Here is a 70,136-nt window from a genome sequence, read left to right on the forward strand (position 1 = left end):
CTCAAGTTCTCAGTCTAACCTAAATCTTTCCCGCTGTCAGGGTTGCCAGATTTAGCAAATAAAAATACAGAATACCCATTTAAATTTGAATTTCACATAAACAACAAATAATTTTTTAGTTCAGCATGTTTTAGGTAATATTACACTAAAAAATTATTCATTGTTTATGTGAAATTCAAATTTAACTGGGAATCCTGTATTTTATCTGGCAACCCTACCTGCTGTATTCCTTCTCAGTAGAGCAGCAGTTATTAAATGTTTTGGTCTCAGGATCCCTTTATACTCTAAAAACTTATTGAGGACACTCAAAGAGCATTTATATGGGTGAACTGATGTTTATCATATTAGAAATTAAAAAATATTTATTAATTTATTTTAAAATAAGTTTAAAAAAGTGACAGTAATAACTCATTACACATTTACATATACAAAACATTTTTACAAAAACTTGCTATATTTTCCAAAACAAACAAAAAAAATAGTGAGAAGAGTGGCATTGTTCTACATTTTTTGCAAATGTTTTTAATGTTTGGCTTAATGAAAAAGAGACAGATTCTTTTCTTTAAAATTAAAAAATTTAATTGTGGTAACAAAATACATAACATAAAATTTACCATCCGAACTGTTTTAAGTGTGTAGTTTGATTGTATTAAGTATGTTCACATTGCTGTGCAGAGTTGGAGTCTTATGTCTCCTTCAGCATCCGGTCTGTTATAATATCACACACCATGAAGCTTCTGGAAAATTCCACTGTGCACTCATGAGAGAATGAAAGTAAAAAGGCAAATGATGTTTTCATATTATGATGAAAACAGTTTTGACCTTGTTTTCCTCTGAAAGGACTTGGGGAACCCCCAGGGGTCCCTGACCACACTTTGAGAGCTGGTGCACTAGAGCAACACCAGAGGCTTCAGTGGCGATCAGTAGCAGCAACCTTGCCCCTGACATTGATTTGGGGTGGATATGACACACTGCACACATAATTTAATGTGATTCCAAGCTGGTTCTTATTTCTGAGATAGGTAGTGGGGGTGGGAGGTGGCTGAGGCCGGATCTTGCCTAGTGCCTTAGCAGGGATGAAAAAAAATGGGTCTAGAAAGACTCGGACCCAAGGGACCTAGGGGTGGCACACAAGTTATGAAGTGGACCAAGCTGAGTCAGAGAGAGAGTTACAATTCTGCCTCATCTTGAGGCTCTGAGAGGCTCTAAAGAAGGTAAACTCCTCCAGGCAGGGAGAAAAGAATGGATGGGCTCCTGGGGACAGGGTCAAAGAACCAATGTCCTCGCTGCCCCAACCGGCCCCAACCATGGCTGGCAAGGAGGGAGCTGACCACCTTACTTCCCCGTCCCTCCCTGGTGTTCATCTGCTCATTCTGACCCTCTCTCTCATTTCTTGCCACGGCTAGTGGTTGTGAGGAAGGACGGCTGCGCCCTCACATTTCAACTGAGTGGACTCAAGTGAGACCCTGCCTTGGGGCCTAGACACCTAGAGACTTTAGTTAGTGGGGGGCTTATTCCTTTACTGACCAATCTAGTGACAAAAGAGTGGGGACCCAAAACAGCCAGTGGTCCATCCCTCGTCCACACAAGTGGTCCCATTACAACCAAGTCCAATGGAACACGAGTGTCCTACACATTTTTTGTACCAGACATACACCCTTAGCACACTCACCTCTGGGCTGTTCACGACCATCCTGTAGGTGTTATTTTATAGCTTCAACTTTATTATATACAAATTCCTTGAAGGGGGGAACCATGCCTTTATTGCTTCTGTATTTTCCACAGCACCTAGAACAAAGTAAGGTCTCAATACACATGGATGGGTTTATTAGGGGATGGCTTTTCACTGATTCAACTATCAGAGTCCCATTTCTAAGGGGCTGGGGCCGGGAGAGCAGGTGGAGGCCCTTTATTAAACATTTATTGAGTACCTTCTCCCACTCCTTAGTTTCTTTGGGGAGGCGTTGCTTACAAAGCACATTCATGAGTCATCCAGTTTAATCCTTGGGGCAACAGGACTGGTGTGAGTGTGCTGTGAAAGGGGCTCTCTAAGTGACTGCACTGTGTTCTGCCTAAAGGAGGAACGTGCTAAGCCAGGAGCTTGTCTCTGGGGCAACAAATACATGTGTGGGATGTCCTCCAGAGCTGTACTGGGGAAGCGCGTCCTGAACACGGCCACCTGGTGCGGCCTGGCTGAGAGGCTGGTACTCCACGAAGACCGTTCATGGTCACAGCGTTCCCTGCCCAGCTCCCGTGCTCCCCGAGTAACCTTCCCACTGAATCTCGGCTTCCCCTCGTGTGAAATGGCCAACAGACAGCGAATGTGCTCATCAGCAAACCCGAGTGTCTGGTTGGTTTCACAGCAGTTATATTTTTCATTATAAATCAACAATTGACATTCTGGCTGGGTCTGTTCATCTCCTGGAGCTTTGTGAGTCTGCCCCCTAGTCTCCTGGGCCTGTTGCAAGCAAGGTTTCTGAGCAGCCACGTGAGGCCCAGACCCTGAATTGTGAAAGGGTCTCAAGGGAGACCTGGCCACTGTGTGAGGCTCTGAGGAGGAGACAGCCAGCTCTCCCCAGGTGCCACCTGGCCAACGGCTTTTCCATTCACAGAGAACTGGGCACTGGGCTGGGAGGCAGAGCAAGCCAGGGGTCCCTTAGCACAGGGGGGCTCCCTCCATGCCAGCGGCTGGCCTGCTACCAACCAGGGGCCCACCTGCTTGATGGGCACAGCCAAGGATCAGGAAGACACTGCAGGCCAGGCTGGAGGGTGATTCAGAATCCAGCCGGGGAAATTTAAAAGGTCACTGCAACCTTTCCCCGGGGTCTGGGTGAGGCATGTGGTCAGCCCTGCTGGGATAGCTGAGTGCCTGTGCTGTCCAGAGCCCAGGTCAGCGCCGCCTGGAGCTGCATTCTCCTAGGAGGGGAAAGCAGTGAGGAGTAGGGAGGGGGTGGTGCTGGCTGGGCCCTCGTTTCCACCCGGAAATGGGATTTTGGCCTCTTGGGCTGGGAAAATCCTGGCCGGCACTGTCTGTTTATCAGGGAAGCTGAGTCAGTCTCCTATCTCCTAAAAAACTGCTGTTTCTAAAATTTCATTGGTCAACACCTCTCCCAATGCCTTCCTTTTCTCTGGGGAATTCCTTTGGGGGCGGGGGACAGTGGGGGAGAAATTGGCTCTTTCCTAGAGACTGAGACCTGAAATCAGAGTTTTTGCCCATTTATGGACTTAAAGCCCCCCTCCCCAACCCTAGGATGACTCATTCCCCCAACTTGACCTAAATGCCCCCAGAGGGGAAAAGGTGAAATTGAGAAGGTGGGATTAGCTGGGGGAGAGGACTGGTGGCTGGAGTGAGGAGGGAAGAGCCTGAAAAGCAATGGGGAATTCTTCTGAGAAACAATCAGCGAGGGGAGGATTTTAGAGCCAAAAGGAGGCAGAATAAGAGTGAGAGAGGGAGAAAGAGAGGTTTGTATCCCAGAGAGAAGCTGTGTGCCCAGTGGCATAAAATTCCTCTAAAGGCAGCAGCTCTGTAGAGGTAAGTTAAGGCTCTCACCTGGAGTCAGTTCTCAAACTTTGGTGTCATCAGAGCCACTCACCAGGCTTGTTAAAAATGCAGATTCCGAGGCCCCTGTGGGCTGCGCTCAAGCTCCCCAGTGATCTGAAGCAGGAAGCTCTGAAACACAGGAAGAGAACTGGGAAACCGGGAGCTGGCTTGTTCTTTGGGGCCTGGGTTGTACAAGGCAACTCCCATCCCCTCTGCCAGTGTCAGAGGCAGAGCCCTGGCCCAAGGGTGACATTTCCAATGTTCTTGTAAAATCTGTAAAAGCCTTAGAAGATGCACAGTCGTAAAGTTTCAGAGCGGGAGGGTCTTGAGAAGTCTTTTAGTACAGCCCTCTCGCACAGGAAGACTCGGTTCTACAATGGACTGTTCCACCCCCCACCCTGCCCCCCAGCCTTCTCCCAAGGATGGGAGAAGCCCCGTTGTCTTCCTCAGGAGAGGAAGTTGTCTTCCAAACAGACAGAACTGCCTTCCCAACTCAGCAACACCCACCTCCCCCGCTGTCAAGCTTTCACAAACAACTGATCGGGTATACAAATAACTGCTTTCCTATTCAATAAAACCCTAGAACCTTTAGAACTCAAAGACTTCCGAGATCAACTAAGGTGATTTTCCACCCAAAGCAGAAATTCTTTCCTAGCAACAACTCCTAAATCTCTATCTCCAACTCACATCTCTTTCCCAAATTCCAGACTCCTTATACCTCTTATCGCCCCTGGAGGTCGAAGCACTCCCTGGCTTCCCCCACCCCCCTCCACCTGCAACCTTCCTTTCCCCCTCTCGAATAGTGGACACGCCATCCCTCAAGTCCTTCAGGCCACCCCCACCCCCTGGCTATTCTCAACAAGCAGCCAGAGGAATTAACAAAAAAAATCCTTAGTCAGATTACGCCATTCCTTTTGCTCTAAACTTCCCACTGGCTCCCCATTTCACTCAGAAAAAAACCATAACCTGTGTAATGGCTCACAAGGCCCTAGGTGCTCTACTCCCCGACCCCTGCTGCCTATCTTGACCCTCTCTCTGCTACTTTCTCCTTCACTCACTCTGTTCCAGCCTCAATGGCTGTTTTTGTTTTTGTTTTTTTTTAAAGTGCCACACAAAGGCAATTTTAATTTGCTAAAACAAACAAACAAAAAAAACCAAACAGAACGAACTTTTTCTTACTGCTACATCTACCATCTTAAAAAAGCGACACCCAGAATTTAAATAACCTATTTTCAGGTGTTACTTAAACAAAAGCATTTGTGTAAGTATTCTTGTAAGAAAAACCAGTGGCAAACAAACAACACCAGAGCCCAGACGCATAATTCTGGCTACGAATTTTAAATTAGGTTTTATTTTTCTGTCCTGAAAATTCTGTTTACTAAAACTTCATAGTATAATAGAAACAGACACATAAATCCACTGAGCCTCTGCATAAACAAACATTTTCAGACTTTACTCCTGATGCATTCTTCAAATTACCCACAAAAAACTAACTGCTTATAAAGAATGTTTTAGGCTATGCTGATGATTTAAAAACAAGCACACAACCAACATAAAAACAAAGAATCTTCCTCTTTTTCAGGAGAAACGTCTTATGTGAAGTTATCCTCTTGAAACATGTTTGGTGTCAATTCTGGGTGAACCAGGATGGCCGCTTCCGTTCTCTCTCAATGATCCTCTTGCCCTGATCTTGCTTGGAGGGTGTCTCCCCCAAGTACAGCACCATGGTCTCCACGGTAGGAGCCTTGAAAGGGCCTCCCTCTTGCTTCTCTATCTGTCGTCTGATTTCCGCTGTCTCTTTACACACCTTCTCATAGCAATAGCCACAGAGGACGTGTTTCTGTTTCAGGTGACCACATTCAGGAGAAATGTCTCTATTGTTCTTAACTTTAATAAGCTTATGAGGGTTTCTTCTCCTACACCTGTTAACTTCAATGCTGCGTCTGTTTTGGGGAGCTGCCATCCAAAAGATGCTCTCCAAGAAGCTGGAAATCTCCTTACTTCCATTGGTATCATTTGCTGGTTCTGTAAGTATAGCTGGACCTTGGACCGCTAATGCTGGTCCCCATTGAAGACTGGGAAAGCCTGGCCGGCTCTGCCGAAGTTTCCGCTGCAGCTGCTCCCAACATTTCCGGAGGAGTCCCTGGGCTGCGGGCCACGGCAGAACCATCACCACCGGCATGGCAGGTGCCGCGTTGCTCGCCCGAAAACCACAATGGTTGTTTTAGAACTTGCCTGATCTGCTCCCACCTTAAGGCATTTGTATTGTCTGTTCCCTCCACCTGGAACACTGTTCCCCCAAATATCTATGTGGTTAGCACCTCCCTCCTTCAGGTCTTTGCACAAATGCCACCTTCTCGATGAGTCCTTCTCTGATCACCCCAATTTAAAACGTTATTCCCTGTCCCCTTCCCATTCTCCTCATGCTTATGACCTGTTAATATACTATATAATTCACCTATTTATTATATCTATTGCTTTGTCTATCTTCCTCCACTAGAATGGAAACCCCATAAGGGTAGAGATTTTTGTCCGTTTTGTATACAACTGTATCCCCCCAACCCCAGTCTCCTCTTAAAAATGCCCAGGCTCCTCAGCTAGCCCTTTGTCCTGGGTTCATCGCGGTCCAGACATGCTCTGGCTGTCAGTGAGTCTCTGGATTCTGACTTGCAGAGCTGAGCAGAAGCTCTGGTGGGATGTGGGCGCTGTGTCATGCGGGGGACTGTTGAAGTGCCATTTCCCCTTCCCACCAGCCCATCAGAAGGTCCAAGGCAGCCTGACTGGATGGGGTCTGGGGAGAAGGGAAGGGCTCCTCCTGACATGCCTGCCGTGGGGGTCTCCCCGCTCTGCGCAGAGGAGCCTCGGTACTACCAAGTGAGGGGGTTTCCACTCAGGGACAGCCTGGATGGACTTGCCCCAGGAAAGGGCTGAGGGTAAGGTGAGAATTCTGACCAAGACTTTCTTGTCTTTGTTTCTGAAGGCCCTTTCCTGTCTCCCAAAGTTGCCCCCGGTGGTTGTCTGGGTTATTCACATTCCAGAAGCACTGATGTGGCACTAAATATTCCTAGGGCTCCAGCCTTCCACCCCTGGGGCCCAGAGTCATCTCTTTGAGCCTGCTTTCTGGAATGTTTTTGGTATGAAGCATCCTGGCAAGTGAGGGGAAGCTCCGTGCAAATGGAATCCCTGAGCCTGGGTCTCTAGGGGCTGGAGTAATAGACATTCTCTTCCCACCCAGAGTCTCTTTCCCCAGCGGGCTTCCACCACATCCATGCCCTCTCCTGCCCACCCCTCCCAGCCCCTGGCTTGGAAGAAGTTAAGCAAACAGACCTCAAAGAGGACAAAGATCTCAGGACCAAGTACCTTTGCATACCCTCCTCTTCCTAGAAATCCACCCCGCCAGCAGTGCTAGTAGGATGGGCTGCAGGGGCTTGGCGTCCCTTCTCTCCTCCCGTCCTGTCTCCCCACTCTAGCTTCTCCGTGTTCTCACTCACCCTTTATTTCCCAGCTCCCTTTTGGGGCTTTGGAGGTAAGGGGAAGGCATTTGGGGCAGAAGGAATTGCCATACTCCTTGTGCCTGGACAAGAGTGTGGCATGTAATAGTGTCTCAATAAGTATTTGTAGTTCCATTCACTGATATTCTCCCAACTCTCCAAACCCAATCTAGTTTAAATGAGCCCCCCATCGCCCACTCCGCTAAGATTTGGCATCCCTCAGACCTGGATTTGAGTTGAGTTTTCCCACCTGCTAACTAGGGAAGTTACTTTATGTTTTTGAGTCTCAATTTCTTCCTCTGTGACCCAAGAACGATAAAAATTGTACCGAACTAACAAGGCTTTCCTGGGCATTACATAACATATCAAGTGTTTGATACGTAAGCACTTAATAAATGGTAGCCCTGTTATCTCCTAAGCTGCAATTCTTCTTTCTCATCATCCCAACTCCCCTTCAACATTCTCTGAACTAAAAATTTTTCTGTTGAATTTTACTTATTTTTATGCATGCTGGCTTGCTGTTCAGTCTGCAACCTCTCTGAGGGTAGGATCTTATGCGTTGCGCCAGAAACAGAGCAATTACCTCTGTCTTCCACGGAGCTGAGCACACAGTAGGGCTTGATTCCTGAGTCAATGAATAAATGAACACAGTTAACTCCACATCTGAACTCTATGCTTCTTGGGTAAAGACCCTCCCTTATATTTTTCCTGTGTCTACCCACAGTCTAGCCCAGAGATCCAGCACTCAGTTGGACCTGCCTTGTTTTCAAGTGGTGGAGCCTCGGGGCTGCAAGAGCTTTGAAAAGTCTCCATGAAAAGGCTGGAGGTGGGAACCCCATCACCAGGAGACATGGAGCCTTTTCAAAATTATCAGACTGAAGTACCCCATTTGTAGCCTAAACGGTTTCTTGTTTACTCTCCCATCCTGATCCCATAGTTGCCTGGCCTCCCCGCTTCTTCCCCAGACTCAGCAACTTTGCCAGCTCCCCAGATGCAGGGAGGGGGAGGGCAGTGCAGATGCTCCACACCGGCAGGCACGGAAGGCTGGCGGAGGGCAGGTGTACGGGGAGCAGACTGTTCGGGGGCCTGCGAACACCAGAGCCACCAGAGCCGGGTGAGGTATGGGGGAGGGAGCCTGCTTGAAGCTGGAGCCAGCCGGCTGCCTGCCTGCACTTTGTCCTTATCCTCCCTTTCATCCTAGCCCTCAGAGCCTGGGAGTTTCTCAATGGAGCGGGCGTCCGGGGAATGCTCTGCAGGGGGTGGAGAGGGCCGGCCAACGAGGGGGGCATTCCACGCATTCTTTACTTCCTCTAAGAGTCAGGCGGTTGGGGGGCGGAGTGGGGAGCAGCTGCCTGCATTGGAGGGAAAGGGATTTCTTTGGAGGGAGAGAATAAAGGCGGTGGAGGTGCCTACAAGCAGCAGGGGACGGAGCTAGATGGGGGAGGGATGGGAGAGGAGGGGGAAGGGTGGGGGCAGGGCTGTATAATCTGCCAAACCCAGTTCTTTAGTGCTAAAGGCAGGAGGAGCAAATTGGGACCCTCAGTCCAGGGCACCCTCCCTGCTGTGTGTTTACAAGGGCAGAACCGCTGATGGAGGTATAACAGGGAGTCCCTTGGAGCTAAGAGCTCGGTTTTTGGTGTGTGTTTTGTTTTTATTAAGCAGGTTCTCTTTTTTCCACCTGTGAGAGCCCAAGGGAGTGTGTGTTAAGAGAAAACTCGAAGACCTGTGCCCCACTTCCCCAAATAGAACCACAGAAGCTATTTTCCAATCATCGTTCTGGTTTTTAATGGGGTGGCTCTTTCTAGCCACCACAGAAGGGAAGAGGGACCATCAGGTAGATAGAATCAGGGCGTGGAGTGAGGGAGCCAGAGAACCCTTCCAGATAGTGCGAAGGGACATGTAGATTTATAAAAGGCCCCCGGCTTCCCCTTTATCAGTAGGGAATCATTGCAAAAATATCTCCCTGTACACAAAACTTAGATGTCATAGTGCGTTTCCCCAGAACATAGTATTCACATTATTGAAAACAGTAAGATTCACTATTTTAAAAATGCAGAGCTGAAAACATAAAAATAAATAAGAACATTCTAGGCCCTGAAAGCCCAGAGAAACAGATACATCCATTCTCAGTAGCAGGAGCAGCTTGGAGGCTAGAGAAGTTCAGAGTCTTTGAGGTCCAAGGTGGGGTCCAGCGGAATCTGGGCCCCTTGAGATGATGTCCAATAGCAGCCTGAGCCTTTTCAAGTCTTTTAGATTCATAGCAGCGACTCCAGGAGGCTTGGGCCAGGTTTGGAGGATGTGAAAGGGGAGAGAACCTTTGAGGAAACAGAGGCTGTGTCCTTTTACTGCTCAGATAAATAAGGAAGGGCACACTCTAGAAGACCATTCCCAGGGCACCCCAGGCACATTAGTGGGTGCCACACTCCAGTTTGAGTGGTCGGCGGAGATGGGAATGTGTATGTGAATAAAGAGTTTCCATCCCCACCTTGGCAGGAAGGTACCAGGCACAAAACTTACCCTTTATAGGAGCTGGGCGCTGAGAGCGCTCTTTCCAGCTCTCTGTGGCCCTACTATGTGTACAAGAAACAGGCAACCTGGACTCAGCCTTGGGCCTTCCTCTCTACTTCTCTACTCATTTCCCTTCTACTACCTTCTTGGATCCATGGGGCTGAAGACATTGAACCTTCAGTGCACTTCACTTGCCCACTTCCCACATCCAGCCCTCCCCAGGGCTCAATTGCAAACCATCTCAGCCTTCTGGGCTGGGATGCTGGTCCTGGGAGGCAGGGAAGAAGGCAGTTTCCCCTCAGGGTGCAGCCAGCTGCATCTTAGAGCTAGCCGGGATGGGGCAGTGCCCCCCACCTTCAGCTGAGCTTTGAGCAGACCCCCAGTGCCTGCTGGTAGGCCTCTGTCACCTCCGGGCAGTCCATCAGGGAAAAACAGCTATCCCCCAGGGGGTCCTGCCGCCAGCATCTCAGGCGCCTGCTCCCAGGACCCTCTGAGGGGGGCTCCTCAAGCCCCGTGAGGTTGTCCACAGACACACAGCCCCGCAGTGGGGGCTCAGGGAACCGTTCGGGCAAGTCTAGCTGGTCAAAGGACTCAGAGGACAGGATGCTGTCCTCACTCACTGCCCCCGAGGGGCGGCTGGCCCGGGCTGGAGGGTGAGGTGAGGCCAGTTCATCCAAAGAACCGAAGGTGGTGTGGGTTGTGAGCTCCAGGGCCGCGTGGGAGAACTTGCCGTTGTGTTTGAGGATGCCCTTGCGATGGCGCAGCAGCCCTGAGGCTTGGGGGGGCGTGTGCTCCACGGCGTCCGCACTGACAAACACGTCCCCTGCATCCAAGAGCTCCCCAGACTCACTGGGTTCAGGAGAGGAGTAGTAGCCGGATTCCCGCTGGCGAGACTTCTTGAGGATGCCCTTCTTGGGGAGCAGGGGGGCAGCCTGTCCTGGGCTCACAGGGACGGGGCCAAGCTCAGGGCCCTCCCTTGCCCCTTCCGAGGAGGTTGATGCCTTCTTCTTGAGGATGCTTTTCGGCAGCTTGAGGTTGCCCTTGCCAGGGCGAGGGGAGGTGTCAGCGGCTGGTTCCCCCTGGAGAGTCTGGGCCATGTCATTCTCTTTGCGGGACTTCTTGAGTGAATGCTGGCGCTCCAGGCCAGGGGCGAGACTCCCGCCTCCAGGCGCATGCTGCTTGAAGAAGCTGCAGACCTTGGCCCCGTTCTCCAGGAGGGGGCGGGAGGACCGCCGGAGCCAGTCAGCCACGGAGGCCCGGCCAGAGTCGCCGCCGGTGTGCCTTCCCTCGTGCAGACCTTCCTGCTCCCCGACACGGGTGGCATAGCCCCAGTTGACCCACCAGTGACTGGCCACATCTTCCAGGGTGGCCCGGCGGGTAGGGTTCACCATTAATAGCCACCGGATCAGGCCACTGGCATCTAAAAGAAGAAGAAGGGTTTCAGATCCATAGCCATGAGCATGGGCACCCACAGTCCCCCTCACTGGCTTACCCCCATTTGTGCTAAGACACTGCTCACTCCTGTGTCAGATATGCCACTCCCACCTAGGGCTCCATACACGCCGCAGCCCGGGCCGGCTCCCCAGTCTCCAGTTTTCCTGGATTGACTGTCGATTTCCTCTTCCATCCCACCACCCCTCAGGACCACAGCCATGTTTATGTGTTAGTGTGTATCCCCCTTTGCTCCACTGACATGCAACCCTCTGAGAGTAGGGACTGCTCAAGAGTAAACCAAGGTCCTCACACCTTTCTTCTCGCCTTATACAGCGTACGTGAAAGGACAAAAAGATTTCTAAGGACAAGGACAAAAGCAGTAGGAAATGAGACAATTGTAGCAAAGAGGATCTAAGTTAGACCTTAGGAAGCACTTTCCAAATATGATAAAGCTTGCCCATAAAGGAAGGAAGGAGCTATCCCTTCCTTCCTCGGAGGTCACAGACATAGGAGGCAAAGAGATGACAGCAGGAGTTGAGGTGGAAGGTACACTCCATCTACAGTGGGCTGCCCTCTTCACTTTACTGTCACTGTTTAATTCGTGCCTCAGGAATTAGCAAAGGACACCCAGCACCTAGATGAGAACACCTACACCTCTCACTCACCAGAGGGTTTAGGCGGCTGCCGGTAGGCCCCACTGCTGATCTGTTTCACCAGCGTCTTATGGTCCTGCCCATCAAAGGGCATGGAGCCGTGCACCAGGATGTACAGGAGAACACCCAGGGACCAGCTGTCCACCTGAGGGAGAGAGAGGATCAGCCAGGACTTCCTCATGCCACAGGCTAGAGGGCTTCCAGCCTCACCTTCAATACCGTGGGGAAAAGGGAGCCCATGCTGGAGAACTCAGAGCCCAGTGTATCTGAGGACCACCTCCTTCTAGTACCCAGGGGCAGAGAGGGTGACACGGCAGAAGGCACTGAGGTTCATGGGGAGAGCTGTTGTCATTTGCCTCCCCCTGGGAGAAGCAGCCACAAACACAAGATCAGTGACGAGGTCATCCCTTCTGGGCCAGGAGTGGTGGCTATGACAGATGCCATCCCTCCAGGGAGGCTGGCTGGGGAAAGGTAATGGGAATGTGGAAGGTGAGGGGCCCAGAACCAGACTGGGGGTCAGAAGACTTAAGCTCTTGTTCCAGTTTTGCCACTCCCACTAGAGACCCGGCCACACACTACTTTGGTGGGGAAGTGAGTTCTGTGATCTGAGAAAGGGAATAACTAGAAAACTAGCGCATCCCTCTCTCAGGATCTAAGCTGAGGCAGGCTGGCAGAGGAGTCCAGACACTCACCTCTGGGCCCGTGTAGGGCTTCCCATTGACGATTTCGGGCGAGGCATAGAGGGGGCTCCCACAGAATGTCTGCAGGAACTTGCCTTGGTGGTAGAGGTTGGAGAGGCCAAAGTCAGCGATCTGCAGAATTGGGTCAAACACAGGCAGGGGTCACACCAAGGCCTGTGTTGTTCTATAGCTCCTGGTCTGCCCCCCCGCCAGACCCCGGGGAAACCCAGGCCCTAGCAGGAGGAAAGGGTGCCCATGACCCCTACCCCATACCAGGCACCACCAACACAGCTCAGGCCCTGGAAGAAAGAGCCCTTTGGAAGTTGTGTCAATGAGGAGAGCCTGGGCAGAGGTGTGCGGGAGCTCCAGGGTCCTCACTGTTCCCCAGGCCCCTTTGCTCACGCTGTACTCTACTCCAGGGATGCTCTCTCTGCCTACACACATCCTCCTGACCCAGCAAGCCCACCTCCTCCAGGAAGCCTTCCATTGCCCTGAGATCTCCTCCTCCCATGAAGCCCTACAATTTCCAGTGGCTCATGGTAGCCCCTGCTTGTCAGTTCCGTCTCCTCATACTGCCACATCAATATGCTCCCCATGCCGACCTCCTGCCCCCACCCCTCCTGCAACTCCTAGCACAGCTGTGACTCATGGGTGGGACTAATGGCCACTTACTGACTGAAGGAAGGGTCTACCAGTTGGAGGGGGACAGACAATGTCTCATGCCAATGCCATGAACCTCAGAAGCAAGCTACCCCATGACTTGGGCTTGGGCTGCCCTTCCCATCAAAGAATACATCTCTCTGCCCACACCCGGACAGGAACATGGTGGCGGGACTGGGGTCAGCCCAGTAAAGCTGAGAAGCAGTACTGAAGGAAGAACAAAGATTATGGCCATGGTTATAGCCCAGGAGAAGGGATCTTCTTACAGGACTTCCTGAGCCCTCTGATATTGAGGGTTTGAGGGGCCCCAAGCCCATCTTCTCATTCCTCAGAAAGACCCTTCCGCCAGCTATCCTCAGACAAAGGCTGAGGCCAATGCCCTTTTGCTCCCAACCTCTTCATCCCCAGCAGAGGGTCATGTGTGCCCAGGGTGGGGAGAAGTTGTTTATGAACTCTGGCTCCTTCATTTATGGGTTTTATTGCCCTCCTATCAAGCAGTTATCAGTTGAAGCCTATAATGAGGCAGATGATTGGTGCAGATGGGAAAGTTCGTGCCTGCCTGGGTTGTGTGGATTTATTGGCTCTGGCTTCCCCCTCCCTGGTCAACATCAAAGAGAGCCCCACCTACTCCGGGAATTGGTAAGGAAAATGAACTCAGTGCCAGGGCGCCTCAGGGCACAGGTCAGGGGTCACTGGGGAAAGGACTATGATCTGGGTTCGGGAAGATTCTGAGGAGGGTCCGACTGCAGAGTCAGAGCCCTTCCAGGTATCTGCAGGGGCCAGCCCTTGCCATTTCCCCTTCCAGCCCTGAGACCTGAGTTGAATCACATCAACCTGAACTTCTCAGGCCTAAATTTAACTACTTAGACACGGGAATTCAGCAGCTGCAGAAAGCAGGAAGCTGGCTCTGGAGTGCTTGCTGTGGTGAAAGGTGCTAAAGGGCTACCTAATTGCAGCAGATTAAAGTGCGCATGCGTGCGTGTATGTGCATGCATGCAGGTGGGGAGAACTCAGGCCATGGCCTCTCTATGCCAGTCCCAAGGCCGTGAGCAGAAGCCAACCTTAGATCTAGACTACTTCAGCCTTGTGACGTCAAGAGCACTGGTCAGGGAGTCAGAAGACTTTGGTTCTAGCTGAGGCTCAGCAACTCGCTAGCCATGGGACCTTATGCAAATCACTGCTTATCGTAAGGCCTCAGCTTTCAATCCATAGAATGAGGTACTGAAATGGATGATGGCTAAGGTCCTTATCAGTACCCATATAAGAGTCTGAGCTTTGCTCAACTCCTTCTGGAACCCCCTAGGGGCTTAGAGATGCTTGGCAAGGGACAGTGCAGACAGGCTGGGGAAGGGGAGAGAAGCAGCTTTAAACAAGAAGTGAGGCTCACCTTGATATTTCCATTGGCATCTAAGAGGATGTTCTCCAGCTTGAGATCCCGGTGGACAACCCTGTTCTGAAAGAGGGAGGGATGAGGGTCAGGGGAAGGCCACCAGGGAGGGAAGGACATGAGGACCTGGTCTGGACAGTGAGGGAAACACAAAGGGGGCCGAGTGGGGGTGAGCACAGGTAGGCTGGGAGGCCCATCTTTACTGGTACATACTACAACAAATCATGGTCCTTCCAACCCCAGCCAAGAGACTTGAAGCCAGAGACACCAACGTTCCCTAGGCTGAGTCCAGAATTGAGTCTTGCCTCTTTCGATCTCCCTGTGTGATCCTGGACCAGTCATGAAATCTCTCTGGTGAAACCAGCCCCCGAGCCCCAGGGACCACCCCCTCAGCACAGGGCTGAGGCAGGTGCCGCTCACCTGGTGGCAGTAGTGCACGGCGGAGACAATCTGCCGGAAGAAATGCCTGGCTTCGCGCTCGCTGAGCCGCTGCCGCTCACTGATGTAGTCGTATAGGTCGCCCCGGCTGGCGTACTCCATGACGATCACGATCTTGCTGCTGTTCTCAAACACTGGGGCAGAGCAAGGCAGGAATGTCAGGCCCCTCCAGAGTGCACTGCTCCCCACTAGGGAACACGTATCACTCCCAGGCCCCCAAACCAGACAGGACCTCCCACCAGAGACATCTGCTAATGAGGCAGGACAGTGCCCTTTGATGCTCCCAACACCTTCCAGTAGCAACGAATTAAGGCCAAGGGAACTGGCTCACCCTCCCTTTCCTTGGAAGTTCAGGCTTCTGAGGATTCTTAACACTACCCTGCAAATTCTGAGACATCACTGGATGAGAATGAAAAATCAGGCTCTCTGGTTCAGAATCCAGTACTTTTTTGCCTCGTGACCTTGGGCAAATCTCTTCTAGATACATCAGTAAGAATGTAGGTTTGGGATTTGAATCCTGGCCCCATCATTTACTAGCTGGGTGACCATGGCAAGTTATTCAATCAGTGTGCCTCAGTTTCCTGATTTGAAGAGGGATAATGATAGCAACGTCACAGAGCTGGGGCGAGAAATAGATAAAAGTTAGTCACAGCTCTCAGGCTGGCTGAGCACGCTGGTGTGGGCTCTGACATACAAGCAAGCACTCAATAGACTGTACCTACTGTTATATTTATTATCAGCATCCTCATGCATAAACTTGAAAAATAATGCCCATAATAATGCCTGACTCGAGGCTCAGAAGAGGGATAAAAGTATATGAAAGTGCTTTGTAAACTGTAAAGTACCATGGAGAGCTGAGATATTTATCACCCTTAACATCTTTGACTTCCCGTCCAGAATATCCAGGCTGGGGCTTTGTACATAGAAACGATCAATAAATGTTTGGTAATTAATTGACTGGCTGGGCTCCTGGCAGTCAGCCTACTCCAGCCGGCTCATCTCCATGTGAGGGAGGGGTCCTATGGCCACCTCAGGCCTTGTCTTGCCTCCTGGAAAAGTAGAGAATGGCTGGTTCACCAAACTGGCCCTTCAGCAGGGTGTGTGTCAAAACATGTATGTCCGTGACATTGCATCTTTGTGTCAAACGAGTCCTATGAGTTTGGCTTGCTCAGCCAGCCCCAGAGAGATTACTGTCTAGCCTGTGAGAAGGAGCTAAGAGAGGAGGCTTCTCCCAAGAAGAGTCCCAGCTCCCAGGCAGTTGGATACATGGCCAGGAGGACTGTGCTTTTTCCTAGGGGAGCACAGTGGCCCAGACTGCTGGGGGGTGCCTAGCTGAGGCTCCACCCCTGTGGTTCTCCACATCTCTGCAGGATGTGTGCAAGCTTTGTGCCATAAAATTGGGGGTCAGGAGCCAGCCAGGGCACATTTTGGAGAGCAGCTATGTTAGAAGTCAGTTCCTAGGACTGCAGCCTTCCCCCCAGTCCATATCTCTTAAAGTCTGTGGATGGGGATGGATCTGGGGGAGCTCTACCAGATACACAGTAACTATGACACCCCAACATCTGCTGAATCTGAAGGTGCAGTAAGTAGCAGCTACAGCCTAAGCTTCAGAGCTCAGTTCCCACACCTAGCTGTAGATATGGGTGGGGGGAAGAATTCTCACACACACACACACACACACACACACACATACACACAGCCCAATCACCAAGCTTAGCCTGGCTTAACCAATACTCTGTCGTCTGCCCACTCCTCCCTGGGGGAAATAAACAGAGAAACAATTAGCCTTCCAGCCACCTGCCGGGGCTCCTCATGGGACAGGCTCAGGCCACAGGGCCATGTCAGTGGCTCTGCCCTTAGTCTTCCCCTAAAGAGAACTTGAGAGAGGAGACCTCTCTTCCTTCCTACCAGGAATATTCAGACCGAGGGCAAAGCCACAGGCTCCCTTCCCTCCGTCCTGCTGCTCCTGCCATTCCTCGCTTCCTGTCCAACTGATATTATGTAAAGGCTGGAAGCAGACAGGTGTGTGTGGGAGGCTGCTCCCCCTCTTTCCCTCATCACCCTCTCTTGCTCACTTTGTTGTCTGGGTCACAGGGAACAGGGCAGCTGTAGTGGAAAGCCAGCACTGATGTCAGAGCAAGAGGAGGCTTCAAGAGACGAGAAGTAGGAGCCAGCCCCATGGCGGGAATGATTCAGAGGACAGGAGGCCTGGCTCTTGGATGTATGAAGAAAAACAGCACCCACACACCTGAGACAGGTGCAGGTCCCTGTATGTTCCAGCCTCCCCCAGATTGCTAAGGATCTCATTGGTCTGGGGAGACAGTGTTCCAGTACAGAAAACCTAAGAACAAAAATGCCTACAAATCTGTGGAGTTCCTCCCATGAGCGGAGCACTTGGTGACATTTAATTTGAATTCTTTTTTCGGCAGTGCCACAGGGCACGCGGGATCTTAGTTCCCTGGCCAGGGATCAAACCCGTGCCCTCTGAGGTGGAAGCACAGAGTCCTAACCACTGGACCACCAGGGAATTCCCTGGTGACATTTAATTTGATCTTTGCAACAACCGTGTGATGTAGGTGGGATTATCCCATTTTACAAAGGAGGAACTGAGGCCCAGAGACTAAATTAAATTAGTTGCCCAAAGTCACATAGCTGGGTTTCAAATCCAGCTTTTGCCCAAGCCTAAAGCCTGTGTCTTTTTTACCTCTGTGTCATTTGTTCCGACTGGACACACACAAACACACACACACACAGCTTCAAATGCTCCGCCTCTGTACCTTCGTGGATGGCAATGACGTGGGGGTGGTTGAGTGATGACATGATCTCAATCTCTCGCCGAATGTGCATCAGATCTTGTTCATCTTTGATTTTGTCTTTCTGGATCAACTTGATGGCCACCTGGGAGCAGAGAATGCAGGAGAGTGAGGAGAAAGGTCTGGCAGGTAAAGGTGTCCCTGAGGACACTCTGGGAGCCCTGACCCTGGTGATCTGCCTACAGCTGCTACAAAGGCCACAGCGTGCACCCAGAGAAGCCTCTCCATCCTTCACTGGGGCGGGCAGCAGAGAGACTGGAGGGAACCGTTTATGTTATATATGTTTTACCACACACACAAAAAAATCACCCAAAAACATTATGAAAAAAATGCTAGTCTCTTCGGTCTAAGTTAGTAATGTCTCTCCCCCAGCAACAAACAAACAACTAGACCGTTAAACAGAGTCCTCTGGGCTTTGCTAGCTTGTCCATAAAGGTGAAAATGCCATTTAAGGATTAAACTCTCTGGCTGGTACATGTGGTGGGTTCAGGAAGGGTGGAGGGAGGCAAGAGGAAGTGGAGAATGAACTGCCAAGAAGCAGTTTAAGCAAAGCTCTTAGAGGCTGAGGCAGCTCGCCCCCTTCTCTGTTCTACTTCACTGAGCAGCGATGGTGACAGAGTACCAACGGCGCATGCAGTGTGGGGAAGACACCGCGTGGTGAGTCAGGGGACCTGGGCCCTCCAGGCTCTGTTGCTGTGCTCACGGGCAAGGCCCATGCCCTCCCCCAGCCTCATTTTCTGTGGAATAAACAGGCTGGACTAAGATGTCTGGGGTGCTTTCCTGCTTTGACTCTGTGAAATGACCATATAAATGCCCCGGGGCCCTCGGAGGCTACAACGCTGGCAGCAGGTGCTGGGCGGGTATGGGGTGGGGGTGTCACAGGGCTGGTCAGTTCCCAACAAGTCCTGTCCAAGGACACAAATGGTAAATATAAGACTTCCCCTTCATAGGAGCCGGGCAAGTTATGAGAAATCCCAAGGCACAGGCTGAGGAAAACAGTTTCTCGTTCATTTCCCAGGAGGGTTCGCCTCCCCTCAAGGTTCAGAAGGAGGCAGAAAAAAGGGAACCCAGAGCCCAAGGGGCGGGGCCGCTAATCCCCCTTTCACAGGGCTCTGGAGGCAGACAAAGGCTTCCGGCTCCGCTCCGGACCGCGGGCCTCGGGCCTTCGTCCCCCTCAGACAAGAATGCGGAACAGCCGTAATCCTCTAAGAGGAGCAGCTCACAATGCCCTGGGCCTGGTCACCCCAGCAACGGGCCAGGGATGGCGTGCCCTCCACCCCACTCCTCTCCTGGAGCTGCATCCATGAAAGAGCGGAGGCCCGGCTCTCTCGCCCTCCCAGAGCAGGGCAGGCAGGACAATGGCAGCAGGAGGGACGGTCACCATGGAGTCTCCTGCCCAAGCCCCTGGAGGGGCCCACGCTGCAGCTGCAGGGGCCGGGCTGCGCCTCAGGCGCTCTCTTCACGCCCCCCACCCCTTCTGCTCCAAACCACCCCAATGAGCTAAGCAGAAAAACCCCTGGCTTAGAATTGACCAGGGGGTGGGGATGGGGGGAAGGGGCTTAAATCCTCCTCCAACCAGCCTGGAGCTTGGTTCCTGAACACCTCTCCATACCCTTTTTCTCTCCCTGAAGGGGAGATTCTATGGACTAGTTCTTTTCTCTCTGAATTCTTTGTTTTAAAAATCAGACAATACAGTGAAGCTTCAAGACAACTCCTGTTGCTCCTAATTCCAACCCACTAGAGCCATTAAAGTCTCTCCTACATAGAAGCTCCAGAGCTGCAACTGTCTTGATATATCAGATAATGTTCTAATAATTTTTCAGTTATGAATTATCACTGCAGAAAAGAAGTATGGTCTTATAACTGCAAAAAATGAACTCTAGGTACAAATGAAAGAGAGTTGTTATTTGTACATGAGGACACACCAATCCAGTGGCAACTGAACATGTTTGCCAAGACTTTAAAGGCTATGATGATAATAAATATGAACATAAATGCCTGCACTGAAACGTAATTGCATTACTTGGTGGTGGGGCTCAGGGCAGGCTACCCCAAACTGTCACTTTGGCATGTGGATGATTTCGAGCTGAAGACAATGAAGGCTCAGCAGACTCAAGAAGAGCTTTTTATCCCTCGCTGAACTGCATTAAAGAATTTAGATAGGAGGCTTGTACCAGAGAGAGAGCTATTAGCAGAGATAACTTTTTTCATCAGAAAGACTTATCTGCATGGCCCAGCAAACATTTATCTACCAAGCATTTGCTCTTCCCATCTTTCTGTGAATTGCCTTCCTCCCCTTTCAAGTGCCAGACCCCTACCCCCTTCTCCTTAGCTCAGGATGGCATGTAAGCCTCAACTGTAAGCCAGACTGTTGGGGAGCCACATATTTGGGGAGGTTCCTGTACATGTGAAATTAAATTTGTTTTTCTCCTGTTAAAAAAAAAAATCAGACAATAGATAAAATGCCATGAGCTCTTCAGATAAAGGCCCATGAAACTGAATTAATAGATAGTAAAAAAAAAAAAAATCACATGTAAATCACATACCTAGATAATGAAACAAATATCTGAGAGCTTAAGATACACACATATGCAAAAACTAGGCATATCTTGGATGTACAATTGTACACACACAAACATATACAATGAGATAAATCATCATGGGCTAGGGAACAGAGCTCTAAAGAAGACAAGGCCTAAAAGAAATGAGGTTTCAAAAAAATAAAGGGCTCTGAGGGGTGCTAGAAGGAGTCCCTGCATGGGTAGAGGGTGTACAAGTTAGATCTTGAGATCTGTTTCTTTCAACTCTGGAAGCCTACGGTTTAAAATCAGAATTGTTCATCCTCAGTGGACAGTTCCGTCCTCCTGCAAGCTCATGCTCTGGCCTCAGAGGGTGAGGTCAAGGACCGCCCCCCCCCCCCCATTGTCTATATTAGGTCTTAGGAGACCACAGCTTGGCTGGCACTTCCCAGGAAAGAAGCAAGTTATGTCATCAGGCCTCCACCAGTCCCCAAGCAGGTGACAGACAAAAAGAGCCATGTATCACTGCCCTGGTGGGGCTGGGCCACTGTTCCCCCACCTATCCTAGTCCCACTGGACAGACCTCAACTGTTTACTGGTGAACACAAATCACAAATAAATATTTATTGGTTAAGTCATTGGGCTGATCCCTGACTGATGGGACCAGTGCCCAGATAAGACTTTCTGCCCTTTTTCCAAGGCATGGGTGGAGAGTCAACCATGTTTATGAGAACTCATTTTGAGGGACCTTTGTTCTCATCTGCAAGATAGTTGAGCAACCATTCTTTAGAATTAAAATATAGTGACTAGAGGAAAGGAAGAGAAAAACAATCGCTGAATGGATCACCCAGAGGTAGGAAGGCCACCTCCCTGAGGACAATCCTGGGTCATCCCGTAGAATTATTAATAGTGCCCCCTTTTACTCCACAAAGTATTCAAGTTGAGATGTTATATTATACGGCCACCCTACTCAGAGGGGGCAGGAAACCGAGGCACAACAATGAGAATATAAATGTGAACACCAGATCAGTGGAGGGGTGTCAAGAGCCCAGGTATCTAGTCTTTATTTGCCCCTTTGGAGCTACGTAACTCAAGACAAGTCACTTAAATGATCCGGTTAACTGGCCTGGCTAGTTTTAATGTCCTCATCTGAAAAATAAAAGGACATTTATTCTCCAAACATTTGCTGAATGCCTACTACGTGCCTGGTGCTATGGTAGGTGTTGGGGATTCAGACAAAAATTGGATAGTCCCCGCGCCAAGGCCCTTGGTCCAGTCTAGTGTGATGAACATGACGGTTGAGATCCCTGCATGCCCAGGGGCTCCAGGAGCACTGGAGAGCTTCCTTTGCCTGGAGGAGCAGGGCAAATCACCCCTGGGAGAAAACTCTGTTTTAGATCTTGAAGGAAGAGTGGGGTCTGCCAAGCTGAGGCGGGCAGGCCTTTGAGGGGGGCAGTGCAACAAGGGCATTTCAGGCAGAGAGAAAGGTTTGAGCACAGGCCAGAAAGAAAGGAAAGGAACTATACACGAATTTGCACATTAGGATCTCTAAGCTCCCTTCCAAACTCTAGCATTCTCTGCTGAGCTTCTTCAGAAATGGGTCACGTGCTACTATGCCAGGAAGGTGCTAGCCAAGGATTGTTATAATAGGTTTATTCAGAGGCCCCATGCTATATCTATGTTTACCTGCCTGAGCAAAATTCCTACTGATACCAGCCCAGTGATTTTCTTGCCCCTGTGGCCCTGCATGCTGGAAAGGCAGCAGGGCTAACTCCTTATCCCATTTTGCAAATGGCAAACACTAAAGTCCAGAAAGGTGACTCTTCCCAGGTTCCTCAACATATCAAGGCTGTCAGGACCCAAGATGGAGGGGTGTTGCCTGGAGAAGCCACCACCTCAGAAGACAAAAGTTCCTTGCAGATGCTCTGCCCTGCCTCCGGCTCCCTGCTTCCTACCCCTGGAGAAGGGAATGCCCCACACCCTGCCATGGGCCAGACTGTGCAGTACCACCAGCCACCCTCATCCCACTTACAGATATACAAAGACGTTGGAGAGATGGGTGCTGGGGCTCAATTGGTTAAACACTACCTTCTCTCCTCCCAGTCCCCACAGGAACTCAGATCAAGAATAATCTGGGTTCAGGAGAGGATGGCAGAAAGGTCTTAGAAAAAGAAGATCTAGAGGTACTGGTTTCAGGTGCCGGGAGAGAGGGTACAAGCTGGGCATCTCTGGTCATAGCTATCACCCAGAGTTGGAGCCAAGATCCTTGACTCCTTTTTGGCCTTTCACGGAGCAGCTGCCTCTGGGAGGTGGGGCAAGGAGCTGGAGGATGACCCATTTAGATAATGGAGGAGAGGTTGGGCTGGGCTGGCCAGGGCTGGCAGAGTGGGGATGGCTCACCATCCCACCAAGCCTGCCAGAGAACCAGGCTGGGAGCAGGAATGGGCTCCGAGGGGAGGCTGAGCTGCTTCCCCTAAACCCCATGCTGTGCCCACCCTTTCTTCGCCCACTCTGCCAGGCTGCCAGGCAAGGTGCTTCCCTGCCCAGCCCTCTTGTGTGGTTTGGCCAGAGCCCAAGGACAAGAGTCACCTGCAGCTGGAGTCTCCCTCCCTGCTGCTGAGCAGGCAGGTGCAGGAGGAGCTGAGAGGCCAGCATCACACAGAAGAGGCCTCTGGCAGCTGGCCAGGCGGAAGCCCTTCTCTGGATCAGGGGCTAAAGGAGAGACTGGAACTTTGAACAAAGTAGAGACCAAAGGGCTTAGGGAAGCTGAGCACAAGCCATTCTCTTGCTCAGGGCAGGACAGACCCAGGGTGGGGGGACTCTCCCTCCCCCAGGAGAGGGAGGGTAGAACCTCAACAAAGCCAGCCTTGCTGGGATAATAACACTGTGTGTGTCAGCTACTGTGCTGAGCACTTTACATATATTATCTTATTGAATCCTATGAGGACCACACGAGGTAGGAATTATTATAATCCCCACTTTACAGATGAGGAAACTGAGATACACAGAGGTCACACGGCTGGTAAGCAGTGGAGCCAGGATTTTGAATGCTTGCACTCTGATGCCGAGCTGAGCAGTCTTCTTCACAAAGTAAAAGCCTTGAATGTAGTGCAGCTCACCTACTCGGGATCTCTCGACGCTGTCAGTAGGTATGGGGGTGGGGGTTGTTCCCAGTGACTCCTCCCACCCTCAGCGTGCCTGGAGCTCTGGGAAAGGCAGTCGGAGCTAGCTGTTGGAATGACAGAGCACACTGAGGCAAGCCTGGGCTCAGCCCAAAGCCAACTCCCAGTCCAAGACTCAGTATTGGTCATCTAGCGCCTGGGGTGGTCAAGTCAGGAGCCTATGTTGCAGGCATGCCACTAACCAGCCACAGGACATGTCACCTTCCCTCTCTGGGCCTCAGTGTCCCCATCTGTCAATGAAGGAATCAGACCATCTCAGTCACTTTCAAACATTTTGAAATCCCACGCAACAATCCAATATATGAGACAGAAGTACCCCTGCCCCAGATCACTGTCCCCTTGGACTCCCCTGTGCTCCTCATGGAGTACAAATTCCATGCAGATCAACCTAAAGGCTTTGGGGGACGCCACCGTTCCAGGGACCCTAGCAGGTGTTTTTCTTTTTAGGGGAGGGGTGGTCAGGAGAGCTGCGAGAGTCAAAGGAGGAAATGCCATGTGGATACCAGGAGTGTAGTCAGAGCTAGAAGATCCTGAGCAAATATTGGTTTTTCCTTTGATGCCCTCCTGGAGGAGCCATTAGTCCTGCCCACCTGCCCCTCCCTCCGGACAATCCCATCTGGCCCCTGAGACTCCTATCCAGGCAGGGTGGGAATGCGAAATGTGGTGGAGAGAAATTGAGATGGAAGTCACCCAGCGGGCTTTCCTCTGAACCCTCAGTTCACTTTGAGGGGAGGTTGTGGGCACTAGGTTGGTCTCTCTTCAGGGAGGACAGTGAAGAGACAGGAATGGGGGTGCGGTGGGGGGAGGATTCCTCTCCAGAATTTTGAGAAACCATTAGCAGCGCGTAGAGCTGCTCTCCAAGGAGGAGGGAGACCCTGAGCAAGCTCCCAGCAGAAGTACAGGGTGGTCTATGGATCAGGGAGCTTTAGGGCAGGTCCCACTCCTCCTGATCTTGGCTCCCTGCATACAACAAGAGACATGAAGCCAGGGAGCACCTTCTGAATTCTCTCTGTTCTGATGTAATAAGAGCTGGAATCTGTGCCTACAGCCACTGAGGTTTGAAAACTGAAAGCTGGTTTATCTCATTCCAGAATCAATGATCTCTCCTTTTCTCTCTTTCACACACACACAGAGACACACATGAGGTGACCCAGGTCAAGAGCTTAATTGGATTTCTGAACTTCAGTCTCAGTTTCCAGGCCACCCCAGTCCCCCCAATCCAGTCTGCCCCCCAAAAGAGGCAAGAGCCACAAGCAGCTATTTTCCAGCTGAGCCCCTGACAAAGCCTGGGCCCAGCTGTCTCCAGCCTGGAGCCTCACCGGGCCCTCACACTTTATAGAAAGAGAAAGAAAAGGAAAGCCAGGAAGTACATGATTGCCCAATAGCTGTAACCTGGCAGCAGGCAACTGGGGACCGTGCCAGGTGTTAGCAGGAAAAACATACTCGGTCCTGTTGATGAGGCCATAATCCACTCCCTTTCCCCAGCATCCACTCTCCTTCACCAATGAAATGACTTCTTGAATTTCAAACCAGCTACTGGCTGCAAAAGCAAACAATCTGGGGAGGTAACTGCTGCCATAGCTGATAGGGCAAACCATGGCCACCCACGCAGGCACACACACATACACGCACATCTCATAACCAGCACCCAACTGGATTTGGCAAAACAATCCCTAAACCACCTGCCCTAAAAGGCTTGTTAAAATACAGAGTATTTAGGGCCTTCCCTGGCGGTCCAGTGATTAAGGTTCTGCGATTCCACTGCAGGGGGCACAGGTTTGACCTGCATCCTGATCCCGCATGCCAAGCCTGCAGGGAGCAGCCGTCCCCCCAAATACAGGTTATTTGGCCCCATCCTACACCTTCAGAATAAAATCCTCTGGGTGTGGAACTAGAGGAGAAGTATTTTAAACAAGCACCCAGGTGATTCCTAGGCACATTAAACTCGAGTTTGGGGACCATTGTTAACTTTCGCCAAAACTGCTATCCCTTCGGAGCTGGCCTTTTCAAATGTAAATACCAGTTCTCATTGCGGGTTCTACTGTCAGCAACAATTTAAATTCATATTTGTATCTCATTCAATCCTCATAGCAGCTGTGAGGGAGGCTGTGTTTTCTTCACTTTTGCAGAAGGGAAACAGAGTACAGAGATAAAGTAAATTACACAAGGTACCACAGATTACTACTACTATACACACACACACACATCCCAAATTAACAGGACACATACCTGAAAAGGCCCCAAACCCAAAGGTATCTTGGGGCACAGTGGATCTTTCACCAGAGCCTGGTTTCACATTTACCAGAATTAAAAACCCATCATAATGAAACTCTGACTCAATCTTAGACCTGGAAAGGACCTAAATGTCAAACCCACCCGCGCCCCCCGGGAGGGGGTGATATCTCCACAGTATGCTGGGCTGCCAGACTATTAGAACTGAATTGAGGAACTGGACACTTCATTCACTTTTTCATTCAACTACACACATTTACTAACCCCTTGCTAAGATCAGGTGCCTTCTACTTCCTCTTCCCATCCCACTCTATAGGATAGTCTGTTACAAGCAAAATCCACTTAAGTCTCATCGTCTTTAGGAAGCCTTCTCATCTCAGGACACTTTTCGTCCTCTATGCACCCCGCCTCACTTATTTGGCAATCATCACTTGCTAACCGGAGTTGGTGAGGTTCTCAGGTCCACGACCATTGTCCCTACAACCATGGACAGACAAATCTACAGTGAACACTACCAGCACCCCATACACATACGCAACCTCAGCGCGGTAAAGACTGAACGCGGGCAACTCCACCGAGCAAGGCACTAGCTCCCGGCCCACCCTCCATCACCCGCCTCCTGGGGCTAAGTCCCGAGCCCGGCCGGCTGGCGCCGCGAGAGGGAGCCGCACTCACCAGGCGCCCCGAGCTCTCCCGCGCCTTCTTCACCTTCCCGTAGGTCCCCTTGCCCAGAGTCTCCAGGAACTCGTAGCGGTGTCGCAGGTTGTGCTTGTGGTGGTGCCGCTTCACTGCCTGCTTCTTCATGAGGGGCTTGGGCGACTTGAGGAGCCCGTCGGTCAAAGGCCGAACGAGCTCCGCGGCCAGGGCAGCGGTGGCCGAGGGAGCCGGGCCGAGGCGCCGGGGAAAAGCCAAGGACTCCATGGCGAGCAGGTGAGCGAGGGCGGAGGGGGAATCGGCTGCGCGGAGAGAGCTAGAGCTCGGGGCGCCTGCCCACCCCCGGCACGAGAATCCACAGCCGCCCCAAAGCGCGCAACCAGGCGCCGAATTCCAAGTTGTTATAAACGCCGTGAAGTAGAGGCTCTGGCCACACCCCCCGGCGCCCATTGGCCTGATCGCCGGCGGCGCGTGACCAGAGCCGCCAGCGTTGGCTTGCCGGGTCCCCGGCTCCGCCTCCTCCCGGAGCGGCTGGGAAAGGTGTCAATGGAGCCCCGCCCACCTGGACCCCTGAGGGGCAGGCAAGGGGAATACCTTACGCCAGGGGCGGCTACGCGGGGCGGGGCGGAGATGTTGGGGGGGGTGTTGAGGGGGGGTTGGGTGAGTGGCGGCGGGGGTTGATACCACTGGGGTCCAGAAATTTTGAGGGGCCCTGGAACAGCTCTTGCCCCTGAGAGGCTCTTGGTCCTGGTTAGAGGCACCTGTTGTCTTTCCATTGTGCTGTTTTCAGTTAGCAAGGGGCAATCTGACAGTACTAGAGGTCACCAAAGTATTTCCCCATTCTGAGTAATTTGCTTCTCTCAAGTCAAAATCTGTCAAGTCAGTTGACCACTTCTTTAAGACCATAAGGAGGAAGGAGGGATGGAATGGGATGGAGGCAGACTGTCAAGTTGGAGGGCTAGGGGAGAGCTGTTTCAGGGTTCTGTATTCAGCTGTCTTCAGTTGGATCAACCTTAATTGTATCCCAGAAATGCAGTTCTGGAAAGTTCTTACTTCTTCAGCAAATAAGGCTCTAAGTTTGAGTGGGTCCCTCAAGATGTGGTGGAATTTACGAAGCATTGGGAGGAGGTGGAGAGAAACAAAGGGAAACATTCATTCATTAAAAAATATAGGGCTTCCCTGGTGGTGCAGTGGTTGAGAATCTGCCTGCCAATGCAGGGGACACGGGTTCGAGCCCTGGTCTGGGAAGATCCCACATGCCACGGAGCGGCTGGGCCCGTGAGCCACAGTTGCTGAACCTGCGCGTCTGGAGCCTGTGCTCCACAGCAGGAGAGGCTGCGATAGTGAGAGGCCCGCGCACTGCGATGAAGAGTGGTCCCCACTTGCCACAACTAGGGAGAGCCCTCGCACAGAAACGAAGACCCAACACAGCCATAAATAAATAAATAAATATTAAAAAAATATATATATATTACACTGCTACTATTTAACTTGTGTCCCTAAACCTGTAAATAGCTGCCCACTCAAGTTTTCCTTTCTGTGATTTTGGAGCCAGGTAGGTCATGACATATGGCTTGGTTTTTAAGGCCTGGAGCAGAATCCCCAGGTCCAGAATCCCCATACTGAGTGTCATTTAGAGTGAAATGAGAATATCTACAGGCTCTCCTCCATCTAGATGTGGAGTGTAATGGGGAGAAAGGAACATCTCCCCTTGAGTCTTCCTGGTAGCTCAATCCTGTGCCCAAGGCCACACAACTGGTGAGAAACTGGCAGAGCTGGGATTCAGAGGCTTCGGGAGGATGGTGCCTCCAGCTGTGTATTCAGGACATGCTGAAGATCAAGAAGGACTAGATCCCCAGTGACTGAAATTTATATTTAGTGTCTGCCCGCTTTCCCACTTCCACTGATCCTTTCTATTGAGAGTTAGGGAGGGAGAATGGGGCCGTTGGCTTCCTTTATAGCTGGAGATGATCCACTTATGCAGGAAACCAACCCTGCCTCCCCAAATCTGGAGGACCACAGGAGGTGGTAGCCAGTTTGGCATTCTTCTCACTGCCGGCCTCCCCTGGGTTATCTGTGAAAATAGAATGAGGCCCAGGTGAAAGTTCCCCCGACGTGCTGTTTCCTTTCCCCAATGAGATCTGCATCCATTCCTGGGGCCCAGGTAGCTGGGGCCATCTAGATAGATTAGGGCTCTCAAGAGGAAGCATGGGTAATATAAGAGCAAACACAGGGCTGAGTGTTAGGAGCCCTGAGTTCTAGTTCTGACTGACACCAACCATGTCTGTGGCCTTTTACTTCATCACTTAGTCATTCTACAAATACTGGTGCCCACTAGGTGCTGGCCTATGGATATGATGGTGCCAGGGTGGACATGGTCTCTGAGAGTTCTCAGTCTAGTGAGAAATAAGCAAATCCTAGACAGAGGAAGATGTGTCCACAATGGGGGAAGAACAGAATGCCCTTGGGGTATATAACAGGAGGGAGCCCCTAGCCCAGAGAGGAGGAGGTTGGTCTGGGGCAGTTTCCTGCAGACAGAGCCTTTTAAGCTGAGACCTGAAGGATGTGAGACAGTTAGCCAAATGAATCAATATTTTCTCATAAATAAGATGAAAGAATCATACAGATGAGCCTAAAATTCCCTTTCAAGCTTAATCAAGACTTCTATGAAATCTAGATTAATCTAGACCTTATCTAGATTCCAGGTATCCCTAACACTTAGCCCACTGCTAGGCACAAAAAAGGCACTCAATAGATGCTTATGAACTAAAGGAATGCATGTGCAGTGGAATTCAAAGGCTAAAGTGATTTCCCTCTGTTTCCAGCTAAACTGACTATTGCAGGGGTGGGGGGGGGGGGGAGTTGGGGGTAGATCTCCCGTACCTCTTGGATGTTCCCTGCCCTCACTTCAGCTTCCTTTGATCAGAATGTGAATCCCCATTTAGGGGGCAAGCCATGATAGCCAAAGTCTGCAGAGAAAAGAGATCTCAGTTCCAGTCAAGATGCAGCCTGCCGGCCTCTAAGGAACTACAAGAGAGGGCTTTAGTGATGAATGGACCTGGCTGCTGTCTGCCTACAGCAGACAGGCCAGGGAGGCAGACAAACAGACACAGAGCCGGAACAGCATACAACTCGGAAATGATCTTAACTGCTGAAACTCAATGCTCAGATTCCTTAAAGGGAGACCTGGTCTGTCTCAGAGTGAGAATGCCTGACAGAGAATCTGATTACGTCAGGGGACTTGGCTGCCGGCAGATATTGGGGAATTCCTGGGTCATGTGCTCGGATGTGCCCAGGAATCTGGGCTGAGCTGAGCCATCTCAATCCTGCCCGCCCCACCAGCCAGTTGCGGGGCGCTGGGGGTAAGCCTACTGTTGGTGATCACTGTGTGAGGGGCTCTGGGATTAACCATTTATTGAGCCTACTAGGTGCTTCGCTTGGGAGAGTTAGGAACAAACATCTGTGCCAGTCCTTGCACACTTCACAATCTGTGTGTGTCTGTGTGTGTCCAGACCAGCAGAAGAGGATGTTAATGTGGCTCAGGGTAAGGACTGCTGTGATGTGTGAAGTGCAGGGTGCTCGTGGGAGGGCAGGTGAGGGTACCAAGGCCACGCTTTGGGGTATTTCTACTGAAAAAGAAATACATCTAAGATGACTCTTGAGGGGCAACTAAGAATTAGCTCCCTGCTCTCAGGAAGTTTACAGTTTAGTAAGGGAAATAAGATAAATAAAGTACCATCTAATCCAAAGCAGAAAGTGGGAAGGCTCTCAAGACACGTACATAACACAACACTGTAAGTCAACTATACTCCAATAAAAATTTTTAAAAAGTAAAATAAAAGCTAAGAAGAAGGTTAGATAGGTGGTTTGGTCAGTAGCACAAATTTAGGGCACAAGAGAGGCACTTAAATGCTTGAAGGAACTTCCCTGGTGGCGCAGTGGTTAAGAATCTGCCTGCCAATGTAAGGGACACAGGTTTGAGCCCTGGTCCGGGAAGATCCCACATGTCGTGGAGCAACTAAGCCCGTGCACCACAACTACTGAGCCTGCGCTCTAGAGCCCGCGAGCCACAACTACTGAAGCCCGCGCAATGAGAAGCCCGCGCACCTCAACGAAGAGCAGCTGCCCCCCACCCCGGCTCGCCGCAACTAGAGAAAGCCCGTGCACAGCAACGAAGACCCAATACAGCCAAAATTAAATAAATAAATTTATTTTTAAAAATGCTTGAAGAAAATATGAGGGAAAAAGTTTTATGAGTGTTAACCAAAAAATAAGCAACTTCTTGCAACTACCCTATGTCTGGTCTCATACCATAAATTTCACATCCCCATATCTACACTGTTAATTCAGTCATTCCCTTGGAGAGATGAAAACTATAATAAATTTAAACTATGTATGTATTAAAAAAAAAAAAAAGGCAGGTACAAAATGCCATGTGGGGCTGAAAGGATGGGTCAGGGGTTTGAGGGAGGGCCTCACAGGAGGCCAGCTGGACCTTGAAGGGAGGGTAAACTGTGATGAAAGACCTTCAGGGATGGGGTGGGGCTGGGGTAGGAGTGAGGGGAGATGCTGAGAGAGTAGTGGGGGCAGGAAAGTAGAGGGCCAGCTAAGCACTTTCTGGATCTGATGAGCTGCAGGGGAGCTCCCAGGCCCTAGAGCATCTCCTGCCTTGGGATTTATCTCAGTATAGATGCCTGGGTCCCTCTTTCCTTCTCTCTGGAAAAAGGGCTGCAGCAGGCTAAAGGGCTCAGCTTACCACCTCTTTGCCTGAGACCTCAACCATTATATTTCCCTTCCTCAGAGCTCTGAGCTACAGCCCTCTGTAACTGACACTCTCAGGTGGTGGACAATATGGCCTTGAAGGTGCTGACCTTTCTTTCTCAGGGACTGGTGGAACTGCTTGGTTAAGAACCTGCATGTTACAAGTGGCCCTCCAAGATTGGGAGTTGGGCATCCGAAAACAGGATTGTGAATTCTGCAAGTCTCTGGCAATTTGAGATGCTTGAATCAATGCTGCCCTCTGCTGACCGAACTAAGCCTAGCAACTTTTATGGGATGCCTGATGCTGTGACTCCAAGTGGAGGTCCGCTTAGGCAATTTGTTCATTTAATGAGCAATTTGTTCATTTAATTCATTCATTCAACAAATATATACTGAGCAACTACAATAATAGGTATAATGTTATCTGACATTTATTGAGCCAGCCCTGGTTCTAAGCATCTTAGATATAGTGTCATGTCCAAGACCACTCAGTCCTAGCTACGAGTAACACAGCTGGGAGGCAAACCCTGTCAGTCTTACATCACAACTCAAGTCCCTAAGAATCACATTGTCTTGTGGTGCCCACATGGGCTTCGGAAACACAAGATGGAACTGGTGAGCCGCTTACAATATAAATTTAGTAAGCCTTACCAGGAGTCTGGGGAATTTTGTGCTGCAAACACTGAAAACAGTCCCCAAGCTCTCAATTACAATGCGAAATTGAATGTTATTCACAGGCCAGGCCTGGGAGGGATGTGACCAAGGAGAAGCTAGCTCTGCTCCCCAAGCCAGAGAGTTTGCACTGTCTCCCACCTGGAGCAGCAGGGAAATTACACACAGACGGACAGGAGTCACGAGTCCTTGATTCCAGGGAATTCCCTGGTGGTCCAATGGTTAAGACTCCTCGCTTTCACTGCTGAGGGCCCGGGTTCAATCCCTGGTCGGGGAACCCCGCAAGTTGTGCGGTACAGCCAAAAAAAAAAAAAGGAGTCCTGGGTTCCAGCTCCTCTTTTACCACTACCCACATTGTGGTCATGGCCAAGGACTTTCTCTTTGGGGGGCAGTTTCCTCATCTATAGAAAGGGATTTGGATAAATCAACTCTGAGTTCCATTTCAACTCTGCTGTAACTTCTCTGCAATGTTTAAGTAGGGACAAATTAGAAATCTCAGTCATACCTGTTCTTTTACCCACCTGGCAACTGATTCCCTCACTACAGGACACTCAGGACCCCCATTCCCGCTCCCACCCCTGGCATGATGTTTTGGCTCAGGAGTCTGACACCCTGGGCTCCAGGCTCTGCTCTGCCACTAACTGACTATGACTATCCCTTATCTCTCGGCAACTCTCTGGATAAGAATTATTATCTTTTGCACAGCTAATACATTTACTGTGTGCTAGTCACTGTATGAATGAATTCAGTCCTCACCACAATTTTATGAAATAGGTTCTAACGTATGATTATCCCCATTGCACAGATGAGGAAACTGAGACACAGAGAAATTAAATACCTGCCCACATGGGGTTACAGAGCTGGCAAGTGGTGGAACCAGATTGGAGCCTACGCAATCTGGCTCCAGAAATAGCATTCTCAACCATCATACTTTGGCTTGGAGAGGATTCTTGATTTACCCAAGTCTCAAGTAGACTAAGCTCTCTAAGTCATAGTTCACTCAACCTGAAACGTGCCTCAGGACCCCTCGTGGGCTTGCTGTGGGATGAAACAAGATGTGAAGCTGTCAGACTGATGGTTTCCTCTCAGTCTGCTTGGGGTTTTGCTGGGCTCTGGTCCTCCCAAGTCCGCTCCCCCCAACCCCCATTCTGGCTGAGACCCAAGTGTGTGTTTGTGTGAATGGGAGCTATGACAGCAAGGGGCTGTCCCCCTGAGCTACAGCTGATCTGATCTGGGACAAAGGACTGTTAAGATAAGTTCAGCGTTCAGCGCTAGGAAGTGGTCATTGAAACTGCCCAAGGCTGGAGCTCTGTGCTGGGGGAGGGAGGGAGCAGTCTCACTTGGTGGGAGAAAAGGAAGGGCCTTTGAATTACTCTCACTGCTTGTTTTTTAATGCCAGACAAGGGTTCTTGTTGAGAGTTGGGAGGTGGGGTGGGTGGATATTTGTGTAGCTTTAAAGTCTAGGGCTTCTAGTCAGTACTTTGGAAAGGGGTCTCCTTACCCCATTGTTAACGGCAAAACAAAAAGAGCTCCTTTTCTGCCCCTCACTTCTATGTTCTTTTCTCAGTCTCTGAGGTTGTGTAATTCCCATTGCTGTGGGGTTGGGAGGTAGAGGGGGGCACCTATGCTTATGACTGGGACAAAAGCTTTCATGGGATTCCTCCACTGGGTACCCAGTCACCAAGTACTTTCCACCAACTAACCCTGGTGTGTTGTTGCCGTTAGTCATCTGAGATCCTTGATGGAATGAGATGGAGAATAAGTAAATAAAAATAAACCCCTGTCATTACAGGGGTCAATACTTTCATACTCACTGATCCTTCACTGACCCTGTGAAGTCAGGGCCTTGGGTTAGATTGTGGGGTACAGAGGCTGTTGATATAGATGAAGAAGGGGGTACATGAGCCTCAGAATGGCAGTCAGAGAATGGGTTTCCATACCGAGCTCTGCCCCTTGCTGGCCACATGACCTAGGGCGGGTGACTCAGTCCCTTCAAGCCTCAGTTCCTATTAGCCAAAGGAGATCCTGAACGTGGAGCCTCTTTGTAAACTGGAAAAGGCTCCCCAGCATATGGCTGTGGGTACTGTGGCTTAGGACTCAGTACTTTATACTCCATTTAAACGCTGCTCCCTTGAGGGGGCTGAGTGTCTTCCTCCTCCTGGCCCTGCCTCCACAGCCGCCACCATGCACTCAGGGAGGTCCAAAGAGGTCCAGGCAGGACCAGACAGGGCAGGGCATGGGAGGTATGCCCAGGAGGGACGAGGGAGGAAGGTCTGCCCGGTGCCGCCTCCCTGCCCATGCTTGGCTCCCACTGGCAACCTAAGCCCTTTGCCTCCCAAACTGATCCTGGAATGTAAACCCCTAGCCAAGCACATTCTTTAGCCAGGTCACCAGCTCCTGGCCCTTGGGAAGGGAAGGCGGGAGCTAGCATTTCTCTTGGCCCTGAATGACACTAGCACAATCTGGTGCTGGGGCTGCTACCACCAGCCTGGATTAATAGGCTGGCTGTCACCCACAGCTTATGAAAAGCCCAATTCTGACCTATCACTCCTGTCAGAGCCCGGGGAGAAGGGGACCCACCCCATAAGCAGGGGGATTTGAAATACTGCTGATTTCCTGGCTCTGGTTCCTCATACCAGCCAGATGTGCTCAGAGGAAGGGGGGCTTTGTAAAGGTTACTCTCAAAGCTGGTGCTCTCTGGGCCCTTGGTTGTCTGACTCTCATTCTGTTTGGTCGTTTGCTACACATTTATTCCATTCAGTCACTTGTTACACATTTAGGCTCTGGTGCCCAGCGCGGTGATGCTCTGGGCCCACGAGGGTTAACAATCTCACCGTGTCCTGAGGATCCCTGTGTGTATGGGGGTGAGGTGGGGGTACACAAGGAGGGGGTATTCTGCATTCTGCGGGGAGGGATGGGCTGGGGCAGGGTTGGGAGGGGAACAGCAGGGACAGTTTAGGGAACTGCCTGCTCCCAGTGGTCTCCCACAAGCCACACTTGGCAGAGGTAAGGAGGGGAGGCTGGAAGGGCAGGACTTTTGTGAAGGGTCTTAGAAGTCAAGACGGAGGCTGGGAATCACCTGGAGGACCAGGGGCAGCTGAGGGTGGGTGTTTCAGCTGTGATGGTGCAGGCAGGTTTGCAGATGAGAACGGTTACTGAAAGGGCAGAGGAATTCAGCCGCCATGTGGAGGGGGTTGGAGGCGAGGGATGAGATGGTCGTTTTCCACCCAGGGTTGAGCTGGCTTCCCCGAGGTGCTGGGACCTGAGGTCTGAGGCAGAGTAAGACCAGTTTGGAAGGGCAGCTCCAATCCAGTCCCTTCTCCTACAGATGGGGACGCTGGATCTGGAGTGGGGAGCCTGGGAAAGAGGCTTGTAAATTATTATTGCCTTACAAACGTTTGTTTTTAAGAATGTGAATTGCTAAACTGAGATTAGGACCAAGGCCCGTTGTCTGTTGAATGGGAGGCCGGTCACCCCAAAGTCCTCCTTCTGGTCCTCCAGATAAGGCAGGCAAGGTGGGCCACCTTCTGGCGACAGTGAATGGGGCCGCAGGAGTCCCTCACCTCCTGGCACATCCACACCCTCCCTTCCGAGGCTGACCGAGGCTGGAGCCACCAACCGCAAGCCCGGAGTTCCTCGCCCGCCCCATCTCCACACTGCAGCAATGTGGAGGGTGTGGGGAGGGGGAGGCGGACCCCACGAGCCTGGGGGAGACAGAGTTCTCCCTGAACCACCTAGAAAAGCCACCACTTCTAAAGTGTCACCTCAGGCATCAAGTCTTCAGACACTTCCGGGCCTCCAGCCCCTCACCCCATTGACCTTCTGAGTCATCTGCCAGATATTTCCTCTTCAGAGGAGGTAGGCGGCTGGGAGGTTTTGCATGAAAAAAAGAAAAGTCTCAAGAATTCAGTCTGGCTAAATTAGGAATTGGACTGGGGCACCAGGATCTTTCCCCGTTCTTTCCCTTCACCCATTCACCGTTTCAGTCCAGGTTTATCAAGTGCTGGCTGCGTGCCGGGCACGGACCAGGTGCTGAGCACGTGAAGGTAAGCAGGGAAGCCACAAACGGTTCCCCCCGCCCGCCCCGCCCTGCCCCGTTTACGGAACTTGTGACAACTTGGGGAAGCCACAGGACTCCTTTGGGTCTCAGTTTCCTCCCCTGTAAAATAGATGGATCCCAGTCTTTCCTAAGGTCCTAGGGAATTGAGGGTGCAAAGGTCCCCCTGGCTGTTACAGCAAACTGTGCACGAGGTTCTGGAGGGGCCAGCAGTGTGGATGTCAAAGCAGTGGATGCTCCAGAGCTGGCAACTCACCGTCCACACTGAAGGGGTGCTGAGCCCGGGCGCCTGCTCCCAGTGTGTGTACCAGAGTGTAAGTGTGAGGGGCATACGTGTGAGTGCAAGGCGTGTGTAAGAGCATAAACATGTGCGTGAACGGGTGTGCACATGCGTGTGAGGTGCATGCAGATGTGTAAAAGTGTGGGGTGTATTTGAAGTGTGTAGGTGTAAGAGTTTAAGGCATGTGTGAGTGTGAGCTATATTGTAAGAGCGTGAGGCAAGTGTGAAGCATAAGAGTGAGGTGTGTGAGTTGTGTATGTGAGCATGAGTGATTATGTGAGTGTAAATCTGCGAGTGTACATGTAAGGTCTGTGTAAGACTGAGGGGTATGTGGGTGTGTGATGTGGGTGTGTGAGGTGTGTGTGAGCATGAAAGAGAGAGGGGAGGGGAAAGGGAGAGAGGTGAATATGTGTGTGTGTATGTTTGTGAGTGTGCGCATGTGCAGGGCTCAGGCTGGCCCAGAGCATGCTGGGTGGAGTCGCAGGAAGCTTGTCTGGTATGAAATACCAACTGCACATAATCTGTAAAGGGGTCCATTACTCTTGGAAAGACGGACACTTTGGCCTCTGGGCTGCGGACGGTGGTTTCTTGGTGCTCTGCTTCATGCCATCAGGAACACGTGGGCTCTGGGGGTTCTTTGAACCAGGCACACACCTGCCTGGGGAGCTCAAATGAACTGGATATTTGGGAAAACACCCCACAGTTTAAATTATTAAAGGGTCACATCCTGAGGGAGAATGCAGACTCTACAAGAACGTAACACAGGGCACTCTAGAGACACTGTGCCCTTGCAGCCAGCTGGCTCGCCACCCTTTCCCAGAGATGGGCTCCTCCCCCCTACTTCCCACCCCCACCCCCGTCACTCCTGGCACCGCCGATGGAGAGGGGTGTGCTTGGAGAGGCGGCCACAACCATCATATCACACTGATGCCGACCTTCCTCAAACCCTTCTTCTCGAGGCATCGACCCACTATTCAAGGTCGGCACAGGCTCCAGCTTGCCTTCTAATCTTCTTTCACATCACTCCCCACTCCTGTGTGCACTTTGGCACCCAAGTCTCCCTTCCCTTGAGGCCCAGTTATAACAGCAGTCTCCTCCAGGAAGCCTTCCCAGATCAGCTCAGTCCTCAGAGCCAGGAAGAGGCAAGGAAGGTTCCCCCTCCCTCTTGATTTCAGACTTCTAGAATTGTGAGGCAATACATTTCTGTTGTTTTTGAAGCCACCAGTCTGCAGTATTTTGTTATGGCAGCCCTAGGAAACTAATAAAATGGAAACTTATCTGCCCAACCTGTCTGGGTCCTTTTATGTGCCCGTCTCTTCAGCTCTTGCTTGTGCTCTGCCTCATGCCTTCACTTCTGCAGTTGTCTAATGCCAACAAGAAGCGCCTGCCCACGCAACTCTTTGATCTCACCAAGCCTGGCCTGAGGCTTTGGTCCTGTTCTGCCGCCACCCAGGGGCGGGGATGCCATCTCTTACTGCAGAGCTCAGAATGGTGGGCGGTGGGGGTGTGCACTCCCCTCCACCCTGGCAGCTGGATTAGAATCTCCGTTCCATCACTTGTTAGTTGTGCCACTTGGGTTAGTCATAGGGTTCCCGGTTCTGTTTCTTCTTCTACAAGATGGGGGTTGGAAAAGGCCGATGGCACCCCCCCTCCTGTTCAGGGTATCTGTGGGCCAGAAAGCTCAAAGCAAATGCAAGAGATCATTAGAAATTCTGGAGGAGAAGAAGCCATGGAAGGGAGGGACTTGTCCACTTTCTGTGGTTCTAAACCCTCCTGGCACTTTAATTGCCCAGCAGATGGACCTTCCTCCAGAGGAGGCCTGACAAGCTCGGCCCACGTGTTTTCCTGAGGATACCAACCCCACCTGGGGTTCTTTCTTTTAAAAAAAAAAAAATTTTTTTTGTTTATTTATTTATTATTTTTTTGGCTGTGTTGGGTCTTCATCGTTGCATGCGGGCTTTCTCTAGTTGCCGTGAGCGGGGGCTACTCTTCGTTGTGGCGCGCGGGCTTCTCATTGCGGTGGCTTCCCTTGTTGCGGAGCGTGGGCTCTGGGCGCACGGGCTTCAGTAGTTGTGGCGCACAGGCTTAATTGCTCCGCCGCATGTGGGATCTTCTTGGACCTGGGTCCCCTGCATTGGCAGGCGGATTCTTAACCACTACCCCACCAGGGAAGTCCCTGAGGTTCTTTCTGATCTTAGATGGTGCCTTGGTGATTTTACTTACTTCGTTTTCCTCAGAAGAGGAACTTGGCTTATCCTATGTTCCAATGGCACAAATCTGATCATGATGCTTCTCCACTTAAAATCCTTAATTTGCTCCCAGTTTCCCATATGGATAAAGTCCAGACTCCTTAGCAAGGCACGTAAGGCCTCTTGATCTGCCCTGCCTGTACTTCCAGCCCATCTCCCTAGATTCTCTGCAATGTGCATGTTGTCCCTCAGTGGACTTGAGAACACCTCTGTCTCTCCGTCAACAACAAAAAATAATAATGCAGCTACTCACCTTATATATGCAAATCATTTTGTGTATAGCAGGTAGCTCTTAACCTCAGTGAGGCCTTATTTTGTTCATTTTACAAATAAGGAAACTGAGATTCAGGGGTTAACAACGTACCCAAGATCAATCCGCACATGACAATTATGATTTGAACCCATATTTCTGGCTTCAAAGCCTGGGGTCATCCTCCTCTGCCTGGCTGTCCTCCCTCTTCTTTCAAAGTGCAGTTTGAGATTTGTTTTCTGGAAACCTCTCTGATCCCCTCAGTTCCTCTCAGTTCTCTGTAAACAGTAAGGATGGGGCACCTCTGGGTTGCACTAGCAAAGGCTGACACTTGTCTCATCAAATACTAACTGCAGATTTAGTCCCCGTCTCCCTCCCAAGACTGCAACGACTGGAGGGCAGGAATCCCAAGTCCAGCACCATGCCAGACACATAACTGGAGTTCAGTGTCAAACAATGCTTTGGAATAGCTGACACAGTCACAGAGCCAGAAGGGAACTTTCCTGGGATGTAAATTTAGGAATATTCTATGCTCATTTCACGTTAGGGAGCCCTTCCCAATCTTTCCTTGCTAATCCTCATACTCATTCCTTGGGAAACAAAAGGAATGTTTGGAGCCCTCCATCTTTCCAGGTTTGACATTCTGAACCCTTACATAGTACAGAGCAGCTGATTTTTTTCCCTTTCCTACGTGCTATTCCATTTGAGGCAATGCAGTACTGTGGTCACAGGTTTTAGAATCAGACTTGGTTCGGTCACTTACTAGCTTGTGACCTTGGACAAGTTATATAACCTCTTGGAGGCTTAGTTGTTTCATGTGCAAGACATGAGGATACTGCCTTCTCCACAGAGTTGATCTGAGGATTGAAGCTGGTGCTTTGCCAACTTGTGAGATGGCATTGTCATTGCTTTTGTTTTCCACATTGGGAAATGAAGACAAGAGAGGGGAGGGAACTTCCCAGAGAGGGACGGGGATGAGAAGGCCTATGGCGGGGAGGGAAGTGAGGCCCAGAGCCAGGCCATTGGACCCCAGATCCTGAGCGGCCTCTGCAGCACCATGAGGTACAGCCATGAGGTGTGCCGCTGACACCCCCTATTTCCCTCGCTCCTCGGTGAGCCACACCCAAAGTCTTCCCAGCATGGACCTCCAAGAGGTGAGTCCTCAGCAGATACCAGCTTGAGCCCTGAGTGGCCCTCACAGGTTGCAGCGGTCAGTCCCCCATTCTCATAATGGGAAGAACCTTTAGGGCTGGCTACAGCCATAAGGTACCCCAACTATTTAAAATGCCTCAGTCCCATCCACAGGTCTGGTGCCATCTTGTGTGCTTGGAAAGCCTCCTACACACAAGGCTAGGCTTCCTGTTAGAAGGGGTGGAGGGACCCCATTTGTAAATGCCTTTCTTGGGGATGGGTTGGGGACGGTGGGAGCAGGCAGTGCAGAGACTGAAGTGCAATGGAGGGCTGGGCTTTGCAATGCTTCCCCTAACCTGCTCCCCCAGCCCCTCTTTCTAACAGTCACTTCAGGGGGCTCAACGGAAATGGGCTGGGGGTGGGGGTCTGGAAGCAGTAGGGAAGGCCTCTCTGCAGTCTGCTCCGCAGGGGGCACCCGTGGCCACAGGATGCCAAGGTGGGAGGGAAAGGCTGGGCCAGCAGGTGGCAGTGTCCTTCCAGTGCCCAAGTAAAGAAAAAGATCAGGTACGAGAGAAAGGGAGGCAAAACGACTGTCCCATAAGGACCCTGGTTCCGCTTGTCTGTGAAGGTTCAGTGGAGGTGTTACCTCCTCCAGGAGTCTCCCCCTGACCCCTCAGACGGGTGTTCCTGCTTCAGGAGAAATAATCATACCAGCGTGTGGTGAGTGCTCTCTGACCCCCCCCCCCACCCCTCCAGGGCACGTATTTTTTTCATCTTTGTATCCCCCTTGTTAGCACAGCTTTTAAAAATAACTTGGAATCAGAAAGCGGCTATACCAGCTAAAAGGAGGCATGTCCTTCACGTTTTTACATCAGTGAGCAATTACCTTTCTACTGTGGGCAAGACAGAAATGAGCTCGAGCTGAATGAACTGAGGCCAGTCATAGGAGTAACCCAACGAAGAAGTCAGTTAATGAGTGCAGCCTTTTCCCAACACGCCTGTGGGCATCAACGCTCAGGAGAGGAAAGTGTGCTGTTTTCCTAGGAGTGAGGTGACTGGTCGGGGCAGGGTGGTTTGAAGGTAGAACCTCCTCAGAGGGAACAGCCAAGAACAAGTGGTCCCTTGGGGCCCCATTTAGCCTGAGAATGTCAGAGGGACTGTTTCATGCGGTCCCCTCCGCATATCAAGACACCGTCCACCCCGCCCCTGCATCAGCGTGCCAGAGAAGATAGGAATATAGATTTTAATCATTGTGCTGCTGCTGTTAACCAGAGTGCAATTAATCCATCCTTTGTGGATTTTGATGCCACAGTGTAAATAAGGTTTCACACAGAAACACTCTGGGGCTGTCAGTGACAAAGGGGAGGGGTGCCTCTGGTGCCTCTGGTGGGGAGGGGTGACCGAAGGAGAAATGAAGTGAGGAGAAGAGTGGGGAGCAGACCCTGGGCTGGGAGTCTGCTCCAGTCCCATCATTACATTCCCATCAGGACCCCGAGAGGCATGGGTCCTTCCTGGCCAGGGCTTCTGACCTGGACCAGTGCACGTGAACCCGACTTCCCTTCCAAGTCAGCCGCCTCCAGCTTCAGGGCCAATTCTTGCTGAGTAGATGAGGTCCAGGGCAGGCCCACAGTTGGTCACCAAAGGGGGAAGGGATGTAGACCAATGGAGAGAAGAGGGGTTGGGACCCCTGCAACCCTTCTCCATCTTCCATCCCAAGAGACCTTCAGACTAGCGCAGATCCAGGGAAAGGACAGCTACAAGTAGCTATCCTCTGGGTCAGAACTGCCCTGCCTACCCCCTATCCTGGAGATGGGAGAGGTAAACCCACAGGAAGGGAGGTAGCATATACTCCTGCTACCTACCTTTCTCTGCTTGAGCAGTAAGTGAGGACTCTCCCCAGAGGTCACCTGAGCTGCAACAGGGGAAGGGGGATGGCAGAGTCATCGAGACTTCTTACAGTTTTCTCGGATTGGTAGGGTTTGGAGGTGGAGAGGTCATTTAGAGCCCTAGGGCCTAACCCCACTGGCTGCTGACAGGAGCTGGCATCCGGGGAAGCAGCCCAAACTACTTTGATGAGATCATTCCTCTTGTCCAGAGTGGGGTGATCCGGTCCAGGACACGGTGGCTGGGCCCAGAGCCAGCTAGGAGTCAGAGACACACAGGGCTTCCACCGCATCGCTCAGACCCTGGTTGACACCCCCCACGGCCAGGAGGCAGTTCTTGACAACGATGCTGGAGCAGGCACAGCGGGGCGTGGGCATGGCGGGGAGGACCTCCCACTTGTTTTTCCCCGGGTGGAACGCCTCTGCCGTCTCCAGGACAGTGGGTTGGTTCCCTGAAAGTGCCAAGGGAACCGGACCTTACAAAGGAGTCCAGTCACCTATCTGCCCCGGGGAAGTCCCCCCATCTGGCTCCCCGCCTCTGGAAGCACAAGCAGAAGCCAATCAACCTCAAATTCCTTGGCTACAGAATTGCTCCTTCCCCACCCTTTTGTCAAACAGCTGCTTTGTTCTTCCTGCCTTCTCTGTCTTTTCATCTCAAGAGTAACTTTCTTTCCCCACCGCCTGCTTTTACCAGAAGTTTCTAGACACTACTGCCTCTCTTCTGCCCTTTACTAAGAAAGCTGCTCACATGGTCTAGCTTACATCAAGCTGCTTTCCTGTGTGGGTAAATAGGGTGTCTGTCCACACTGAGTAAACTCTGGGTTCCTGGAAGCTCCGCTGCCCATCTGTCTCTCCCCTGTTGATGTTGGGGTCCCGCCTTCAAAATACCCTAATCTCTGGGAGGTCTTATACAGCAAATCCTGAATTCATTAGAATAACTGATTTGATCAGACTGCTTTTCTACTCTGTGAGAGAGCTGGGTATCCAGGGAGAAGAGAAAGAGGACCAAGGCCAATCCCTGCCACACTTTCACCTCCAGTCATTCCTGGATAGGGCCCCAGGGACCTGTGCTTGGCAAGCCTGTGTCACATGGTTATCAGTATGCCCCTTATGCTCTCTGGGCCTCAGTTTCTCCTGTGTAAGAGGACAGATAGACAGCAACTGAGGCCCGTCCATGGAGACATGACATCTAGGCTGGGAGGAGGGGAGTGCTTTGAAATTCTTTGGAGTAAAGCAGTAGGCAGGTGGTGTGCAAGGAGCCAGCACCCTCTCCTGCTCATGCAGAGTGCCTAGAATCCAAGCACCAGAACCACAGTGCCAGCCCGGAAGATCTATCCTTACCAAGTCCTCCAGCCACTATGACCCGTCCACTCAGAGAGCCGGCCACAAAGTCTGCCCGCCGCTTCTTAAGGAAGAATGAGCGCTCCATCTTCAGCCATCCCCCTACAGGCCATGCATGATGGCAGGAGATACACAGAGAGAATCAGATGCTGACCACCTGCTCCTCCAAATACACATGAGTCCCAAACTGCTCTCACCCAAGGCAGCATCTCCACTCCATCTACCCTGTGTGCTCAGTGCACATACAATGTCTCCTGCTGTTTGAAATGACACTCTACCCTCTCCCATGCTTGCTGCAATCCAAGGAACCATAATCTCTTATGACAAATCACCTTGTTCTACCTCTGTTCTCATGGGCTTTAAGCTGGAAAGGAGGCTGACTAGAGGCAGAGAGCGTCAGAGTCAGGATCCTTCTGTTTTTTCACGAGTAAAAAACAGGAAAAAGCCCTTCCTCACCTGACTATGGCTGGATGTTGTAAGAATGGACAATAGGTGGAAAAGGCTTTGATAAAAACAACCAACCAACCAATCAAAGGGAACCCTGTACAGATGAAAGAATTTGATCCCAAGAGTAGCCTTGAATGGAGAAGGGTGTTCAGACTCTGAAAGGCTCACCCAGCTGGGTAAGTGAGCCTGGGTGGATGGATGGGATGGGGGTAAGGTGGGGGATTCAGCCAGAAGGGAGGTGCGCAGCCGGGGACTGGTGCCCAGCTTACCCTGTTCCATGTCGAACACGTCCATTGTCCGGAGGAACTTGGGCTGCTGGTAGAGCCGACCCTGCCGCAGGCCACCCAGGCTGTACAAGCGGTCATCTAGGGTCACAAAGCTGGAGAAGGCCCGCTTGCAGGGAATGTTGGGGAACTTGGTCCAGGAGCGAGTCTCGATGTCAAAGACCTCGAAGGCGTTGACCGCGTACTTGGACTGTCGTCCCCCTGGAGGCCAGAGTAGGGCGAAGGTTGGGCAGAAGAGTAAGTCCCTGAGGACTGGGGCTGGGTTTCCCCTTCTGACTGTTATCAGATCATATAGGAAGCTCCCTGAGGGGTGGGGCAGCATGATTAACCCCCACTGCCCAGGAGATGCTCAGCACACAGGCACTGCTTCCAACCGGAACTGACCCGGGGGAGGGAAGAAGGGCCAGACGTGGGCCAGACAACCTGTCCTTACCCAGCACATAGATCTTGGAACCTCGCAAGAATGAGGTGGCAGCATATCTCGGGGTGGGCATGGGTGCTAGAGACACCCACATGTCCTTGAGCATGTCATAGTGTTGGAGGTGGTTGTGTGGACGGAGGTCCAGGCCCATCCCGCCTGCCGCGTACACTCGGTAATCTAAGGAGAAAGGCCATACAATAGACACTATGAGACAGGCCCACTGTACTCAGCTCCTACCATGGCCAGGCTCTGTTAACCCCTGGAACACAAGCACTGAAGCCCGGCCAGGTCCCAACCACCGCTCTCCCTGAGAATGGGTTGGTGGCACCATTAAAAGTTCCTGCCACAGTCAAGCCTGGGTCTTCTTGAAGCCATGTCAGGCCTACATGCCTTAGCCTCCCTTGGTGTCTGGCCCTTGGTTAAACCCGAAATACTCGCACAGAGGTAGACTGCAGTGGAGTCTGGGCCTGGACAACACTTTGCAGGTCTTATCCCCTCCATTCTCCTCCTTCCTGGGCAGCCAGAGGGATGCCAAAGAGGAGGGGTATTCCTCTGATACCCTCCAATAGTGGCCTCTTCCCCAGGCACTCCCAGATCAGAACTCTCTAGACCTAGCAGGAGCCTTTGGAAATGAGGTCAGCCCTGCTGTTATTGGCCTTGTGGGACACTGGCCTGCTGCCGTCTCTTTCTTTGTCCGGATAGGAGAAGGCTATCCTCCTTCATGCACAGGAAAGCTCTGGGCTCCAGGAGGCACCCTGCACTGAATGGGCTAGGGGTGAATGAGGGAGAGGCTTTGAAGGAGAGAAAACTGGCCCCTATAAGAAGCCCTGCCCAGAGAAGTGAGTTCCCCCCCACTCTCTACTGCTCTTGGCTGCAGGTGACACAGCGCAGCAGAGAGGATAGGCAACGCCTCCATGTTTCCCTGGGCCTCACCCCAGTACCTCACGCAGCCTGTTAAGGACACAGCCCTACCCCCAGGGCCCTCTTTTTACCCAGGGACTCACCCCTACCCGGGATTCTGTCTCCTAGTAGCCAGTCCTCCCCGCTTCTGGCTCTATGAGACTTTCATTCTTCAAGGGGATTGCAGGGATGAGTACTACTTCTTTCTACTTTCCAATCTTACTAAAGAGAGGGAAAAAAATCCCAACCCTAGCCTGTGGCGGGGAGATGGGGCCTGCTAATGAGAAATTTACCTTACACAAACTCCGCCTCTTCTATTCCTGTTTTCACCCGGACACCTCCAGCTGGGAACCCTCACATCCAGACCACATTACCATTCCTGCACCCAATTCTTACTCATTCTTTCAGAGTCACCTGGGTGTCCCTGAACTGCAAGGCTGGGCTGAGAGCGGTGGCTCAGGACCTCCTGTGGCACCTGCATCACCCTACTTGCCACACGTTACTGAAATAACCTTTGTATGTTTCTTCTTTCAATAGATTGTTAGGTTCTTGAGATTTGTTAATCTGTGGCCCCAGCATCTGCTAGAAAGCATGGCACACAGGCATGTAAATTCTTAGTAAACTAACTATTGAACCCATTCAATGCCATAGTTAAGAGCACAGACTCGACCATCACCTGCTAGCTGCGTAACCTTGGGCAAGTTACTTAACCTCTCTGGGCCTCACATTGCTTCTCTCTAAAATGAGGATAATAATAGCACTTACCTCATCAGACAGGTTGTGAGGGTCAAAGGGGTTAATACCTATAAGGCACCTATGGTAAGGACTCAATAAATGTTGGTTCTTAATCATTCAGCCCCACTTATTGAGATCTGCAGATAAAGGACTACCCTTTCCCTCTCTATTTCCCCATGGGCCTCCGTGCCTTCCATCTTTCTTACTGGGAATTCAGGAGGCCCCATTGGCTACTCTGCCCTCAGGGATTTTGAGTTAAGAGTTTCTCTCTCTGACCTTCATTGGTAAGACCCGGGCTCCTAAAGGCAGGGATCAGATCTTCTGCCTCTTTCCTTCCTCCCTGGGACCTAGAACTGTGCCAGGGACAGAGCAGGTGCTCAAGAAATACTGGTTTCTGATCTACAGTAGACCTGACAGGCAGCTGAAATGGTTTTGCAAGAGAAGAAGGGAAGGTTGCATCCCACTAAGCCTGTCTGATCTGAACTTGGGGTCTCCTAACTCCTGCTGGGCCATTTTCCATAAAACCCTGTGTGTTTTAGCAAAAGAGCTTTCAGAGCCCCCCTCTGTGCTCTGGGCTGTACCAGGCCTGAAAAGGAAGAAATGATGGGCTTGGAAAAAGCAAAATGAGAATCAAAGCTATGTGATCAGCACATGCATGCCCTGAGAACCTAGTGAACCTGGGCAAGATGCCACAGAAGCACGACCCTCAGGAACATTCTGGTGTCCACTCATCAGTGTCTCTGAGATTAGGAGGCAGATGGTGGGGAGAAGGTCCTGGAATCAGGTCCCAAAGCCCTCCCAGTGGGGCCTGGTGATGGTACGAGGATGGCATGAACATCCCCAGGGCCCCAAATAATTGTCTGGAGGTGGTGGCGCTTGCAAGGAAGATTTCAGGGGATTTGGTGCTGTGGGTGGAAGGCCCAATCATTCTGCTGAATGAAGGGATGTACAGGGACATTGCACTAACCCCCTTTGGCTCTCCCCTCTGGCCCGGCCTGCCCAGCTTGCTGGGAGGAACCTGGTGGGGTGGAGTGGAGCTCTGGCATCATATGGATTTACTAGACGCTTCACTTGCTGAGTCTCAATTTTCCCATCTGTAAAATAAGGCCAGCGGGTCTCTAGTTTTAGTGTCCATTGTAAAGATCAACTGGGGATCAGGAGTGTGATAGTGGCCTCCAACTCAGTGTTGGCTTCCATCCCTTTCCCCGTGGCCCCCCTCTCCCTTCTCTCTGCCCGCCCTCAGCCCTGGCCCCACTCGCCTTTGGCCGTGACAGAAATGCCCATGGCGGCCTCGCGCAGCATGCTCCTCTTCTTCCACTTGCCCTCATCGATGTTGTACATCTCCACGACCTTCAGAGGCAGCTGACTGGTGCCCACACCCCCGATCACCATGATCCGCTTCCCCAGGGCGGTGACAGCCACCCCGGCCCGGGCTGTGGGCAGGGGGCGCAGGTCGGTCCACTGGTCGGCCTCGGGGGAGTAGACCTCAAAGCAGTCCACGGGGACGCCGTTGTCGTCACATCCCCCGATGGCATAGACCTGCCCCCCGGTTTCCAGCAGGGAGCAGTAGACCCGGCGGCTGGGCAGTGGCGCCAGGCGCTTCCACTGGAAGTCCTTGACGTTGGGCACCTCCATGGCAGCCCCGGGGGCCCCGCCCGCCGCGCCCCCGCGGAGCGCCGGGGGAGGTGCGAGCCAGGGGTCCGCCGGCTACTCCGCGCCCCCTCTCGCCGCCTCCATCTCGCTCCTGTTCGCCGGCTCCCGCCCGACCCCCGGCAAGGGCCCCGACGCCGGCCAGCGCTTCACTGTCCCTCAAGACTCAGCGGTCCGGCGGCGTCCGAGCCTGGCCCTGCGGGAGGAATGGGGCGAATCAAGGGCAGCCGGGCCCGGCGCCCGGGCCTCCTGGCGTGGGCGGGCGAGCGGGCTCCCAACCCCCCGCCAACTTTCAAGGGAAGACGCGGCGGCGAGGGCGCCACCCCGCGGCGGCATCAAACCCGCACCGCTTTGTCCCCCGCCGCTCCCAGCCAGCTGGTCGGAAACCCGTGGAACGCGTGGAACGCGTCCGGGGTCGGGGGCGTTCCGGGGTTCAGGGTGCCAGGCTGCCTCCCGGCGAAGCAAGGAGTTAACACCTTTCGGCGCCGCCGCCTGCCTCCCCCGGCTCTTCCTCCCCGCCAACTCCCGTCCCTGCCCCCGCGCCACTTACACAGCCAGGCCAGAGGAGTGCGGCGGCGAGGCGCAAGCAGCGCATTACCCGAGAGCGACGCGGGGAGCAGGGGAGAGGGCGCTCTGTCCTTCCCCGGTCCGCACACCGCTGTCACACGCAGAAGAGGAGACTAAATGAGCAGCAGGAAGGAGAAGCGGAGCCGCCGCCGGAGGGTGGGGTGCGGGGAGGCCGGCGAGCCTGCTCCACGCACATCCCCACCATCAGCCGCCACACCTGTGCAGGAACCCGCGTGCGCCCGCGGCGAAGCGAGCCCTGACCTCTTTACAGAAGCCCTGGCGGCGCCCGGCCTGCGGGGGAGGGAAAGGGCCAGGTGGGAGACGCTCACCTTGCCTACTGTTCAGGGAAAGCGGGGCACTAGAGCCAAGTACCCAGATGACGGGGACTAGACTCCCTCCAGGGTGGGGGTGGGCGGTTTGTGAGTGTTTGTTTTGGATGAGGAGGCGGAGAGTCCAATTACCCAGTTTATCTACAGTACACAAACCCAGTTCGTGACAGCCTGGCTCAATAGTCGGCTTTGCTTTGGGGGAGGTATTATCAAATGGTTTAACCTAATAGAAGCAAGTTATGTGGGTGTGACGCACGCAGACCTGACACGGGTGCATCCGAACAATGTACACACCGACCTGCGTACAGATGCATAATTTACACATCACCTCACCCTCCACCCGGAAATGGTCATATCCACGGAGAAACTGACAGAAAGTGCACAGTTATGTGGACACACAGCCAGAGACAAAAGTGGAAACGCAAACACGTGAGTGGTCCCTCCCACATCACACCTTAGGAAGGGAAAACCTGGTTATCAAATCTTGGCCCTCAGCACCAACCCACAGGTCTTGCCAAATAATTCTTTCAAGCCATTCTGTAATGGCCTTATCAGGACAGTAGTCCCCAGTAAAAAAATTGCCCATGACACCAGTGAGCCACCTGGTGTGATGAACTGCAGGCTTGTGGGGTCCTCCCACATGGTTCCCTTGAATAGAACCAAGTGTTGAAATGCTCAGGCTTGGGAGTCTGACAGACCTGGGTTTGAATTCTGGCTCTGAAATTATTTAACTACTCCGAGGCTCAGTTTCCTTATTTTATTTAGATTAAACTTTGTATTTTGAGATAAATTGTGGATTCACATGCAGTTGTAAGAAATAACACCTTTTACCCAATTTCTCTCAATGGTAACATCTTGCAAAACATATAGTATTAATATCATAGCCAGGATATGGAAATTGATCAGTCAAGATTTAGAATATTTCCATCACCACAAGAACCCTTCACGTTGCCTTTTTTTTTTAATTGAAGTATAGTTGATTTACAACACTGTGTTAGTTTCAGGTGTACATTTTGCCTTTTTATACCCATACCTTCTTCCCTCTCACCCCTCTCTCTCCAACCCCTGGCAACCACTAATCTGTTCTCCATTTCCATAATTTTGTCATTTCAAGAACGTTATATAAACAGAAACTTACAGTATGTAACCTTTGGGTATTGGCTTTTTTTGCTCCCAGCATAATTCTGTGGAGATTCATCCAAGTTGTTGCATGTATCACTAGTTCATTCCTTTTTATTTCTGAGTAGCATTCCATGGTATAGATATATCCTTGTAGATTTTTGTGAAGATTAAATGAGATGATATTTTTGGGACTTCCCTGATGGTGCAGCGGTTAAGAATCTGCCTGCCAATGCAGGGGACACGGGTTCAAGTCCTGGTCCGGGAAGATCCCACATGCTGCGGAGCAACTAAGCCCGTGCGCCACAACTACTGAGCCTGCGCTCTAGAACCTGCGAGCCACAACTACTGAAGCCTGTGCACCTAGAGCCCGTGCTCGGCAGCAAGAGAAGCCACCGCAGTGAGAAGCCCATGCACCCCCGCTCACCGCAACTAGAGAAAGCCCGCGTGCAGCAATGAAGACCCAGCGCAGCCAAAAATAAAATAAATAAATAAATTAAATAAATAAAAATAAATAAATTTATTAAAAAAAAAAAAATCTGCCTGCCAATGCAAGGGACACTGGTTCGAGCCCTGGTCCAGGAAGATCCCACATGCTGTGGAGCAACTAAACCCGTGCGCCACAACTACTGAGCCTGCTCTCTAGAGCCCGTGAGCCACAACTACGGGAGCCCGCACGCCTAGAGCCCGAGCACCACAACGAAGAGTAGCCCCTGCTCGTCGCAACTAGAGGAAGCCCACGCACAGCAATGGAGACCCAACACAGCCAAAAATAAATAAATAAATAAATTTATTTTTTAAAAATGAGATGATATTTGTAAAGTGTTCAGTTCAGCTCCTGACACACAGCAAGGGGCTGGTAAATCACTATGAATACCATTACTACTACAACTACTGTCAACAAAACCAAGAAAAAGAAAACTGAGAACAAGCGCAAACATTTTGCCCCTCACTTAGAAATGACTTCCTGTGAGAAACAGAGGTCACAGTACCTCTTAACAGCTCATAGGCCCATCTTAACATCTTGAGTTCTTGGCTTAGAAATTCCACTGCTTTTTAGTTCGAATTCTCTGTACTTACATAGTAAGTACCTCTAAGAACCTTCACAGAGGACAGTTGTTTTGGGGCTCAGAGCAGGCCACCCCAAGGTATACCACAATGGCATATTGATTATTTTAAGTTAAAGTTACTTGAGAAACAGCCGGTGGGAAAAAACATTTGATATTAAAAAAACACTCTGTACCCCTTCTTTCCCCCAAAAGTGGGAAATAAATCTCCCATGTGAAAGTATCCTCCTCATACCAGGAGAGAGAAAGCATCCTTACTTATCAGCAGAGTTAGGGAATTCAAGGCTAAGAAAACTGTATAAACAGATTTTGTTACTTCATTAGTCTGTACCCCAAGCGCAAGCCCCTTTGGTACGTCTTCACAAATAACTGTTTGTCTAAAAATGATATATAAACAGCCTGCTTTGGCACTTCGGGGGTCCCATTTCTATGGGACCTCTGTGCATGTGAATTAAATTGGGTTTTTTTCCCCTCCTGATAATCTTGTCAATTTAATTATTAGACCAGCCAAAAGAACTCAAGAGGAGTAAGGGGGGAAATTTCCCCCTCCCCGAAATTTGTGTTCTGTTTATTCAATAAGAACACAAATTCCAAAAAATGTGGTCTGAATTAATGAAGTTTCACAGGAAACATCAAACATTTCTCTTCTTCCTGGAGATCACAATCTGCCTGGAGGAACAGGGAACAAACCCTCAACCATCAATTTAAACTGTCTTCACAAAATCACGACAGGGTGATCAAGAGGATTGAAAGCCATACGCGTTCCTCAGAGGGGCTTGTTGAGGGTCCACCTTCAGCCTCTCTTGCCCATGGAGCCTTTTCCCAAAGCAGTGAGGCAAGGCTTCTTGTACCTCCACCCACCCCAGCTGGGACAGCTCAGTGAGCAGGTATATAAAGTTCATACTACTTTATGTTTGCATAACTCAAGCTAAACTAAGCCCTCGCACACCCACTTTCTCGTAATCTTAAAAACCCTAGGAAAGGTTGTCAGGCAGGTATTAGCACCCCTTTTTTACAGATGAGGACTCTGAGACTTAGTGAAATGAAGTAACTGACTTATGACCATGTGAGCCGTTCAGGGTGGGTCTAGTTTGTGAATTCCAAATCCAGTGCTCTTTCACTTTATCATAATTAAATCACAAATGAAAGAATTGTGCATTATTAAGGACATCAAACTTCACTACTCTCACGTGGCTTTCTGTCCAATTACAGTGAAGGAAGGAGCCCAGACCGCAAAGGTTTCAGTGACTGTCCTCTCCCCATTGCCATACTGTCTGTGCCAGGCAGCATAGCTGGGAAAGGACTAGAATCCAGCCCCAGAATAGGCCCCATTCTAACTCACTGTTCATGTCCTGCAAGCAACACCCTCTGTGAGGACTGTGGGACTCAGACCCTTGGAAAAGTACTAAGAACAGGATGCCTTCCAGGCCATGGCCTAATTCCTTGTTTTGGAAGTCCTGGCTTTTCTCCATCTCCCCCACTCCTTCCCCCATAGCTCTTCCTCCCAGCCAGGTGACATCCTTTAGTCCTTACACTGAACGCACGTTGAGGAAGCTTGTAACCTAGCAACCGCCACTTAAGATTCCCTGAGTCACCTGCGGTTTCCATGCCTGGGCTGAGTGCACCAAGCTGGGGACTTGTGGAGTGCCAAGCAGAGGTGGGGAGTCCAGTGACCCCCTTTAATTCTTCACCAGCTCATTCCAGTGGGTAACCACTTTCCCCGTCAGGAAGTTCTTCCTCATGTCAGCCTAAATCATTCTGCTTTAAGACCTTGTGTTGCATCGGGTCTGGGTTTCTCTTCTCTCTCAGAAAGCGTTTGAGTTTTTGCCTTGGTTACAAGGTGGTACTGGGAAGGTAGGAAAGTGGGGAGGGGAAAGTTCGTGAAAGCCTCTAAAGATGAAGGCTTTGGTACTTTGGAGTCTTAATTATTGTGATAACGCATCAGTCAAATTGGTTGAAGGGGTGCTCAGCCCAAGAAATACTTAGTAAGTATTTTTTTTTTAAAGTCTCAATTTGGGTTTATTAAGGCTTAATTTATATACATGAAAATGCACAGTCTGACTCAGCATCGATTGAGTTTATTAGCTATTCAGGGGCCGGCCTTCACTGAACTCTGTGGTAGGTTTTGGGGAAGCTGAGGGTGTGGTGAGGTGACAGTCTCTTCCCAGTAAACTAGGCAGATTCCCAGTGTGGCAGACTATGGATGGAGTATCTGTGTGTAGGGCCTCAAGGGACTGGTGGGATTCCAAGTGTAGAGCACACTGGGGTGGGGGTGGGGGAAGAGGGGTTGTTTAGCTATTAAATTCTACAGTAGCTCCTTTCTCCCTCCTCAGAAACACAGTTTACCCTCCTGTCAGTGGATACCATGGAACTCCCTCTGTGGGTACCACGCTGCGGGAGGGGTGCACCCGGAGCCCCCTGAGGCTGGGTCACCTCCCCTGTGTAGTTCTCTCTCTGCAGTGCCCCACAGTCGCAGGGCAGTGGGAAGGTGTGTGGACTCTGGAATCAGACAGACGCCTGAATCCTGGCTCAGCCGCCCCCTGGCTGTGTGACCGTTAATAAATCACTTACATCCTGAATCTCAGTTCCTCATCTGTGAAAAAGGGAAGAAGAAAATCTACTTTCTAGCATTATGGAGGGAATGAGATGCCCGGCATGGCTCCTGGGCAGGCATAGGTCCTCTATAAAGAGTAGAGCTTTCCTCCCTTGTGACGGCAGGTTTCCAGACCTCTGACTTTCTGTATACTCCAGGCAGTGTGTCGAATAGCACGTGCCAATCTCACGTGGTAGGCACCTTACCAGGGCCCACACCCTCCTGTATCCAACCATTTCTGGGCCTATGTCTTGGACAGGATATTTCCTCCTAGCTAACTGGAATTCCTTCCACTGCAGCCTAAACAGCATAGTGATCTGGAGAACAGCTGGTGCCCCTCCTTTAGATAATCACATTCTTATTCCTCACCAGAAGCTTGGGCTTCTGGTATTCAGGGACTGGGGAGGGAAGGTGACTCATCCAATTAGGACTGAGGCTGCCAGCAGACCAAGGCAAGGGTAGATTCCTCCCCCAACATGGAAAAGCCTCATTAGAGCCCCCCCTGCCCAGTCCTGACATCAGCCCAGAGGAAGGATTTAGGGCTCAAGTGGACTTGATTGGAGCTGGTGCAACACAGGTGCCAGCAGTCACAACCATAATCTGCATCTGTTCATATGGCACTGCCACCCTTAGGGTGTCAGTCTGAGGTCCCACAGGATGGCCTCAGACAACAGGGCTTCCCCTCCTGACCATGCAGCCTTGATTAGAGAGTTGAGTTAGCCACACTCCTTCCAGTACCCACCTTGCTCCTTCCTCCTACTCCAGAGTATAGCATAGAGCACATAGCACATAGCGTAGTACATAGTACAGAGCACAGAGCACACAGCATAGAGCCTGGAGCCTAGAGGGACTTAATGGGTATCAGTTTTAAATGCATCTGTCCACCTGCGAGCAACTTCTGCCTATTTAGGTAAAATTGGGACATTTTACCTAAGTGTAAAATGGATCACAGGTAAGGGATTGGCAGGGCGGGGAGGGGGGGGTGGTCATCTTGATTTTCAGACTCACAAAATGCACGATTTAGAAGAAAGAATTGGGAAGTGCATACTCTTCTGTTTAATGCATAGGATGACAATGACAGCAGGAAGAGAAACCTTCTCTGAAAGACCTTGGCAACTTCCCTGTGTTTATTGAGGAAATTGTAAGAGGAAATGGGGCTTATAATAAAGCCTGAGGATCTGGGTTATAAAAAAGGAAGAATTTCCTGCCCAGGAGCATCAGAAAATTAAAACACCAGCAGGAGGTGAGGTGAGAGACCATGGTGTCACCTCCCCTGGGAGGTACTGGAAACGGGAAAGACACAGGACTGTGAGTCAGGAAACCTTTGTTCCAGCCCATTGTCTTGTCATAACCGGGCTGTGCACCTCTGGGCGAGTCATATCCATTCTGGCGTCTGTAAAATTAGAAAGAAGAGGAAGAAGACGGCAGCCTGAGGTCTCTCCCAGCTGGAGTGTTCTTCCACAGAGGGCGTGCAGGGTGGCAAGCCCTAGAGAAAGAATCGTTTAACCATAGTGACAAAGCAGCAGTTTCCAGAATGGACAGCCTCACATTCTTCCGAGCGGTGCAAACACACAGAGGTCTGGCCTCACCGGCTGTCGTAGGCACTGCCCACTACCCAAGGTTCTGTCACCGGAAGGGACTTTACTGGGGGCCTTCCCTTGGCACTGTTGTTGCCACCACCTGCATTTTCCCCCAGCTCAGCCGGGGACACAGGGACCTGTGATAGAGCCTGTGATAGCTGCAGCTATGGCTAATGGGCTGCCTTCTTGAAGACCCTGGGCACCCACCTGGAAGCCTAATCATGCTTCCTGCTGGGCCCTGACATTTCCGGGGTGCCTGTTGCCCTCCCACAAGCTGCAAGAACAGGAGGCAGAGGACTCAGGGCTCAAGTCATCCCGGTTCTGGCCCTTCCTCTAAAAGCAAAAATGGGCCCGTTTGTCCCAGGTCACCAGGCCAGGGCCTGGCTGGGGACTGGGGGGGCTTATTGTCTACCGCTTCTAATGTAGAGGATAGCAGAGCCTTCACGGGGGTCCGGGTGGCTCTGCAGAGGAGCAAGAGGCTGTAGGCTAGGGAAGGCAGCAGCAGGGCTCTCAAACACAGCTCTTTAAATGCCCATTAGTAAGTTAATACCGCCATCTCCAGAGCCAGCATCACCCTCCATTCTTCTTAATTAAAAAGAGCTCCATGTCCTGGCAGAGCTGAGAGAGGGCTCTGAATGATTTACACACCAGCCTCGCTGCTCCAGCTGGGAAATCGGCAAGGAAGATTGATTGGCAGATGGGCCAGCCTGCCTGTCATGGATGGTGCCTGCGTGTGTGCACTTAGGGGGCAAGGTCGGGGGGCTGGCTCTCCTGCTGACAGGCTCTGAGTGAGCAGCGCGGTGGACACAGAGCCCGGTCCACAGAGCTCTGAGGTCCAGGAATAAGGCCTGCCTCAAACAGAAGCCTCACCTGCTCACCTCCTGCATGGGCCCCCACTTCCCAGCAAAGCTGTCTCATCCGGAGGACAAAAGCTCAGGCTGCAAGGCTGCTGTCTCATCTTCGTCCTGGCGCACTCCCTGGGGAGTCCCCTTGTTTCCAGGTGGGTATTGCTCACCTGGTAAATCACACTTACTAGTTTTCTATTGATCATCACTGCTTACATTAGGAGGAGGGCTTCTCATGGCCTGACTCTCCTTCCCCGCCTCCCTGTTAGCACCAGATTTTGGCTGAACCTGACGTGCAGTGGGATCCAAGGCTCCAGGCCCTTTTACGGGGCTGGGAGGAGGAGGAGGGGGACCCGCAAGTTGGACTGGTGTGAGATGACACTCAGTCTGGGGCCTCTAGAGAGCCAGGAACTGAGAGCAGTTACCCTCAGAGGTCCCAGCCCTCTTTGCCTCTCTCCTCCTGCCAGGCCTCAGGCAGCTTCTAACAGAGCAGCCTCATTCTCCAGCCCGTGGCTCTGCTCACCTCCACCTCCGGGAGCCCACGATCCTCCATGGGTGCCAGAGAAGCATGTCTGGCTCACCCTCCAGCTGGAAAGAGGTGCCTGTCCACCCTGGTTGGGACATTTATAGAGGTACAGGGTGGTTTTCCCTCTGGCACTGTCTCTCCTCTCCTCTTCCCCTTGTCCTCTGGTGCATCACATCTCACACACACACACACACAGACACAGACACAGACACAGACACACACACGCCCTCCTCCCCAGGGGTTCTGGAGAAGGGACCAGGCAGAGGCACATAAAAGAGGAAGGGGTGGGGACTGCAGAGCTGGCATCATCCATTCCCCTGATTTAACCCTTCCTCCCATGGGAGACCGGCAGTCTGCCTCAGCAGCAAAGTTGCCATCTGGTGTAGTGACCTGTGTTCTCTCTGTGCTAGAGACAGAGAAGGGGGAGAGGCATGACAGGCTGGCTGCAAGTAGGCTTTGTGTGTGTTTAAGAATAGATGTAAGAGAGCCCAGGAAAGGGGAGAAACAGGCGGAGCCTTGGGTGAATCAGAGGGCCGGCCTGTCCTCAGCAGGTGTGCCCCTGGGAGGTCTGAGGAGCCCAAGGAGCTTGCACTGCTTTCCCAGTTGAGGATACAGCCCTTGAGCCCCCATCCCTAGCCTGTCACCAGGAGATGGCTGCCTGCTCAGCGCCCACGAGCCCTCAGTCCTTCCTGGACATCACTAGGCAAGAAGTAGAATGACACCTCTATTCATGCCTTGACCCAATGGCTGGCCCCCCAGCAGAGACCATCACCAGGGATCCTGTGCATCCTTTAGTCCTTGGAAGTCCTGGCCCAAAGGGCTATTTCCTTCCTTGGGTGACATCCCTCCCCTGTGGTCCCAGCCTCAGGAGTTATGTTCTGAGAGGTTCCTTGGTGCAGAGTCTCCCAAATCTTAGGTGAAGGCCTCTTGTAATACTTTAGGGCAGGGATGAGCAAACATGACTCATGGGCCAAATCCAGCCCTCCACCTGTTTTTGTATGGCATGTGACCTAAGAACGGCTTTTACATTTTTAATCGTTGGAAAAAAATCCAAAGAAAAATATTTTGTGATATGTGAAAATTATGCGAAATTCACATTTCATCATCTATAAATAAGGTTATATTGGAACACAGCCATGCTCATTCACTCATTCGTTTATGTGTTGTCTGTGGCTGCTTTCCCACTACAATGGTGGAGTGGAATAGTTGCAACAGAGAGTGTATGGCCCGAAAAGTGTGAAATATTTACTACCTGGCCCTTTACAGAAAAAGTTTGTGCCCCCCCCCCACTTACGCTACTTTAAAGGGAAATAGAGCTATACCACCTTTTTCTTGACAACCTGCTTCTCGCTTACCTTGACGTGTTAAGTTGGCATAGCAATATCTTATGACAATGGAAGGAAACTAACATTTGCTGGACACCTACTGTATACCTGGCACATTTTCTCTGTTTATCACATAATCTTTACAGCAATCTTGAGAGAAACAAGCACTAACGGCTGCGTACATTATGAAGGCATGGAGGCTCAGAGGAATTCGGAAACTCGCCCAAGCTCTTACGGCTAATTGGAAGAGGATTCTGGATTCAAACCCAGTTCTGTCTGAAAATATCTTCTTCCAAAGCCAATATCTTCTCCAGGCCACCATGAGGCTAAGATGACTTCCAGCAGCCCATTGAGGACCCGCCCAAATGGCTGCTGATTTGGGCATCCCCACAAACAGTGGACTTGAGTCTCAGGCTCCAGGGACCCAAACCCCACCTCAGGCTCCCTCAGCCTCAGGGCCTGGTCTATGGGTGTGGGGAGTGTGGGCCGCAGGCAGCAGGTCAACAACACAACGGTGACAACTCCACATCAGCACCACCTCCCTCCTCCTGCTTCCTCATCTCTTGCTACCTACTTTCATCACTTATTAGCTTTCCTTCGGGAAGATTCAATTTGCATTTAAATAGAAAACCTCTGGAATGGCTCAGATATAACAGTTAAGGTGCTAATTACAAATTCATTCCTCTTTAAAGATTAAAGCATTTCAGTTCATCTCAGGGGTGATGGAAGGCAGCAGGAACGCCTGGTATTTATAAGTAATGAACATTGAGCTGTTTATTGCAAAGCCCTTACAATTCCCCACCAGCAGAGGGCAGAGAGGAGGTGTTCTCAAGACCCACGGAGGGGTGTGTGTCTTAGGAGCCTAAAATCAATGAAAAAGAAACGTCTTGGGGCTTCTCTTGTGGCGCAGTGGTTAAGAATCTGCCTGGCATTGCAGGAGACATGGGTTCGAGCCCAAATCTGGGAAGATCTCATAAGCTGCAGAGAAACTAAGCCCATGCTCCCCAACTACTAAGCCTGCACTCTAAAGCCTGCAAGCCACAACTACTGAGCCCGTGTGACACAACTACTGAAGCCCGCACACCCTAGAGCCTGTGCTCTGCAACAAGAGAAACCACTGCAATGAGAAGACTGCGCACCACAATGAAAAGTAGACCCTGCTCACTGCGACTAGAGAAAGCCCCTGCGCAGCAACGAAGACCCAATGCAGCCAAAAATAAATTAAATAAATTAGTTTTTTAAAAAAAGAACACTGATTTAAAAATAAATAAAATAAATGTCCAATAGCAATAATCCTTGAAAGAAACTAGAAGATGGCCAGCAGGATGGAAGCTGCTAGTATGGGGCAGAGGGACGTCCTCAGGTTGCCAGTTCCCTGAATTGCTTATAAGGGTCTCAGGGCAGGGTCTGTACCTCTCTTATATACCACTCCCTCCCATCACCAAGCCTAAAGTCTGGCATGCAGTGGAGACTCCAGGAATACTTGTTGAGTTAATGAATGAATAAGTTAACCAATCAGTCAGTTATGGGAGAGATCATTCATTCAACTACTGTTATGAGTCAGGTGTTATGCTAGATGATTTTCATGTCTCCTTGTTAAATGATTTATTCCTCTGCATTTCCCCCAGAGCTGTGCAGATGATATACTAATTCTTCTTTATCTTGAAGAATAGTACTTTGCATTTTACATATTGATTTATACTTTCACATTCATAAGCCATGGTTAATAATTATAACAAAATTGAGAGGTGTACCAAGTTTTATTATTCCCATTTCACAGGTGAGAAAACAAACCGAGAGGAGGAGAAGACATGAACCTCAGAGCACCCAGTTCAACTGGAAGCTCACCCAGGACCTGAACCTTGGTCTTGGGGTTCCCAGCCTGGATCTCTTTCAAGTGTCACACTCCCCCTCCTCCCGGGGTGGGCTAGTTACTCCGGTATTCACAGTGTCACACCCCAAACTTGGCCCTTGTCCTCAAGATGCTGGGGTCCAAAGTCCAGCTCAGCCTCTCGGCCAGGCTCGGTGCCTGGTCTCCAGCCAAACTGCTCTAGAGCTGACACCCAGTAGAACGCTCATTTCTTAGTGCCACACCATGGCTTGGTGCTCTCTGCTACATTTATGCATCCCTGCTTGTTGAAATCCTATTCCCTCTTCAGTGCTCAAACTCAATGCCACCTCCTCCAGGAGCCTTGCATGATCCTGGCAGGCAAGAGCAATCTTTTCATGTTTCCTAGAACTTTATCTGTAACTGTGTGAGCACTTACAACTGCCTTCCATGATAATAACCACCACTGATATTCAGAGCACTATTCCAAATTCTTTACATATTTTATATAATTTAAATTTCATATGAGTTTAATAATAATAGTTAACAAATATATGGTGATTATTAATGTCATGAACGGATCTAAGTTTTGTTTTTTTTTTAATTATTTATTTATTTATTTTTATTTATGGCTGTGTTGGGTCTTCGTTTCCATGCGAGGGCTTTCTCTAGTTGTGGCAAGTGGGGGCCACTCTTCATCGTGGTGCTCGGGCCTCTCACTATCGCGGCCTCTCTTGTTGCGGAGCACAGGCTCCAGACGCGCAGGCTCAGTAATTGTGGCTCACGGGCCCAGTTGCTCCGCGGCATGTGGGATCCTCCCAGACCAGGGCTCGAACCCGTGTGCCCTGCATTAGCAGGCAGATTCTCAACCACTGCGCCACCAGGGAAGCCCCCAGATCTAAGTTTTATATATATATGTGTGTATAATTTAGCCTATAAGGTAGGCACTATTATCCCCATTTTGCAGATGAGGAAACTGAGACTTAGAGAGGTTAAGTGACCTGCTCAAGGTCACAGAGCCAGAATAGGGTGCGAAATCAAGATTGTCTGACCCCCGAGTCCACATACCATTTGTGTAGAGGTTCTATTTGTCTGACCAGGTGGTAAGCATTTTGAAGGTGGGAACCGCTGTTGTGTGTCATTCTTGCAATTCCTTTGAAGCCAAGCACAGCAATTTGTACATAGTTCATATTCAATAAGTAGAGCTTAATTTAGACCAGAACTAGAAGTTCTGGATGTTGGCTGTATGTTGGTCAGTCTGTGCCCAAGACAGGGATCTTGGAAGTTAATTAGGTTACAACTAGCTGGGAAGGAATCTTTAACTGCAAAGCCAGAGTGGCCGAGCTGAGGAAGAAAGGCACTTAGAGACCCTCACCCTTCCCAATCCCATGCCAGTCTGCCTCTAACACTGCCACCTGTCTCCCCAGCAGCAGGCACTGGGAATGCCAAGGTCACACTCTGCATACACGGATTGAAATAAAACTTACCTGACCAGGGGAAAAGGACATCAGGTGATCATCTGCCAAAGACAAAGGAGGAGAGGGGGCTGGAGAGGACCCGGTAGGGGTCGGCTTGAGGCTCCTCCTAGGAGCAGGCTGGGGGCAGGGACTACAGTGTCCCTAGGATCCCAAGGGCTTCCTCCAGGATTATGAGTCCCCTGCAGCTGCCTCTGGCTGATGAACTGGGATGCAGCCAGGCCCTACGCAGGGGGCCCCATCCTGAATGCACGGAAGCTCGGGGGGTCTCTGAGCTCAGGAGGCGTGATCCCCCCACCAAGAGGAACTCAGCCTGCTTGCAGAGCCCTGGCGGCTTTGCCTGCCTCCCTCTCTACCGAGCCTCAGCTGTGAGGGCCTGCTCTGTAGGGAGAGAGGGTGAGGGGGTGGACATGTTCACACACACAGACAATAACTGCCATGGAAACTAACCAACAAAAAGATTTAGGGAGCCGGACTCCTCTGCCAGATGGGAGAGAAAGGAGGGAAGAGAGAAAGGGGCCGTCTTTAGCCTCACGGCCAGGGCTTTTATGCAAAGAGATAATGTCTACCTCAGCCCTTATCCAACCATTGCCGGTTTCCCTGTTCTGGGGTGCTGGGGCTGTGAATAAAAAGCAAAGGCGTGGGTTGACCTTTTGGTATTAGAGTCCCAAATAGCCACCCCACACCTTTGTCCTTCTGTGCATAGAGCAGGCATCAGCGTTCAGAGAGGGAGAGCAGCTCCCTCAAAAAGCTCAACACTGCTAGCAAAGCTAGACACATTCTACCAGTTCACGCCCAACATTTTAGGGCAATTTGGATCACTTTGCTTGAGGAGCTAGCTCACAGAAATTTCTTAGATGAAAAGTGCATGGTTTCAAGGGGTAAACAAACAAGGCTGCATTTTAAGACCCATCTCCTCTGTCCATGAGGGTAGAGCAGACTGTCCAGAGCTTAAAGAAAGCCAGTGGGGGGAATGGCAGAGATGTGGTATGCGTGGCTTCTCCATTCTATGACTCTGAGTTCTGTTTTGGGGGGATTGTCTCTCTGGAGTAAAAGAAAATCTAACTAGGGGAACATTTTTTTATTCTCTGAGGTAAGAACGTCAACTGAGCACCAGAAATCCCACTCCAATTATTCAGCTGTGAGACTTTGGACAAGTTTCTTCATCTGTAAAATGGGACTAATGGGACTGTGGAGAGGATTAAGTGAGGTAATATGTGTGTAAAGTACACAGAACAGTGCCCGGCCCTTGGTGTTTACCATTCTTCTTTTTTTTTTTTTTTTTAACATCTCTATTGAAGTATAATTGCCTTACAATGGTGTGTTAGCTTCTGCTTTATAACAAAGTGAATCAGTTATACACATACAATATGTTCCCATATCTCTTCCCTCTTGCATCTCCCTCCCTCCCACCCTCCCCATCCCACCCCTCTAGGTGGTCACAAAGCACCGAGCTGATCTCCCTGTGCTATGTGGCTGCTTCCCACTAGCTATCTATTTTACATTTGGTAGTGTATATATGTCCATGACACTCTCTTACCCTGTCACATCTCACCCCACCCCCTCCCCATATCCTCAAGTCCATTCTCTAGTAGGTCTGTGTCTTTATTCCCGTCTTGCCACTAGGTTCTTCATGGCTTTTTTTTTCCCCTTAGATTCCGTATATATGTGTTAGCATACTGTATTTGTTTTTCTCTTTCTGACTTACTTCACTCTGTATGACAGACTCTAACTCCATCCACCTCATTACAAATACCTCCATTTCATTTCTTTTTATGGCTGAGTAATATTCCATTGTATATATGGTGTTTACCATTCTTATTGCTACTGTTATTAAGCTTTCTGGTCCTCTGTTTCTGCAGCTATAAAAGTGAGCCAATAACACCAATCTATCTCACAGGGATTAAATGTGAGGGTTATGAGATTATACTTTATGGCGTGGTGGTTATCAGGGTATATGCATTTGTCAAAACCCATCAAACTGTGGATTTTATTGTATGTAAACGACACTCTGATGTTTATATGTTTATATAAACAAGTATATCAGTAATAAGTGTCTAGAACATAGGAGATATTCTTATTCCCTGACCTCTCCCCACAAAGACAGGAAAGAGAGAGTGAATGTTAGAAGTAGAAGAGGGGGATTGCACAGGGTGGAGGTGTTTGTACACAGGCCACATTGATTTTGCAGGTAGTGGGCCACCTATGAAGACTCAGCTATTCTGGATGTTTCCTGAGGCTTGAACGTCAATCTCTCGGTTACAGTGGCAACACCTGGGTAAGCGAGTTTCCTTTATTAACCCAGCTCCTAATTTCATAACCTGGTATAAGAAAGTGAACTGCACTCCAGTTTGCTTTATACATCTGCTCCAGGGGCCATCCCACCACCACTGCCTCTGCCCTTTGTCTCCCAAACTCCCTCCTGAGCTGCACCTGAGCCCCTGAGCAGAGTGGCATGGTGACTATTGGCTGCAGGCTGTCACACCTAATGAAGTGTTGGCCCGGGGAGACAGCTGTCCATTAGAGCAGCCCAAGAATGAACTGTCTGCCACATTAGAAGCGCCTGAGAGGGATTGCTGCAGCCCAATTAAAGAGGAATTGTGTGTGTATATGCATGTGTGAGCACACGGGCACATGTGTAAAGGGACTGGAGGGGGTGGAGAGTAGAATATAATTAAGAATCAAGTAAAACTGATCCCTGGGGACAGATGATAGACCGCAAGCAAACAGCTTGCCTGAATGATAGCTGCTCAGGCGATGCTGGAGATGGAAGCCGTGCTGCCAAACGGCCCCAGACCAAAGGGGAGCTTCCTTGTTCGTTTGTCCTATGGAGTGATGCCTATAAATAAATACATACCGTAATCCGTAATCTGAGAAGAATTTTAAACTCAATCTGTGCCTATCCATTCTGAGCAAGTTTTCGGGGATACTGGCTCTTCTTCCTTCTCTGTATTGTTTGGGGATACAAGACTGAGTGAGAGACAAATGCGAAGATGATGATACGGTGAAGATGTTTCAAATGTGAAATCCTTTCAGAATTACTTCCCTCATCTCTCCAAAGCTGCTCACATCTAGGGACAGGGAAGAGAAGGGGATGAGTTGGGATTGTGACAACTAAGATAGCAGATTAAGAAGATCATAGCTCTAAATTGCAGTTCTGAATGTGAAATCCTAGTGACGAGAGGGTCTAATGTTCAGCCCGGAACCTTACCAATGATGAAAATGAGCAACGGCTCTTTTGGCAGTGGTCTGATGCTAGGTGATGAACTACAGAAAGCGTGTTCCAGTTGAAATTAGCAGGCTGGGGTCCAGGTTAAAGAGCAAATGAAGGAAGGTAGCCCAGAGTCAGCTGGGGTTCTGGGATACAGATAAGTCACAAAGCTGGGTTTATCTGCAGGTGTCAGGATTGATCAGCCCAGGGTCTATTTCCAATGCTCTTCTCAACTTAGCCATCCTCCTCTTCCCAAAAAAGGAGGCCCAAACTGGAATATAAAAAGGTGCTGGATCTGAAATCCTGCCTGATCTAAGCTCTGCTCACAAAGGAGGCCAGAGAGGACAGGGAGGGGTGGAAATCAAGTAAGTAAATGTCAGCTCTGCAGTTGGGAAGAAGCCATTAGCCAGGCAGAGCCTCCAATAAGAAGCCATTGAATTAGAGCAGTAAAATAGGGGGCCTGACATCAGAGGGCACTGCAGGGAGGGACAGTCTAAGTGGGCAGGAAGGAGTGCCAGGCGGCTGTCGATAGAGGATTACTTAAGATTTGCAAATGGCAGGAGCAGATGCCTTCCAAATGACAGGCCTCCAATCCAGACACCCTTCACAAAATACCCACACGATTCCTTTGTCCTTCCCCAAATCCTGTCTCAGGGAGCCCAGCCATCTCATGGGCTATTTTGGAAAATATTTCTCCCTTCTGCCTGAACCCAGAGACAAAACGGGCAGCTCTCAGCCACTCTGGGATTAGTCAGAACAACAAAGAAGGGGAGCAAATCCCTTGGCAAATAGTGCCCCGGGGATTTCATTTTTCCTCTTTTCAGTACAAACCTACTCAGACAGATGCTGGAATACATCTGTCTGCCTGTGCATGCAAGAAAAGAGAACTTTGTTCGCATGGAGACGTTTTCCTTTAACGCTGTAATTATTTTATTTTGTAACCAGTGGTTTGCCAATTCTGTCTTTTTTTTTTTTTTTTTCTTTTTCATAAACTCTCATTTCCTTGTCCAGAGAAGAAGAAGATTAACATTTCTCCCCTTTATCCTAAATTGGAAGATTTCAGTAAAGTCTCTCAAAATCCCCACATGCCAGTGATGCCCAGATTCCAGGATTTAAAAGAGGAAATCTACTCTGAAAATGAAAATAGAAAGTAGCTCTGATTTAGGACAATCGAGTCTCATTTTTTTCATTTAACAAATAGCTATGGGACACCTTTGAGTGTAAAGCATGAGGTGGCATACCAGATCTGGTTTGTGGGCTCAGGAAGCTTCCAGGCTCCAGGGGGAATAAGGCACAGGACATACATGTCCAGAGTAGAAGGAAGCATGTAAGTGACAAACGATCAGTGTGCTCTTTGCATTTTGGGAGTGGAGGGGAGGAAGAAAGCATAACTCTCTAAGGGTGCCAGAGAAGACTTCTGGAGAGAGGAGGTGTTTGAGCCAGTCCTTCAAATGGGTGGCAGATTTTGGCAAAGTAGAGTGGAGGGCATTCAAGCAGAGACAAAGTAGATCCACGTTTTTCTGGGGTGTGGTTGATAAACCACACATCAGGGGTGGACAGATAAGATACAGAATGCCCAGTTAAATTTGAATATTTAGGATTACTTATTCTAGAAAATTTTGGTCGTTTATCTGAAATTCTGATTTAACTGGGTATCCTGTATTTTTATTTGCTAAATCTGGTAACCCTATGACAGGAGCAAATGACCACTCTCATATGTCAAGTCCCTGCAATATTCCAAATGCTTAAATGTATTATTTGTAACCCACTGCAACTACCTCTGTAGAGTGAGTATCAGCACTCCCATTTCAAAGGTGAGAAAACTAAGGCTTCTAGGGTTTAAGCAACTTGTGGCTCTAGTCAAGCAGTTAACACATGGCAGTGACAGGATTTCACTCTAGGTCTGACTAGCTCCAAAGATGCCTTGGAGTACTGAAAGGTCAGGTGAAGGCAAGACTGGTAGAACCAGAGACAGACCTTGCTTGAATGCCAGGCTAAGGAGCTAGGCTTCTCAGAAGGCAATGGAGAGTCCTTGAAGGTTTTTGAGCCAGGGGTGAAATGATCAGAGCAGTGTTTGGAATATTAACTTGGCAGTAGACTGTAAAACTGGTTTGGTCCAGCTGAAGTGTTTAGAGATGAGGAGCCCATGCAGCCTTCCTTTCCACAGGGATGTGTGGAGCCCCTAACAGGTGCCAGGCACTATGCTAGGCACCGAGGGCACGATGGTGAAAAGGAAAGGCACAGTCTCTGTCTTATAGCCTAATAAATTAACATGCAACTGATTTCAATAAAGGGTAATGAGTTTTATAGAAGAGGAACTTGCTCTACTTAGAAGATTATCAGCACAGTCTTGGGAGGGATGAGGACCTAGGGTCATGGAAATGTATAGTGCTTTTTGTAAACAAGATTTTAAAATATACTCAGGACATGACCAAGTGATTTAATTCTTAATTATAAGCGTAGTTGGCATGGGACAAACGCACATCATTAAAATCCAGAGATAACTTTACCTTCCAATTACTCAGTTGCTTCATTCTTTCTACCCCCTCCTCCATGGGTTGTAGACGTATTTTTGTCTATTCACACACAAAACAGTAAAGTGTAGTGGCTAAGAGTAAAAGCTTTGGACCTAAATATAAGAACTAAAACTATTCAATAAAAAATAAATTTAATAAAAGAAAAAAAAACTCTTAGAAGAAAACATAGGCACAAATCTTCTTGGCTATGGTTTCTTTCTTTTTTTTTTCAACTGTTGAGATATAGTTGATATATAACATATGTAAGTTTAAGGTGTACAGGTGATTTAATACACGTATAAACTGCAAAATGATTACCACAATAAGGTTAGTTAAGACTTCCATCACCTCACATTAATTATCTTTCCTTTTGTGCGTGTGTGTGGTGATAACATTTAAAATCTACTCTTTTACCAACAATCAATGGTATAATACAGTATTGTTAACTATGGTCAGACAATGGTTTCTTAGATATGACACCAAAAGCAGAATCAAAAGAAAAAAATCTTTTATATCAGAACTTCATTTCTTTTTTTCCCCCTAATAACATTCTATTGTATGGATATGACACACATTTTTAAAAAAATTAAATTAATTAATTAATTTATTTATTTTTGGCTGCATTGGGTCTTCGTTGCTGTGCACGGGCTTTCTCTAGTTGTGGTGAGCGGGGGCTACTCTTGGTTGCAGTGCGCGGGCTTCTCATTGCGGTGGCTTCTCTCGTTGCGGAGCCCGGGCTCTAGGCGCATGGGTTCAGTAGTTGTGGCTTGCAGGCTCTAGAGCGCAGGCTCGGTAGTTGTGGCACACGGGCTTAGTTGCTCCGCGGCATGTGGGATCATCCCAGGCCAGGGATCGAACTGTGTCCCCTGCATTGGCAGGCGGATTCTTAACCACTGCCCCACCAGGGAAGCCGCCGACACACATTTTTTTATCCATTCGTTTCTTTTTGGATTGATGAGAGTGTTCTAAAATTGATTGTTGTGAGGATTACACAACTCTGGTAAAAGCCACTGAACTGTACGCTTTAAGTGGTTGGATTGTATGGTATGTTAATCATATCTCAATAAAGCTTTTTTTTTTTTAAAGTGAAGGCTTTAGCATCAGATGGATATGGGTTTATATCCCAGTTCTCCACTTGATCTTGAATAAATCAACTTTCTGGGTCTCAATGTCTTTAGCTGTAAAATCAGGATTGTTATAATAATATAATATATATATATATAGTTATAATAATATAATATATATTTATTATTATTTCACAGGGTTGCTGAAAGAATTAAATGAGATAATGCATGTAAAATACTTAGCACAGTTCCAGGCATATAATAAGATTTTAATTAATGTTACTTGTGCCACTAAGTTTAGATGAGTACCAAATTTTGTGCATGACCACAGACCATGCTTAATTCTAGCATCTTAATTTATACAAAAGTGTCCTCTGAAAACTTCATGGGACTGTGTATACATCTGAGGAAGTTACAACTGTGCAATTCCATATAGCGTTTCAAAATTAGGAAATATACCTCTCAATTGTTGAAACACAATCCTCAGAATTAAAAAAAACAAACCCAGAAGACACCCTGAGTTAAACTAATTTTGGTTAAAGGTTTCACAGCAAACTTAGCAGGTGGTATTTATATTAACTTCACATCCTTTGAGTGGAATGCTATGAAGGTATCTTTTGTGGGTATGTGATTGACTAAAAGAGGGTATAACCAGGACCAGAAAAGCAAGGAAAAATCCAACCACAATTTCTGTAGCCTCCACATAGGTTTATTTTTCTGTCATTTAAATGAACTGTGAAAATTCATTACCTGTCATGCCATGAAAGCATAACTGCCTATGAACATATGAAAAGACTTTGTTAACTAGTTCGATTGGAAAATAATGTAAAAAAGTATATAGCCAAAAAGAAGTCATCTAGAATAGCAACTTTAACAATTTAAATTTCTTCTAATCCTACTTCCCAACTTAAATGGGGAAAGACTTGCAAGTGGAGAAAAGACAACCAAGAAAAGCGTTCTCAATCTGGCTAAGGAAGCACTGCCTGTGTTAATAGTAACTACTACTTTTTAAAAAATATATATCCTCTTATTGTCTCCTTTTATTTTCTTAATTCAATTTTTATTTTATATTAGAGTATAGTTGATTTACAATGTTGTGTTAGTTTCAAGTGTACAGCAAAGTGATTCACATAGATATACACATATACACATATATATACCCATTCTTTTTCAGATTCTTTTCCCATATAGGTTATTGCACAATATTGAGTAGAGTTCCCTGTGCTATACAGTAGCTCCTTGTTGATTATCTATTTTGTATATAGTAGTGTGTATATGTTAATCCCAAACTTCTAATTTATGCTCCCCCCACCGCCTTTCCCCTTTGGTAAACATAAGTTTTTTTTCTAAGTCTGTGAGTCTAGTAACTACTATTTTTTGAATACCTGTTATGTACAGGTATTTTCTATGTATTATCTACCACACAAAACCCATTTTGTAGATGAGAAAATGGAAACCCAGAGTTACTTTCCCAAGATCTAGAGGTAGTAGGTGGCAGCACCAGAGCCCAAGCCACATGAGTTGATACCATGTAGAAGTTTCTTCTACTACATCACTGGGGCCTTCACGAATCTTAAGGTCACACTCTTTCCTCTTCTCTGAGCTCAATCATTTGAAATCTTTTAACCTTCTCTGCAGTGGTCTTCACTCAAGGCAGTTCATTTCCAACCTTGGCTGTACTGATGCCTGTGTCCCTCCCCCAGAGATTCTGAGGTTGCTGGACTGGGGGACAGCCTGGGCACCAGACAGCACTTAAAAGGTCCCCGGATGATTCTGATGGGCTGCCAGGCTGAGGACCACTGGATCTGGGGAACCTGTGTGGTAATGATTCTGAGAGGAGATGCTCCAATTTCCACTGAGCTATGGCCAGATGAGTTTTGCACAGAAGCTGCTGGGCCTTTAAGATAAGGAAGAAATATACCTCCTTACTAGGCCTAATGGCAGCCCAGAAGGACTCTTGCTTTGTAGGCTCCTGTTAGACAAATAAGAAGCCCAAACCCGGGCCCCCAGCCAGCAATCCCAGGGTCAGGCAGTGTTTAACCAGTTTAATTGTTGTGTGAACAAAATGTACCACTGCAGCACTTTGTAGAATTTGATCTCAGAGGGGCTATCTCTCCTCCCATCCCTGCCTGATGGCCTGAGCAGTAAAGATAGCTGATTAAGCATCCTAGCTCTCTCTCATCTGGCTCCTGTCCGACTCTCCAAGAGCAAGAAACAACTCTGCCCAGAAACAGGCCGGGAGTATCTGTGTCATTTAGGGAAACAGACGAGGAAGACATCAAAGGAGAATGACAGGAGGATGATTAGGAGCTACAGGGGACAAACACCATGTGGCTTTTCCCTTGGGTTTCTCTATTGTTTGCAAAACCCATAGTATTAAGACACTGTGCCCATCATGGGGATTGTGGAAAAGAAAAGCAGAATTTTAACATTCAGAATTTTAGTCCTCCTATTAACATTAATTGGAAGATAAAATTCACCCTCTCCTTTCCCCTTACAGTGTCCACTTATGTAATAAAACCTTTTTCTTTTTTTTTTTTTTTTTTTTTTATTTTATAATAACTTTATATGGAGTACAATCCATAAAAATAGCAAATCAATTCACTATGTTGTACCCTTGAAACTAATATAATATCATAAGTCAACTGTACTTTAATTAAAAAACAAAAAACCACTCTCTCCCAGCCAATTTGATCGTATTTTTGCACCATCACCCAATCATGGTGTATTCATCAAGACAAACTTCACTAGTCTCTTCTCTCCAACTTCTCCTTTTCACTCAGAGGTATATTGAAAACTGTGAAGTGAGAGGTAGAGTGATCCCCAGGAGGTTTTCTT

General features: G+C 49.9%; 3 protein-coding genes across 5 annotated transcripts; all 3 read right to left on the minus strand.

The window, feature by feature from the left end:
- Window positions 1-4,903: 4,903 nt before the first annotated feature.
- LOC132353516 (large ribosomal subunit protein bL32m-like) lies at window positions 4,904-5,937 on the minus strand. Its single transcript, XM_059904761.1, has one exon. The coding sequence runs from the start codon at window positions 5,721-5,723 to the stop codon at window positions 5,169-5,171; it is 555 nt and encodes a 184-aa protein (XP_059760744.1). The 5' UTR covers window positions 5,724-5,937; the 3' UTR covers window positions 4,904-5,168.
- A 2,855-nt stretch (window positions 5,938-8,792) lies between these two features.
- NUAK2 (NUAK family kinase 2) lies at window positions 8,793-26,578 on the minus strand. Its single transcript, XM_059940178.1, has 7 exons — window positions 26,214-26,578; window positions 17,570-17,690; window positions 14,775-14,926; window positions 14,355-14,420; window positions 12,320-12,439; window positions 11,640-11,772; window positions 8,793-10,960 (listed from the first exon to the last, which is right to left on the minus strand). Exons 1-7 carry the CDS (start codon window positions 26,457-26,459, stop codon window positions 9,897-9,899), a joined length of 1,902 nt encoding a protein of 633 aa, XP_059796161.1. The 5' UTR covers window positions 26,460-26,578; the 3' UTR covers window positions 8,793-9,896.
- Window positions 26,579-40,819: 14,241 nt separating this feature from the next.
- KLHDC8A (kelch domain containing 8A) lies at window positions 40,820-48,011 on the minus strand. Of its 3 annotated transcripts, XM_059904773.1 has the most exons (6): window positions 47,804-48,011; window positions 46,863-47,449; window positions 43,981-44,145; window positions 43,533-43,748; window positions 42,817-42,918; window positions 40,820-41,927 (listed from the first exon to the last, which is right to left on the minus strand). In XM_059904773.1, exons 2-6 carry the CDS (start codon window positions 47,236-47,238, stop codon window positions 41,734-41,736), a joined length of 1,053 nt encoding a protein of 350 aa, XP_059760756.1. In that variant the 5' UTR covers window positions 47,239-47,449; window positions 47,804-48,011; the 3' UTR covers window positions 40,820-41,733. The 3 variants fall into 3 exon arrangements, with proteins under 3 accessions (XP_059760756.1, XP_059760770.1, XP_059760762.1); XM_059904787.1 differs by lacking the exon at window positions 43,981-44,145; XM_059904779.1 differs by lacking the exon at window positions 42,817-42,918.
- Between the last annotated feature and the right edge of the window lie 22,125 nt (window positions 48,012-70,136).

Source organism: Balaenoptera ricei, chromosome 1 (assembly GCF_028023285.1).
Source record: "Balaenoptera ricei isolate mBalRic1 chromosome 1, mBalRic1.hap2, whole genome shotgun sequence".
In the NCBI taxonomy this organism is placed as follows: domain Eukaryota; kingdom Metazoa; phylum Chordata; class Mammalia; order Artiodactyla; family Balaenopteridae; genus Balaenoptera; species Balaenoptera ricei.

Coding starts and splice junctions, on each gene's coding strand:
- LOC132353516 (XM_059904761.1), bottom strand. CDS start 5,723: ATGCCGGTGGTGATGGTTCTGCCGTGGCCCGCAGCCCAGGGACTCCTC.
- KLHDC8A (XM_059904773.1), bottom strand. CDS start 47,238: ATGGAGGTGCCCAACGTCAAGGACTTCCAGTGGAAGCGCCTGGCGCCA. Junction 43,749..43,980: donor TTCCAAGATCTATGTGCTGG/GTAAGGACAGGT, acceptor TCTGGCCTCCAG/GGGGACGACAGTCCAAGTAC. Junction 42,919..43,532: donor CGTGTTCGACATGGAACAGG/GTAAGCTGGGCA, acceptor CATGGCCTGTAG/GGGGATGGCTGAAGATGGAG.
- NUAK2 (XM_059940178.1), bottom strand. CDS start 26,459: ATGGAGTCCTTGGCTTTTCCCCGGCGCCTCGGCCCGGCTCCCTCGGCC. Junction 11,773..12,319: donor AGCCCTACACGGGCCCAGAG/GTGAGTGTCTGG, acceptor TCTCTCCCTCAG/GTGGACAGCTGGTCCCTGGG. Junction 10,961..11,639: donor GCAGCCGCCTAAACCCTCTG/GTGAGTGAGAGG, acceptor TTCTTCTTTTAG/ATGCCAGTGGCCTGATCCGG.